This window comes from Garra rufa, chromosome 8, assembly GCF_049309525.1.
Source record: "Garra rufa chromosome 8, GarRuf1.0, whole genome shotgun sequence".
Lineage (NCBI taxonomy): Eukaryota > Metazoa > Chordata > Actinopteri > Cypriniformes > Cyprinidae > Garra > Garra rufa.
In genome coordinates this window covers 9757090-9818037 of record NC_133368.1, presented here as the reverse complement: position 1 = coordinate 9818037, position 60948 = coordinate 9757090, and the positions used below count along the sequence as shown (strand labels likewise).

Below are 60948 nucleotides of genomic sequence, written 5' to 3'. Positions count from 1 at the left end.
AGGGGGACCTCAAAAAGTGACGAACTCATCTGGGACCTGATTATTTGTTCAGTGGCTGTTGGTCAGAGCAGAGGTGTTATCGGTGAACTATCGCCTTTTAGTGATAGTATAGTATCACTTAAAGGTGATAGTGATATAAATAATCAGGTAATATAGTGATATAAATAATCAGGTCCCAGATGAGTTCGTCACTTTTTGAGGTCCCCCTGAAACATTTCCGTTGTGGTCCGTGCTATATGCAGCGCGTTTGTTAGTTTGCAGCGCCCTCGTGTGTTCGCAGCGCGTTTCTGAGTTTGGTTGTGTTGTGAGAATTTGCAGCGCGTTTCCGTATTTGTGTTTGCGTTGCGAGGATTTGCAGCGCCTGTGTTGTCAAACTGATGAAGATGTTTTCTTAATTTGTTGTCGTTTTTTTCTGTTTGCATGTGTTTTCTTGTTTGCAGCGCGTTGGCCTCTCTCGGCCACCGTAGTAATGTTAGAAATGGTAAATATGTTTGATTTGTTTAGCATTATTTTTAAAAAAACATAGACAAAATACTTCCATCTGTGTTTTTCATAGTGTAGATTACTATTTTAAAATGTGGAAAATATAAATAATAAAAAATGAATATTGACTTTTGACAGGCAGCATCATTCTCAAGAAATAATAATGTTGTTTTAGACATTTAAACTCAAAAATAAAATATAGCCTAAGTATACAAACCTGAATTGCAGGATATTGTATCATTATAAACTACAATTATAAAATCCTTTTTTATATTGTATAAATACACACACACACACACACACACACACACACACACATATATATCTATATGTATATATATATATATATGTCAAATCTAATATTACTTCTGATATTTACCTGTGATATTTCTGAAATGATGAAGAGTACAAAACACACGCCTGTTCTTGGTAATAGATGTTTTTCTGCAGGCCCTCATCATAAGATCAGCAGATCAACGCTGTGAGCAGGCGTTTGAGCTTATGAGTTGGAGCAGGGCATCCAGACAGAATGATTGGCATGGACCGCTGGCTTTGGAGCTGAACGTATGAGCATGGAATTCCCAGCACAGATCAATGCGAGCTCTCTGGGCACGTAGCCACCCGCTAGCTTACAGCTGGAGTGAAGAGCGCACACACACTGGAATGTGTTTACATGATGTGCTCTGTCTTCCACTGTACCTGTGATCCTCTCCGCAGAAACTGTCGCATTAGATTATATATTACGGACAGTTGTGTTTCACGATAATTGTTATGTTTCTGCTGGTTGCTCGGGTTTCTGAGTTGTTTACGGTCTGGGAATAAATTTCATGTTGTTCTATCATTGCAAAATAATTATTGTTGTTGATGTATCTCTGAATAAATAAAATAACAACTAAATATGATGTAGAACTGTTAATTTTCTGTAATTAATGTTATTTGCTATAATTTGCATTGTTAAAAGCGCTATACAAATTGAATTTAATTGAAAATTAATTAATTAATTAATTAAAACAAGAAAAATACTACACCACACTAGTATGTATGCTAAAATGTACACTACCAGTCAAAAGTCTTTGAACACTAAGATTTGTAATGTTTTTTAAAATAGTCTCTTCTGCTCACCAAGCCTGGATTTATTTGATCCGAAGTACAGCAAAACAGTACAATTCTGAAATGTTTACCATTTAAAATAACTGTTTTCTATTTAAATAGTATGTACACTAAACTGTACACTACCAGTCAAAAGTTTTTGAACAGTAAGATTTTTAATGTTTTTTAAAGAACTCTTTTTTGCTCACCAAGCCTGGATTTATTTGATCCAAAGTACAACAAAAACAGTCCAATTTTGAAATAGTTGTACTATTTAAAATAACTGTTTTCTGTTTGAATATATTGTAATTTATTCCTGTGATTTCAAAGCTGAATTTTTAGCATCATTAATCCAGTCACAGGATCCTTCAGAAATCATTCTAATATTCTGATTTGCTGCTCAAAAAAAAAAAAAAAAAAAAAAAAAAAACTTGTTGAAAACAGCTGAGTAAACCTTTTTCAATTTTCTTTGAGAACAGAATTTGAGAACAGCATTTATCTGAAATATAATTTTTTTGTAACATTATAACGTTTACTTTTGTTCAATTTAAAGCATCCTTGCTAAAAAAATAAAAATAATAATTTCTATAATTCCTCGGCATGATGCACCAAATCTGAAGAGACCAGTTTAGTGATTTTTGGCCAAACCATTCAGAGGTTATTAAGCTAAAAGAGCCGTTTTTCTTATCTCCTGACCACTAGCACTGTGCTGAAACTCTGCAGGTAGCCTCAAGTCATGCTTGTTATAACACACACCAAGTTTGGTCTCAATACGTCAAACCGTTGTAGAGATGTAGCCTCACATCCGTTTTTGTGTGCTTTTCGTAGAATTCGTTCGCACGTTATTCTAAAACGGTTTGACTAATCAACTTGAATTCTGTAACTTTTTGCCAGCATGGTCTGAAGATGATCTGAGCCTATTTTTGGTTGAAAATCAGACAAACCGTCTTGGACAAATTCGAAAAAGTAGGGTTTTTTGTCTATTAAATATAGAAAAAAAAAGATTTTTTAATTTTTGACTTCGATTCGGCATGACCCAAGGATTTAGAAAAAAAAAATTATTCTGTGCCCCACGGTTCAAAAGTTATTAGCATAAACATGAGTGAAATTTTGGACAAGTGGTGGCGCTAGAGAGTTTTAGTTAGTGACTCCAAACTTGTTATGGTTAATGATGAGACTGTCCCCTATCAGTGTGCCAAATTTCACAACTTTCCCGCAAGTGGTTCTATGGGCTGCCATAGACTCAAAGAGCGGAAGAAAAACGGTGGATACAGCGGATACAATAGGTGCCTACGCACCTTTAGTGCTTGGTCTCTAATAATAAATGTTTCTTGAACAACAAATCAACATGTTAGAATGATTTCTGAATGATCATGTGACACTGAAGACTGGAGTAATGATGATGAAAATATAGCTTTGATAACAGGAATAAATTACGTTTTAAAATATATTAAAATAGAAAGCAGTTATTTTAGATAGTAAAAAAAAAAATCTGAATATTATTTTTTGCTGTATTCGATCAAATAAATGCAAGCTTTGTGAGCAGAAAAAAAATGTATATATACATTTGACTGGTAGTATATTTTGAATGAAGTATTGTATTATTCCTATACCACAAAAAGAAAAAAAAAATTGATCTACTATTAAAACAAGGGGGAAAAGCCAGTGGGAAACAAAAAATTCAGAAATTTTACAATTTTTTTAAAAAAAATATTCCTTAAAAAACATTCTTTATTTTGCACACTTTGTGTCTCATTTTAATTTTGTACTCTAAATAGACAATAATTACAATATATATATATTTTTTGCATTGCAAGATAAAGGTATATGTATAGATTTGTAGTTAAATAATCATGCGTGTGCAAATAATCCTGATATCATATGATAAATGTCTTAAAAAAATAGGCATTTTGTTTTGGAGAAAACATGCTTCGTATCACGAAGTAATTCCATATGAGCAAATGTAATCTCAGAAAAATGGGAAAAAAACAATCTAAACACAGAAATAAATTTCAAGAGGTGATTTTTTTTTTATTCAAATAAATAGCCACATAAATAACTCATATACTCTCTCATATACTTTCACACAGCCATGTACAATCACACATACAAGCAAGCAAGCATATCAGGGAAATATAACCAAAATAATAATAATAAAAAAGAATCAGACAGAACAGAATCTTTACAGTTCAGCATCAAAACATAGTGTTTCAAAAGTAACTACAGACTTGTTTATACCTGCAGTGGGAACAAACACTATTTTCAAAAGCAACTGTCATCATAAAGTGCATAACTGTCAAACAGCAAATGAAATGAAAGTATAAAATGGGGTGTTTGAACTAACAAAAAGCATAAGATACACACCTCTTCAGCTTTCTTAAAATCAAACTTTAAAAAAGAATTTGCCACCACTGGATTTGTTCAGACAAAGGCACAAGTTTGGTGGTGGGTAAAAAAAGGAAAGGGGTGTAACACTGTTTCTTACATCACCTTTAATAGCTTTACCATCAACTCATCTTTTCCTGCACTAGTTTCAAACACTGTCGTTTTATGACCCAATTTGGAAACACAGTACAGATTTTTTTTCTAAACTACTAAAAACCATTGCACAAATATGTCGAATTCACAAAGACAGACATGCAACAGGATCATTTTGAGCTATAAAAACAGTGTTTCAAGCAAATGGAGCTTCAACAATGGTAACACACTATTTCATATAAATTGCACACAAACCCAGAAACACTTCTGAAATCTACTTCTAGCACCTAGATTGTAAGCTAAATGTTTAAAAAAAAATATATAAAATCATCTCTATTGCTACAAGACATCTTCAGCTATGTGTGTGTGCATTTTAATCAAGAAAAATCATACGAGTATGTAAATGCATGGCCTTTCTGAGAAAGGGAGAACCTAAAACAATTGCTTATCAAATATTTGTGAACTAGAGGAGGCAGCTACTTTTTACATCTGAGCAGTAAGACCACGTTTGGGAGATTTGAAACGTGCTACACTTTAATAAAAAGGAGGGCTTTTCGCCGCCGTGACATCTGTAGAAAAAGTATGCTTCTCTTGATCTTCCCTGCACTCTCTCTTTGGCTTTTCCTGGTATTTTTCTAGTTCTGCCGTTCTAAAAAGCCAGCCTGGATGCAAAGGCAACCTGTGTCAACAAGCTGTACAAAATGGCCAGGCTCTCATTTCCTATGCTCATGCAGAATACATCATCAAAATTATCTCGTACATACAATCATTACAAACAGAAAAAAAGAAAACATGCTCTATAAAAGAAAGAATAAAATAACAGTAGGCATGAAGTACCTTTTGCTTTCCTACAACAGCTTCCTCTCCTGGTTCTACATTTCAATATGAAATATTGCACTATACTCGTAATCTTTGTTCACTGTTTTAAAAAAAGTAAAAAAAAAAAAAAAAAAAAGCTAATTTACACCATTAATGAGAGTCATGGGTTCAAGACATTGTAATGGGCCTAACTTATTTTCATACAGTGTGTGTTGAGGTGAAAGATCAGTTATGGAGGAGGTAGTGAACTAATGGAAGAGGAGTCTTGAGGAACCAAAACTGAACGGCTAGGCCGGACAATGTCTCCTAATTACATTAAGTCATTGGTAGGTGCACATTTGTATGCTCAAAATTGTCTAGTGTCTTTGTATATACGTGACTAAACATGAAGCAGCATTAAAGTCCTTGTCACAGACAGCGAAAACCCAAAGACCTGATCTAGTAAACACTACGCAGTACCTGTTGTGCTTATATCTAGCTTACTCTCATTTGTCTTGACTTTCCTCTCACACTCAGGCGCTTCTTCATTGCACACACATCATTGGAGGCATAGTGTGGCTAGTTTGCGCATCACAGATGAAATGACAGTATTTTTTTCTTAGTTTGGAAGTTTTGGATAAGTCAGATACTGCATTTTGCTTCAAGAACTTGTAGGAAAGAAATGAAAGAGGCATAAAAAGCAATCAACTTTGGTCTTCTCTGGAGATGTAAAACACAAACAAACAAAATCAAAAGCTCAAGATCTAAAAAGGAAATCATTGGAAAAATCTGTAAGGAAGACATCACTGTCCTATTTTCATACTTGTATAGAGAATAAACAAGCGTCTCTGACTGAATCATTCGCGATTGTGGAGGCCAGTTTTGTGTTTGAGTGGACTCACTTGCAAATGGTTGAAAACTCACACTGTTCAGTTCCTTGTTCAGTGACCCGTCCTTTATTGCTGTGTGGACAGGAGCACCCGGCAAGGGTCATGGGCTCAATGAAGAGGTTGGTTATTGCTTCTTCTTATTTTCTCTGGTCATTCCAACACCTATAGACACAATCGTGTGTCCAGAGAGAGTAGAACCGTCTCTCCTTTGCATTAGAAAACTATCGAGAGCATCATCAAAATGAGATGCTTTCAAGTTCTGACGCTCAACACCATTGTCCATTGGCTCACTCTGGACTAAGAGTGGTGGAAGCAGTCAGCATCATTCTAAGACCTTCTTCAAAATCTTTGCCTTCTTTACTTGACCATGACACAGCTGCTGAGTTGCTGCTTTTGACCAGAACAGACCAGCTCCTGGACATCATGTTCAGGCTCGATGCTGGTGCTCAGGCTCCAACTGCCCTGCTGGGGCAGGAGGGAGAAAGGCCCCTGGGATGGGATGGTGGGCTGGATCTGCAGGTGCTGTGGGGACTGAGGGTGGAGATGCGGCCGCTGGCTGATGTGCAGACGTGCCTCCAGAAGATGGGCAGCAGATGCCACGGGGGACAAGGATGAGGAAGAGGAGTCAAGAGACTGCTGCTGCTGCCACAGGTTGTGCTGGAAGGCGATGGAGGTTTGCTGGCACGAAGGAAGGATAGGTTGAGTTGGGGGGTTGGAAAACAGCGCGGCAGGGGCAAAGAGATTGTTGGAGGGAGGAGACGTGGGGTGGGACTGCGAGAGGAAGAGCACGGGCTGCTGAGTCTGGACTTGGGGCTGAGGCTGGTGTTGGATCTGCAGCATCCTGTGTGATGAAAGAACAAGAGAGTTTAGGTGTGTTCAAGAAATGGACCCCAGTGTTTCCTAATCCTGTTTCTGGTTTACATTTTGCATCTCTTCTTTATCTGACTCATCATAGTCTTGGAGTCTATACTAATGCACCGAATCATGTGTGTTTGATTAGGAAGAGTACTGGAAAGGCACCAGGAACAGGGTTGGGAAACACTGATGTATCTTTAGAAGTTTGGGAAATATATGGATTTTTTTTCTCACCTCTGCTGGTGCAGAACCTCTTCCAGCATGCTGCGGCGCTCACGTAGGCCGCTAGAGCTCTGAAGGCTTGAGGGAGTGCACATAGTTGGGCCAAGCGACCCCCGGCTGCCTCTGGAGCATGAGGTCGGAGGGCACACCTGTCGTGCCAGACCTTTGATCTTGTTCAACCCCAGCAGGCCTTTTGCACGAGTGTTCTTCCTCAGCTGCTGTCTGAACGCCTTCAGACCTACAGAAATAATCACAGACTGGTTAGAAACTACTTAGCCATGTGATTCTAAACCTGACATGTGTGTTTTATAGTAGATTTTAAATTTTTAATGAAACTCACCCTGCGTTAGGGAGGTGTCTGAAGCCCTACGCCCCTCTTGGAAGCTTGCTGCAAGCATGCTGCCTTGATTTTGCAAAAGGAGGTTGGAGGAAAGAGTGAGGGGTGTCCCGGCAGGGGCTAACGCCTGAGGGCCATTATTGGAGGTGAGCAGTGATGAAAGATCCCCTACAGCAGAAGAGAGAGCTGGGCTGGGGTTCGAGGAGGACTTCAGACAGCTGTCAGACGAAGCACCGTCTGAAGGGCTAACTACAATACCTGAGAGAAGATGACAGATGTAATTAATAACCAGATCTGTGCATTAAGTCCTTCAGTTCACCTTAATGTTAAAATTTCACTTACAGGGTGGATTGCACTGGTTAAATCGAGTGGAGACCTCTGCAAGTGTGTGCCTTCGGGAGGTGTTGCTGGGCAAATGGGGCGGCTGGACCTGCAGCATCCCCTCTTCCTCCTCCAGGTCATGAGGTCGCACCTCCTCGCTAATGGTGGTCTCCAGCAGGCTGTTGGGGGAGATAGATCGATTCCACAGGAGCCCGTTCAGGCTGGCCTCCACCGGACACACCACGCGCTGAGGAAGGGAGGGAGGCATTCACATTAGCCACTGCCTGTCTCTAATGGAGGAGGGGGATTGGGGGTGCACTGCATATCTGCAATATGAAACAGGACAGGGAGTCTATTTACTGAGCGACTAGGAAGAGAGGGGTCTAGAGCAGGGTCCTTGAGGTCCACTGTCCTGCAGATTTTAGCTCCAAGCCTAACCAAACACAGTGATTCTGAAGATCTTAATTAGCTTGTTTAGATATGCATAATCAGGGTTGCAGCTAATCTCTGCAGGGACAGTGGACCTCAAGTTACCCACCCCTTGTCTAGAGAGGGATTACATCAAGCTCAAGGGAAATACTGACCTGAAACAGGCCTCCTTGTTCACATTCCATCCCTGAATGGACAGGAGTGTTCACCTTGGTAGCGACAGGGAAGGCTGAAGTTCTGAAGCTGTCAGACGACTCCATGATCACCTTGAAAGTGAGATGGACAGAGGAAGAGCTGAGTTAGCAAAGGGAGATTTCATCTCAAACAGCAGAGTGTCTTGGCCTCGCTTCGACACTCACCTCTGGGGTGGAGGAATCGGACGCTGTCCTCGACCTCTGATTCCAGGCCCCGCATTGGCGGCTCAGCTGTTGGCTGCGGTGCTCCTTCACTCTTTCTAGCAGCAGGTAATAGATTGCTGAGAAGTGGTTGTAGCTACTGTTTTGCAGAGACTGTGAAAGGCAATCGAAAAGCTGTTTTAGACACAGTGACCATACTGAGCGTCATTTTAACAGGTGTAATGAAACGCAGGCAGTCTGCATCAAGAATTAACTTCTTAAGGGATATTACCGAAAGCTAAAAGCAACACAGCATGGCAGCTTTCAAAACAGATGCTACCGTGTTTATCCTATCTGTGCCAACAGACGGACATATTTAAAGCTACGGGAAGCTGGATATGGTGTTGTTTTTATTCCAAGGTGACTAATTGACAATTTACGTCTGATGAGCAACATATATTAACCTGTTTGTAGCATACACAGAGACACGTCTGTATCTGCCCCTTTTCTCACCTCCACAGTCCTCTGTCTGTCAATGCCGAGGGTCTGCATGATACCCAAGACGGGTTCACTGTAGTCTCCCAGGTTGGAGTTGTAGTCAGTAAGGGACAGGGAAAGGGTTTGAAGGGGCGCACTGGGATCTGCAAGCATCCAGCGGTGCTGCTTGATCTGAGCCATGCTGATCCGCTTGGCTGGGTCGACCACCAGCATCTTGCGAATAAGATTTTCACAGTCTGGACAAAGAGACAAGGAGATCTCGTTTAAAATGAGTTTTCTTACATTGATGCAGCTGTGTACATGAAAAGAGGGAGCAAAGAGCTGTACCTTGTGACATGAAGAATGGTATTCTGAAGCGGCCCTCCGTCACTCTCTGTCTCAGAGCTGGAAGACTGTCCCCATCAAAGGGCAGGGACCCGCACACCAACACATAAAGAACAACACCTAGACTCTGTGAAAGACACACATTTGTAGCATATATTAGATTTGCATTTATACCAGTGCATGTAAGGCAGCTGTGTAAGACATCAGAATGATAAACATACCCAAATGTCTAACTGCGGCCCTTCATATTCCTTCCCCTCAAAGACCTCTGGAGCAGCGTATGGTGGGCTTCCACACCACGTGGAGAGAGGCTCCCCGGCATTGTAGAAGTTTCCAAATCCAAAGTCTGAAAGAAATGGAGGAGATGTGAGTTCTTTGTTGATGAAAAGACTCATTAAACTGCTTCAAAATGGTGTGCATTCCTTATAAAAACCCTATAATGAATGACTTGTGTCAGTACTGGTTTAATTACTTAATTTTATTACTGATCCTAACTGTGAATTCAGTAATTACTTTCTTTAAAGGACACTCGTAGTCTAACTATGTGAAGTGTTTATGAGCAGGCCACATCAATATGTGAACCCTTAAAAGCTTATTTTCTTTGCTCACCTGCCAGCTTGATGTTCATGTTGGCATCTAGCAGCAGGTTTTCAGTTTTGAGGTCTCTGTGGACTATGTGGTGCCGGTGGCAGTAGTCCACCGCTGTCAGAATCTGCCAAAACTTCTTACGAGCCTCGTTTTCACTCATCCTTCCGTTGGACGTCAGATAGTCTGTAAAAAAGAGGACGGCTTAGAAAGGGAGGAGACATCGCCTTAAAAGCACCATATAAAGACAGAACCAAGCCTAAGATTTATCTGGGGAGACAGCCATTGTTTTTTTAAACGCTGAGTATATGACAGGTGAAGATACAGATATGTTATAGTGTTTAAATCCCTATGTCGTGAGGACAAGCAGAGGTAGAGCAGCTTATCCCTTTTACATAGTTACATAAAGCTCCAAAATCCAACACCTGTCTCGCGCTGCGCTCGTTCACTCACTGACTCACTGCTCTGACGGCAATGTTGATCTAAATAATTCTCTCCCCGTCATTCCTCATTATCCACAACAACTGGACAAGAGGTTTTGGGAGAGCCACAGACGTCAAAAACAACAGACGCCCATTAGCCTTTTCACAGATTACTTAGTCATTAATTTGCAAAAGGGTTTCCACTTACCAAACATTTCTCCATTTTTTGCATACTCTGTCACGATGTACAGCATGTCTTTGGTCTCCATGACCTATAAAGACAAAAACATCAGAGAATTTTTAAAAAATGTAATAATTGACCCAGTTATTACAGCATCAACAAGCCACTTCTCTTTTGACCCAAATTTCCTTATTTTGTCAACTTCTACCATAGTTCTTGTTTATATATATATAACAGGTTAGTTTGTAATGATATGCTACAATTGCATAAGAGTGTAGCCAAGCATTTCCTGAATGCCCCGAGCACACACACAGATGCCTGCTGTCTGATCTATCAGTACCACTGAAGAAGCTAATGACAGCTGAAACTTTATCTTCACCAAACTGTTTCTTTTGAACCATAAAATACGTACACTCATAAGACCTAGTTTGAGCACAAAGGCATGCAGTGACACAAAAGGAATTGTAGTTCAACAATTAATAGCATAAGAAATGATAAAAGAGAGGGTGTATGACGTCCTCGCCCTTTATGGGAATGTCCCGTAAGTTCCAGGCAGAGGCCTGAGGGAGAAATACTAAACGCTTCATGTTGCGCTACTAGCAAGAGTTGCACAACAGGTTCTGTGCTGTCCTCTTTTTCTCCTGCTCAGAAAACCTGTGTAATGATCCATATACGTGCTCACACTCTTGATATTTGAGGTCAGTGCATAACATAACGTGTCTTGACCCACGTAGTCAGGCAGGAAAAAGGTCTTTATCTCTAGATAAACCCAGCGTCCAAAGACTTCAGTATTTAGAGTCAACCCAGAGGTGCCAATGATGTCATAGCTTCCTTAGAAACCCCATCCTGTTCGGCCCACAGAGACGTCTCCCTCCGTCACTACTGCAGAGGGAGATGACTGAAGGAAACTATTGATAGTGTCTGAAGTGAATGAAAAGCTAAAAGCAATAATAAAGGACTGTTTGTTCAAGAAGCTTGAGAACAGAAACAGTTTATCAAAGAGGTTATGGGTCACCAGTTCTACATTTTTCATCTCAAGGGCTTTTAGCTTTAAATAAACAGGGCTTCTGTTATGAAAGAAGAGATACATTTGAGGTTATCTGACACTAAAGCAGGATCAAACTGAAAGCTGAAAATCCAGGACGCTTTCGTGAAGGATTCTTACTGACACTGCAGTCACCATCTTATAAGTTGGATGACATTAGGATATGTTTTAATTAATTAACATGAACAAGTATGCTGAAGGAATGGCACATCCAGCTCGTATCAAACTACAACGCTGCTGCTCAGTTCCCCAAAACTTTCGACCTCTTACAAACACGAGTGTGATGTTATTTCCAAGGATTTTAGTTTCTCGCAACCTCCGTTCTCAGCATAATCTGCAAAATGCTAATCTCTGAACAAAACAAACTTGTAAACTGTACAGGCTATGAGAAAAAGAATGTGCTGACATATTAGCACCCTGTATTAGCCTGCTTCTGTTTGCACAAACGTGTGAGCCAAACTATGGCGACAAAACAAGCCCAGGGATCAAATCAGATTGTACTTCTTAGAGATTTTTCCTCTGGCTAGCTTCACGTGACTTTGCAGACACATTGCACTTTGACTTCCACCAGTGCAAATTAAGTCGGAGATTTAGACCCTGTATCCTTACGTCCAACACACTCCCTGTTAGAGAGATTAGTCTAATAATATTTTTTTAATGCGATTTTAAAGCCAACCTTCAGGATCATTTCGACCTCAAAAATTACTTTATTTACTGTAATCTCATTTATATTTTTAATTACGTAAAACCAGTTTTAGTTAACCTGATGAAACATATTTAATGCAGTGGACAGTTGCTATGCAGAAGCTGAATGCAACTTCAGGCTATTCATACATTGCACGCTATCCAGATGTACTTCCAGGGAAGAGCACCTCACCATTTGCCTGACCAACACTTTCACTCACCATTAAACCAGCATGCTAAAATACACAATGCTTCCTCAGTTTAGCTGACATTTAGCATCATTAACTTAACAAATCCTTACCTGATAGAGCTTAATGATGTGAGGGTGATTGAGCAGCTTCATAATCTGAACCTCCCTGTAGATTTTCTCCAAGTTGGCCGAGTTTAGTCTTGTTTTATCAATTATTTTAATTGCAACCTGCATGAAAATGCAAAATGCACATTAGAAATGCAGCTGAATATATTGTACATAATAAATTATTATTTACCAATTTTGGAGGTAAATATAAATATTTTTAATGCATGTTTAAAATATTCTGCAGGAGGCTTACCTGTGTTTTCGTTACTTTGTGTCTGGCCAGTTTGACTACAGCGAAGTTTCCCTTGCCGAGGGTTCGGATGATCTCATAGAAGCCGACCTGCAGAGGTCTGGCCTGGGCACAACTTGACTGAGAGCCCGCGCTGCTGTCTGTCATTATAACCATGATGCCGGTTTTGTGTGTGCCGAAGCGCAGCGATAACTTCAATTAATCTGTAACAAACCAGAAATGCTACATTATAAATGCGCACGGATACTTCTGAAATTAAGCGACAAAGGTACAAACATTGTTATTATTCGTTAATAACAATAATTCCTAAACATGCGATCCAATCACAACCTACACAAAACCCTCTATGCTTGCTTAAATCAATGAATTAACGTTTACACGTTTTATTTCAAGATGCTCCAATTATAAAACATTGTCAGCTCACTTCAAAGCAAGGTAATAGCCATTCAAATTGTACCATGCAATTACTAAAAAGTTCAGACTAAATGAACAATAGGCTAACAGGTAAAAGCAGAGCGCAACGTCCTTGGAATTCAGAGAAAAGTCAAATTAAAAATAAATAAACAAAAACATAGGTATATAATGATAAAGTATATTATATATCTATTTCACACACGCATGTCATGGGAAGTATGAAAAGCGAAAGCACTCTTACCTTTAACACACGAATAAATTCCACCTCCTTCCACAGTACAAATGATTTTTAAATCTGCATTTACAAGTCATTCCTTATGCAGATCTTGAGGGAAAAAACAACTTGTTTTTGTTTTTATTCTGTCCTGATAATAGTTCCTCTGTACAGCGATATACACTTTGACGGAGCGCGCTACTATGTACAAGGTGCCGCTCCGGCCACTGAGGCTCCGCTCTGCTGTCACCAGACAAGCGCTACAGGCTCCTGGTGTGATGAGGGGCTCCGCCTCCTCCCCCTCTTGCCATAACAAACTGATACCCGCCTCATTAACGTCACACTCGCGTCAGAGCTCGGAGCGCACAAGGCAGAAGTTGCCGAGCAACTGTGCGGGCTCGTCGTACAGTGACGCCAGTGCTGATGGAGGGGTTGCTTGGAGATGAGGACGATGACGCCAGTGGCAGAGATGTGTCGCCGCTCTCAAGCTGTTAGTGTTATGTGGAGGCTCACAGTCTCTGCTCCACCTGCTGGAAGGCATGCGCACTCCGCGAGCTGTCAACTTGCTTGACATGCTTGTGTTATTTTGAGGAATACAAAGAATGAATTATGGTTCTGCTGTGTGGACGCAAATGAGAATGCGTGTTTGTTTTGGAGCGATGGGGTTCATCCAAGTTCCAAGTATACATTAACCCGAAAAGAAACTTTGAATACAACACATCTACACTACCTTTCAAAAGTTTGGGGTCAGTGAGAGAAGTCTTTAAAGAAGCCTCTTATGCTCATCAAGGCTGCATTTTTTGGATTAAAAATACAGAAAAAAACAGTAATATTGCAATATAAAATAATGTTTTTATTTTAACTTACTTTAAAATAGAATTTATTCCTGTGATGAAAAGCTGATGAATCAGCTGTTACTCCAGTCTTAAGTGTCACATGATCCTTCAATAAATCAGCTGATTTATTATTAGAATGATCAATGTTGGATAATATCAACAGTTGTGCTGCCAAATATTTTTTGGAACCTGTGATGTTTTTTTTTTTTTTTTTTCAGGATTCTTTCATGAATAACAAATTTAAAAAGTACATTGTTTATTCAAAATATAAATATTTTATAACAATGTAAATTATTTATTATTAACTTTTAATAAACTTTTAGTTATTAACTTAATACATCCTTGGTGAAAAAAAGTATTAATTTCTTAAAACAATAAAAATGTACTGACCCCACTCTTTTGAACGGTAGTGTACATCCATATGACGTTTCTGGAATTCTAACTATGATTGAATATGCATATAAATGAATCTATTTGTAGTCTGAGTTGACTATTGTTGCATTCTAAATCTCATGTCGTTAATACTACTATATATGGTATTCTACATATCCACAGGTATGTGGACAACCTCCTCTAATGAACAGGTTTGATTTTTCAGCTACACCCATTCCTAACATTGCATAAAATCAACTATACTTAACATTAATCCCAATGCATTTGAAATTAATAATTCGAAAAGCTCATTATATTTGCAATCACTTTGCAAGAAGATATGCAAATGTGAATTTACGTATTTACATTTGCAGTGATTATGATGCGCAATTTTCTTCTTGGAAAACACCGCTTACGGGGCTCTTTGCAAGATTCGAGTCTCCTTATGAAAGTCAAGGTTGTGAGTAATCTGCTCTGCAGCTCAACAAGAGAGGGAGGGTGCATCATTCATTGCGTATGCACAGCGCTGATCTATGTGACAATGCTTAATGTCCACAGAGAGCATATACTGCATTGGCATTAGCATTTCTCAGAGATCTTACATGTGCACACAAATATGTGCATGCACAAGCTTTTGCTTGCAAAGCCTTCCCTGTGGACACACAGTCTCATTCATGCATACACACACCGGTGCATAGATTTATGCCTGAGGCAACCCCGCAGAGGAATAAAGCCATTCGAAATGGCTGATACAGATAAAGATCGGCTAGTAATTGGTGCGTCAACACTGAAACAGATGCACAAGCCTAATATGGTGGTGGCAATACATCATAGCATAGATGACAGGTTGAACAACAGGATCGTAAAACACATACTTGGAATGAAACATGTGGCATTACCCTTATTATCAACAGGTGTGATGTTTTACTTTCAGTGACCTCAAATCATCTGTCAAACAGATGACGAAGAATATATTCCAGATAATATGTTTCAGATTAAGAGCTCATTCAAGCCAAATCCATAATTCATCAGACATTACTGAAATTCATCATCAAAAAAAATCTAGCTATTCTTTCCTAATACTGTCTCTTACGCAATAGATCTGTTTTGAGTCACATATTGTCATCTCCTGCATTTTGAAAGGAATCTATTTTTATTTGTCACATATTTTCATGCAATGTCTGGCTTAGTCACTCTTTGCGAGTACACGTTTTAGAGGCTGGTAGGTTGCGGAAAGCACCAAAATTTCTTTCTTCACACAAGGTGATGGTTGGGGACTCCTTTTGGTTTTGATATCTCTGAGAAGAAACCCCAATATAGTACCTTCACACCGTGACATTAATGAGGGGTCTCCCTCAAAAGCGGACAACCTTTTGAAAACACAGGAGATGCTGCCCACGCGAAAAGACTGTAGAAGTCTCCGAAGGAGTTTCTTGGTTTTGGTGGTGAGACATTCAACACATTCGACAGCACACAAACTTTTCCGCTCCGTGCTTATAGTGGTGTCAAAAAGTTTTCTGAGTCATGGTGGAACTGGAATAGACTGCAAGAATAAACAAACAAGACACTGTACAACTGCACACTGCTAAAAAAGATTTTCTTATAGTCCTGTTTTCTGAAAAATCTATCAAGTGAGTTTTAAGATTAAAACAGGACCAATATCTGCCAGTGGGGTAAAAAATAAACTTTACTCAAAAGGAAAACAAGTTTATTTTCTGTTTTTAAATGAATACCCCAAAATGAAAATTTGCTGAAAATGTATTCACCCACAATCCATCAGGATGTAAATGAGTTCATCAAAACAGATTTGGAGAAATGTAGCATTACATCACTTGCTCACCAATGAGTCATCTGCAGTGAATGGGTGCCGTCAGAATGACAGTCCAAACAGCTGGTAAAGACATCACAATAATCCACAAGTAATGTAAGCAGTCCTCAAGCTGCACATTTGTAAGCAACAAAACTATCATTAAGAAGTTTTTAACTTCAAACCAATGTGTCTACACAAGTCCTCTGTAATATTGCTTGATCAAGCATTGTTTACAAGTAAAAACAGTCAGTAAGCAAATATGTCAGTGGATTTTGATGTGAGAGGACAATAGGGGATGAGATGTTTCACTGAAGGAAGCATTACTATGGAGTATCGTATTTTTGCTAGAAGCGACAGTTTAAAGTTAAAATGCCTTAATAATAGTCTGGAGTCATGTGGATTACTTGAAGATGATTGTGTTTTTATCAGATGTTTGGACTCTCATTCTGATGGCATCCACTCACTGCAGAGGATCCAATGGTGAGTAAGTAATGCAATGCTAAATTTCTCCAAATCTATTCAGATGAAAAAAACAAACTCTTTTACATCTTGGATGACCCAGGGGTCAGTAAATTTTCAGCAATTTTTCAAAATTTACAGATAATTTACTCACCCCCTTGTTATCCAAGATGTTCATGTCTTTCTGTCTTCAATCATAAAGAAATTATGTTTTTTGAGGAAAACATTGCAGGATTTCTCTCTATATAGTGGACTTCTATGGTGCCCCTGAGTTTGAACTTGCAAAATGCAGTTTAAATGCAGCTTCAAAGGGCTCTAAATGATCCAAGCCAAGGAATAAGGGTCTTATCTAGCGAAACGATCAGTTATTCTCTAAAAAAAATACAATTTATGTACTTTTTAAACTCAAATGCTCTTCTTGTTTAGTCTTGTTTTGCGTGAACTCTGTGTATTCTGGTTCAAGACAGTTAGGGTATGTCTAAAAAACTCCCATTTCATTTTTTTCTCCAAAAATCAAAATCATCTTACATCACTGTTTTACCTTTTTTTTTGTAAAGTGCTTTTGATCTTCTTTGCATCTTCACTTTGTAAACACTGGGTCGGTACTTCTGCAACGATGTAGGATGATTTTGAAGTTGGAGGAGAAAATTAGATGGGAGTTTTTCGGAGTTTTAAAGGAGAAGTGAACTTCTCCTTTAACTTACTTTTGAAACAAGTCATTTATGAGTTTATGAGTATTGAAAATATTAATATTTGTACTGAAAAACAAGACAAAAATACCAAGTAAGAAAATGCAGTGCAGAAATGCCAAAGCATTACTAGAAGAATAGGAAAAGGGGAAGAAAATGAGGTAGAAACAGTTGATGGGGGAGGCAAAACAACACAGATACCGCCTCCACAGACGGAGGTGAAAAAAAGCAGGTCATCCCACGCTGCTGGTTAATCTTTGCTCAGCTGGAGGAATGCAAACACGATGCAAAGAAACCAGCTGACTCAAATGTCATATACTTTCACCTGACTGTACCTAAAGCATCAAAACTGCACAGCCCTAAAGGTCACACGCTAGCAGTAAAACTCCTAGCACTCCGTTTGCATTGCAGATGACTTTAACCCAACCTGTTTGCATATCTCTCTGCTTTGAATGTAATCTGACTTTGATATGATCCTATTTGTTATGCAACCTGTAGCATGATGCCACCTGTGTTCTGCTCTAGACTCTTAACTTTGAGCGATTTAATCCTACCAGACATTTAGGTCACTGCACAATTATAATATCAATTCTCAAATGAGACTTTTTCAGAGAAACTGTGCCCTTTCACATTAAATGGCATTTCCAAAGCATTTTAATTCCATAATCTGACATGCAACGTGTTCTGCACCAAATGAAAAGAATATGAAATGCACAGTAAGATGCATTATCGAGCTATGAAGACTAGAATTAGAAAGAATATTAATGAGCTCTCAGACATATTATGCATTTTACTGTAAGAGCTCATTCAAGCCAGCTCCATAATTCATAAATCAGACATTACTGCTTCCAATTCATTAAAAAGGACAGCACACTAATAAGCTCTCAGACATATTTTACTAGTTAAAAATGCAAGTTATTACATTTGATTATAACTAATTACACATATTAAACTCCCACACTAAATTGCCACCAATGCTTAAAAAAATGCACATTTTCTGGAAACATCTTGACACAATGTATTTATATTACTGTTGATAGTTTTAAGGTGAAAAATATTAACAGACCCTCGACTTAGACTGTCAGGTAATTTAAGCTCATTAAGTGAGCTGTGAATGCACTCGCTAAAATTAGAATGAGAAATTAGGCATTATAATATTGTCAAAAATGTTAAATATATAAAAATGCAAAATGATAAAATATGACATGGTTATAGATTTAACACAATGTGCTATGTATGTACTTCAACTTGACTTTTTTATACTTTTGGATATTTATGCTGTGGGTACAGTTCAAAGGTTAAAAGTTTGCATATACCTTAGAGAATCTGCAAAATGTTAATTATTTTATCAAAATAAGAGGGATCATACAAAATGTATGTTGTTTTTTATTTAGTGCTGACCTGAATAAAATGTTTCACATTAAATATGCTTACACATAGTCCACAAGTGAAAATAATAACTGAATTTATAAAAATTACCCTGTTCAGAAGTTTACATACACTTGATTTTTAACACTGTGTTGTTAACTGAATGATCCAACATCTGTGTTTTTTTAGTGATAGTTGTTCATGAGTCCCTTGTTTGTCCTGAACAGTTAAGCTGCCCGCTGTTCTTCAGAAAAATACTTCAGGTCCCACAAATTCTTTGGTTTTTCAGCATTTTTGTGTGTTTGAACTCTTTTACAGAAGGTTCAAACACTCACTGATGCTTCCGAAGGAAAAACGATGCATTAAGAACCAGGGGGTGAACAGTTTTGAACAGAACGAAGATGTGTACATTTTTCTTATTTTGCCTAAATATAATTTTTTTTTTTTTTATTTAGTACTGCCCTTCAGAAGGTACAGAAGATACGTACATGTTGAAGACAAAATAAGTTACATTTACCCTGATCTTCATATTCAGAAAGTATTCACCCTCCAGCTCTTAATGCATCGTGTTTCCTTCTGGAGCATCAGTTTGAACCTTCTGTAATAGTTGCATATGAGTCCCTCAGTTGTCCTCAGTGTGAAAAGATGGATCTCAAAATCATACAGTCATTGTTGGAAAGGGTTCAAATACACAAAAAATGCTGAAAAACCAAAGAATGTGTGCGACCTTAAGGATTTTTCTGAAGAACAGTGGACAGTTTAACTATTTACGACAAACAAGGGACTCATGAACAGCTGATCAACAGCTGTGGATCATTCAGGTAACAACACAGTATTAAGAATCAAGTGTATGTAAACTTTTGAACAGGGTAATTTTAATAAATTCAACTATTATTTTCTCCTGTGGACTATATGTAAACATCTTTTATGTGAAGTATCTTATTCAGGTCGGTACAAAATAAAAAATGCCATGCATTTTGTATGTTCCCTTTTATTTTGGTAAAATTATTAACATTTTGCAGATTCTGCAAGGTGTATGTAAACTTTTGACTTCAACTGTATATTAAATATGCATGGAAATGGAAACATTGGTGTTTTGTATGACAGAAAAAAAAATGTTTGCAGGTAGTCTAACTCTATGCATGCCACACAAAGATAAGGAAGGTAATATACTATGTCTTTCATTTTTAATTAATTTGAAGAAACACTAAATGTATAAAAGGTGCACTGAAAAAATCTTCAAAAACACCAAAACATATAAACACAGATGTCTCCTAAACAGTTGAGGAAGGCTATTGGCATGAGCAATGATTCATAGTACTACTGGCCATTTCCGTGTGACGTCATTGTCAAGATATAGTCCAAGAGGATGTGTGGACGCATGTGTTTATGGAAGAGAGAGAAGCCTGAATAAAACAGTCTGTGACAAACACTGTGTAGTGCTTTTACTAATCATAATAACTTACTTCAACTGTCCCCAAAAAAAGTGTTTTAGCTGTTGCTGTTTAACCACTCTTGACCATCCATACGACTTGACCAACATCTCTCCCAATCAAAATAGCCATGTTAGCCGTAGCACACAAAACAATCACTGTTTACTCAAAGCCATAGAATTAGCATGCTGTCTAAGTCACGTTGCCATGTCATTATCTAGATACGCCCTATTTACCTTCACTTTTTCTGTCATTAAAGAATGAACGGCTCTCATCTGTTCTTTTCATACCCGCATTATAAACATGCATGGCATACTCAGTAAGTTTTTCAAATAGTATTGTTTGCGAAACTAATGCCATCGCATGTGCTTTTGAAAGGAGCATTTTGCAGTACCACCCCATTGTTTGCAAATTCCTTGCTCTTGTACGTCATATATCACCACAGCATGATGAACTACAGTAATATTCAGCTGCTAATCTGCCGAGCTATTATGAAAGGCACGAACGTGTTTAAAGTCTTGTCATACAAAAACTTTAGAAACTCTGTTGGGAGGGGCCTTTGTTTGCACGTGGCATTAAAAAGCCTTTCATATTTTGCATTGGTCTGTTATAATGGGTTAGAAAGGATTTCAGAGTTTGTGATGGAATTTGCCACAACTTTTTTTTTGTTTTTAGGAAACAACCACAGCAACCACAATTTCCAAGCGTAGTCATACTGAAATATGACCCCTGCTCAATTACACTCCACTTACTTCACATTATCTACTGATGTCAGAATACTATATATCTTCAAGATCATGCAACCACTGTACATAATTATAAATTGAATATGTCCAAAATAAATTGAGCCTTTCCTGTGCTCTCATAAAGACAATCCAGATTAGAAGTCAGTAACTGCTTGCCTGCTTAGCTAAGACTAAACATGTTTATAAGGGACATCGGATGACCAAAAACAGCTCTGTTTACTGCTACCTGTTTTGGTGCATGTCTTTTTAAATCACAATAAGCTAATGCTCACCCTGCCCCTCCCTTTAGTTTTTTTTTGTGTATTTGGTGTCACGTTACCTTAAAAAACAAAACTAATCTATTGCGTCCTCAGTGGCTCTGATGTTGGGAGAAAATGAAGACTCTTATGTTCACTTTTACATCCAAATACAAAACACCTGCATTGCTTACGAAACATAGTTGTTGCTACAGCGTGGAGAAAAAGGCGGACAGTGTACAACTGGCTGAGGACAAAAAAAAATGCTAATACGGGACAGTCCATCAGTAGCCGTGGGCAGGGCTTGAGCAGTGTGATGTCACACTGCTCAGAAAATCAAAACGGCTTAATAATTTAGACTGTTTAGGTTTTTGGGGGAATAAAAACAAAGGAGTGAATGGATTTTCATCATTGTAGGGTGGCTGTGTCCACACACTGAAAGAACCAGTCTCAGGATCTGAATGCTCTGGACTGGGTTTTCATTAAGGCTATCTCAATATGTTGGTGCATTGAGCTTTTCTTCTACTCTGATGAGTCCCTCAGTCCCTGCTGCTGAAAAACAGCCCCACAGCATGAGGCTTCTACCAGGACACTTTACTTTTAGGATGGTACTCTGCAGGTGCCTGGTTTCCTTCAAACATTAAGATACCACAGAATCTTGTTTCTCTCAGTCTGAGGGTCATTCAGATGCTTTTTTTTGCAAATTCCAAGAGTGTTTTCATGTGTCTTCATTGAGGAGAAGATTGAGTCTTGCCACACCAAGATGACAACTGCCTTGTTGAGGAAGCTAAAGCTGAAGGTGATGGGGTGGCCAAGTATGTCTTCAGACCTGAACCCTATTAAGCACCTGTGGGGCATCCTCAAGCGTAAGGTGGAGAAGCACCATGTGTCTAACGTGCAGCAGCTCTGTGAGGAGTGGAAGAGGATCTCAGCAACAACCTGTGCAGCTCTGGTCAATTCCATGCCCAGGATGATTAAGGCAGTGCCAGATAACAATGGTGCTAACAAAATATATTGACACTTTGGACAAGTTCACTTAGGGTGTACTCACTGCCAGCTATTTTGACAATAATGGCTGTATGTTGAGTTATTTTCAGGGGACAGTAAATCTATACTGCTATACAAGCTGCACATTGACTACTCTAAAATAAATTCAAGTTTCATTTCTATAGTATTGTCCCTTGAGAAGATATGTCGAAAATATGCTGAAATATGAGGGGTGTACTCACTATTGTGATATACTGTATATGATCATGGAGCTCAACTAGAGTGACCATCAGGTTATTGGCCCATCTCCATCATTTGCTCAGTTTGGTCAGGAGTCCAGCTCTAGGAAGATTCCTGGTTGTTTCAAATTTCTTCCATTAAGGTTAATGGAGACTATATTCTTCTGTGAACCTTCAACGCAGAAGAATTTTTCTAAAATCTTCCCCAGATGTGTGGCTTGATGCAATCCTGTCTCTGAGCTCTACGGGCAGTTTTTTTTTTCACCTCAGGGCTTGGTTTTTGCTTTGATATGCATTTTCAACTGTTAGAACTTTTAAGATGTGTGCCTTTCCAAATCATACCCATTCAATTGAATTTGCCACAGGTTAACTTTGCTCGAAGTGTAGTAACATTTACAAGCAATATGAATGCTCCTTAGCTGAATTTTAACTGTCCCAGATAAGGGTATGAATACTTATGCAACGTAATAATTGAAGTTATTTATTTTTAATAAATTTGCAAAGATGTTTTTTTTTTTTTTTTTGCTTTGCCATTATGGTGCATGGGGTGTAGATTGATGTGGAAATAAGTTATATAAACCAGTTTAACATAAGGCAGCAACATAACAAAATGTGAAAAAAAGAATACTTTGCAAGTCACTGTATATGCAAACACCATATAAACGTGAATTTTGCTTCAGATGTCCCCTTTTAAATCTTGTAGGTCTCTTGTGAATCTCAAACTTACTACCACCCAGAATCCACTCACTTACTGTATCATACATATTGCACGCAAAAATGACAAAAGCTGGCTAAAATCGGCTGTTTAGATGTGATTGATTGGTGTTATTGATCAGGCTAAATGAGCTATAAATTATTACTTTTCATGTTCGTTAGCCAGATCTTTCTTTTTGCTCAAAAAAGCTTGAAACTGGACCAGACTTCAGGGCTATAGTCAAAAATGTGCCTATGTGCAGCTGGTTGCTTGTTATAGTGCTGTTTTGATCCAAAACGACTGTGAGAATGATGAAGAGAGAATAGAGGGGAGGAAAAAGCATAGAGAAGCTTTTCTTCTTTGACTGATTGTTAAATTTGTTTTTCCCATTATCTGTTGATTTTGGCAGCTCCATCCCCACCTCGTGAGTTCGTACGTCAAAGAATCACTTTCAAAGAAGTCTTTTTACAAACAACAGCACTAACTATTTGGAGCTGCTGTCCTCAGAACTGAACGCACAGCGTTAATGAAAGCACATAATGCGCACAAACAAACACAGACAAAGGAAGTGCATGTTTGTTGGACAGAACATTGTTGTTCAATTCCTATTTGGCTAATGGGTCAGAGTTCAAAGTTCATAAAGCAAGCTGTGCTGGCATCTGCAGGGTATGTCAGGCAAACAAACCGTCATTTCCTGTAACTCAATCATCTCTGCTGTGCCAATCAATGACCCATTGCCTAAATGAGAGGCAGCTCCAAATATTTATGGATCCCCCTCTCACTGAATCAATACCATGACGTATATATCTCAAGCTATGCTGACAGTATGTTTAATGCTTCCTTTCTATAATTTGATCTGGAAAATGCAAACGTGTTCTGCTGTGTTGTTGAAATTCTTATGGTGGAACAGTAATTTGATGACATTCTATGATGGACATCAAAATGCCTGTTTGCAGTGGGTCAGTAAACCAAACAGAGTGTTGGCAAAATGGGGAGTAACTAATTAAAAGTAGTGACGGCACTCATTTTTAGTAGCTGTTTTCAAGCTATTGCTGCTTTTCCAAGAAGTAGCGGTGTATCATGATACATTTGTCACATTGTGGTTTTACAGAGATAATAAATGAACAGGCCCTCCTACAATGTTCTCTTTCTCACTTACATTTTTTTTCGAATGATTCATCTGAATGCATGAGTTCCCTGATGCATTTGCCTATGAAGAGATTTATACTGTGATTTCAAATTCAAATTTATGTTTTTAGTTCATTTTTGTTGGTAAGCTATTCATAAAACCACATTTCTTGAAGTAACTTTACAAAATAATATAAAATTTAGTCCATCACTTTTGTTTTCTCATCCGTAATGTTATGGAGCATTCTAGTTCTATTAAAATAAATGTTGTTCCTTTGAACTTTCTTATCATCAAAGAAAAAAAATGTATTCAGTTGAGATAAAAATTAGAAGAACAATCAAAATTGAAATATCGTTAATATTCATCACTCAAAAATTTAAGGAATATTAGCTCTAGGTATACCACTGTTTTACTAACATACAGGTCCTTTTCAAAAAATTAGCATATTGTGATAAAGTTCATTATTTTCTGTAATGTACTGATAAACATTAGACGTTCATATATTTTAGATTCATTACTACACAACTGAAGTAGTTCAAGCCTTTTATTGTTTTAATATTGATGATTTTGGCATACAGCTCATGAAAACCCAAAATTCCTATCTAAAAAAATTAGCATATTTCATCCGACCAATAAAAGAAAAGTGTTTTTAATACAAAAAAAGTCAACCTTCAAATAATTATGTTCAGTTATGCACTCAATACTCCTTTTGCAGAAATGACTGCTTCAATGCGGTGTGGCATGGAGGCAATCAGCCTGTGGCACTGCTGAGGTGTTATGGAGGCCCAGGATGCTTCGATAGCGGCCTTAAGCTCATCCAGAGTGTTGGGTCTTGCGTCTCTCAACTTTCTCTTCACAATATCCCACAGATTCTCTATGGGGTTCAGGTCAGGAGAGTTGGCAGGCCAATTGAGCACAGTAATACCATGGTCAGTAAACCCTTTACCAGTGGTTTTGGCACTGTGAGCAGGTGCCAGGTCATGCTGAAAAATGAAATCTTCATCTCCATAAAGCTTTTCAGCAGATGGAAGCATGAAGTGCTCCAAAATCTCCTGATAGCTAGCTGCATTGACCCTGCCCTTGATAAAACACAGTGGACCAAAGTACTTTTTTCGGATGAAAGCAAATTTTGCATGTCATTCGGAAATCAAGGTGCCAGAGTCTGGAGGAAGACTGGGGAGAGGGAAATGCCAAAATGCCTGAAGTCCAGTGTCAAGTACCCACAGTCAGTGATGGTCTGGGGTGCCATGTCAGCTGCTGGTGTTGGTCCACTGTGTTTTATCAAGGGCAGGGTCAATGCAGCTAGCTATCAGGAGATTTTGGAGCACTTCATGCTTCCATCTGCTGAAAAGCTTTATGGAGATGAAGATTTCATTTTTCAGCACGACCTGGCACCTGCTCACAGTGCCAAAACCACTGGTAAATGGTTTACTGACCATGGTATTACTGTGCTCAATTGGCCTGCCAACTCTCCTGACCTGAACCCCATAGAGAATCTGTGGGATATTGTGAAGAGAAAGTTGAGAGACGCAAGACCCAACACTCTGGATGAGCTTAAGGCCGCTATCGAAGCATCCTGGGCCTCCATAACACCTCAGCAGTGCCACAGGCTGATTGCCTCCATGCCACGCCGCATTGAAGCAGTCATTTCTGCAAAAGGATTCCCGACCAAGTATCGAGTGCATAACTGAACATAATTATTTGAAGGTTGACTTTTTTTGTATTAAAAACACTTTTCTTTTATTGGTCGGATGAAATATATTAATTTTTTGAGATAGGAATTTTGGGTTTTCATGAGCTGTATGCCAAAATCATCAATATTAAAACAATAAAAGGCTTGAACTACTTCAGTAATGAATATAAAATATATGAAAGTCTAATGTTTATCAGTACATTACAGAAAATAATGAACTTTATCACAATATGCTAATTTTTTGAAAAGGACCTTTATGTGACCCTGAACTACAAAACCAGTCGTAAGGATAAATTTTTTTAATTTGAGCTTTATACATCACATGAAAACCGAAAAAATAATTATCCTTTCTTAGAATAGGACAATATTTGGCCGAGATACAGCTACTTGAAAATCAGGAATCTGAGGGTGCAAAATCTAAATATTAAGAAAATTGCCTTTAAAGTTGTCCAAATGAAGTTCTTAGCAATGCATATTACTAATCCAAAATTAAGTTTTGATATATTAACGGTAGAAAATATCTTAATGAAAACATGATCTTTACTTAATATCTTAGTGATTTTTGGCATAAAAGAAAAATGAATCATTTTTAACACATACAATGTTTTGTTGGCTATTGCTACAAACATATTTGTGCTACTTACAACTTGTGGTCCAGGGTCACATATTTGACAAAATAACCAAGGTATTTCAACAAAAACCTTTAGCATAAAACACAGTGATTAAAATTGGAGAACAGTAACCACTGTAGCACAAGAAGATTACAACTCAAATTGGAGGGTTACAGCTGTTGGAAATTAGAAGTGATGAAACCCTTGCTTTAAATGACTTCAGCACATCTGCGGCCACATCATTAGTTTAGTTTCTCACACTGCACCGGTGTGATCTCGATCCTTTCTTCTTCCACTCTCTTCCATAGTTTGGTAACTGTAGTGGGTTTTTTATCCATAACTGTCACCAAGAATTTTCCAGAGATTTTCAATCAAGCTTAGATGAGGACTCTGGGCCTGGCCATTTCATTATTTCAGTGTTTTTAGCTTCAGGGAACTGCTTTACTCATTTTGCAGTTGCTGGAGCATTGTCTTGCATGAAAGACTGAAGGAGGTTCTGATAAACATTTGCATTTACTATGCCATGTATCTGTATACGTGGCTCAACTCCTGCAGAAAACATCCCTCAACCATGACACTTTCTCCTCCACCTTTCACTGACTTCTTGAACGTCATTCTTTCCACAAACAAACAAAATATTTCCCATTAGACCCAAATAAATTAAACTTGCTCTCGTCACTAAAGTGAACTTTGGACAAGTTCTCCTCTTTCCACACAACATGCTCCTCAGCAAAGGTGAGCTTAGCCTTTTGATTCTCTCTACTGATGAGAGGTTTGGTCACTGCAGAGTTCCCTTTTAAGTCTGACTTCCCTTTAACATGCCGAGACAGATCCTGAACCTGTTCAGCACTGAACTAACAAGCACTTCCAGCTGCAGTGTTGAACCAATTCCCCATTGAGAGTCTCAGCATTATCCTGTCTTCTTGTAGATTTGTCTTAAGTGGACGACCAACCTTTTGAGGGACTTGAAATTAATCAGTGTCATTGTAGAGCTGCAATAATTGAGAAATCACAGAACTGGAATGACCGACTTCTCTTGCAGTGGCTGAAAGGGCCATTCCTTTGGCCTTCATCTGGACAACCTCCCTTAGAGCGGCCCACCATCTTACAATCTCAGTAAAATTGGATGAATGCTTCAAGTAAAATAGGATTTGTCATATGATTAAGAAAAATAACAATAGGTGCCAGATTAACACCAATAACTTGGAGGTATCTGTAAGTGTTCTCTAATTTTGATCTTCTTTTTCAAATATCTTTAATATCTCACAGTTTTTATACTGTGCAGAATACAATTCATTTATGAAATATGCTAAAACTGCCCTTCTACAGCTGTTAGGATCAAATATGATAACTCAACCTGATCTCACTGCGATTCGTACATATTTTACGAGATGACTAATTCGTACAAATTCATACAACCTCACTCGTACACTGTAAAAAGTTTTTACCAATTTCAACTTAAAAACATAAATTCAGCAGCTGCCTTAAAATTTTAAGTTAAATCAACTTAAAACTAATATTAATTTCAACTCACGAGAATAAAATTGAATTTAAAAGTTGATTTAACTTTTTATGCAGCTGCTAAACTTAAGTTTTTAAGTTGAAACTGGTGAAAACTTTTTACAGTGTAGAAATGTACAGTCGTGGCCAAAAGTTTTGAGAATGACACAAATATTAGTTTTCACAAAGTTTGCTGCCAAACTGCTTTTAGATCTTTGTTTCAGTTGTTTCTGTGATGTACTGAAAAATAATTACAAGCACTTCGTAAGTTTCAAAGGCTTTTATCGACAATTACATGACATTTATGCAAAGAGTCAGTATTTGCAGTGTTGGCCCTTCTTTTTCAGGACCTCTGTAATTCGACTGGGCATGCTCTCAAACAACTTCTGGGCCAAATCCTGACTGATAGCAACCCATTCTTTCATAATCACTTCTTGGAGTTTGTCAGAATCAGTGGGTTTTTGTTTGTCCACCCGCCTCTTGAGGATTGACCACAAGTTCTCAATGGGATTAAGATCTGGGGAGTTTCCAGGCCATGGACCCAAAATTTCAACGTTTTGGTCCCCGAGCCACTTAGTTATCACTTTTGCCTTATGGCACGGTGCTCCATCGTGCTGGAAAATGCATTGTTCTTCACCAAACTGTTGTTGGATTGTTGGAAGAAGTTGCTGTTGGAGGGTGTTTTGGTACCATTCTTTATTCATGGTTGTGTTTTTGGGCAAAATTGTGAGTGAGCCCACTCCCTTGGATGAGAAGCAACCCCACACATGAATGGTCTCAGGATACTTTACTGTTGGCATGACACAGGACTGATGGTAGCGTTCACCTTTTCTTCTCTGGACAAGCCTTTTTCCAGATGCCCCAAACAATCGGAAAGAGGCTTCATCGGAGAATATGACTTTGCCCCAGTCCTCAGCAGTCCATTCGCCATACTTTTAGCAGAAGATCAATCTGTCCCTGATGTTTTTTTTTTTTTTGGAGAGAAGTGGCTTCTTTGCTGCCCTTCTTGATACCAGGCCATCTTCCAAAAGTCTTGGCCTCACTGTGTGTCCAGATGCGCTCACACCTGCCTGCTGCCATTCCTGAGCAAGCTCTGCACTGGTGGCACTCTGATCCCGCAGCTGATTCCTCTTTAGGAGACGATCCTGGAGCTTGCTGGACTTTCTTGGACGCCCTGAAGCCTTCTTAACAAGAATTGAACCTCTTTCCTTGAAGTTCTTGATGATCCTATAAATTGTTGATTTAGGTTCAATCTTAGTAGCCACAAAATCATTGCCTGTGAAGCCATTTTTATGCAACGCAATGATGGCTGCACGCATTTCTGTGCAGGTCACCATGGTTAACAATGGAAGAACAATGATTTCAAGCATCACCCTCCTTTTAACATGTCAAGTCTGCCATTCTAACCCAATCAGCCTGACATAATGATCTCCAGCCTTGTGCTCGTCAACATTCTCACCTGAGTTAACAAGACGATTACTGAAATGATCTCAGCAGGTCCTTTAATGACAGCAATAAAATGCAGTGGAAAGTTTTTTTCGGGATTAAGTTAATTTTCATGGCAAAGAAGGACTATGCAATTCATCTGATCACTCTTCCTAACATTCTGGAGTATATGCAAATTGCTATTATAAAAACTTAAGCAGCAACTTTTCCAATTTCCAATATTTATGTAATTCTCAAAACTTTTTGTCACCATTGTAAGTTTTTGGCTAAATCGTACGTATTTTACATTTTAAGTTGTTCGTACAGCTGGCAAGTCTACAAAAATCCTGAACATGTCATTACATCAGTCATGGCTTTTCCTAGAACTTCTCTCTGAGTTTAGACAACAAACATCAAAGACCCTTTCAACCGCTCTTTCAACTGCTGAGCAGCTTACAAAGTTTCCTGTAAATATTGCAATGTCGGTAAAGGACAATATGAGGTACGCTCACATGGTGTAAAGCTCTCTAACGCATGTGATGTTATCACAGGGCAGTTTTTACATCATTTCTAGGCAGCCTCTCACAAGATCTAGAGGAAGACACATGTGATTCAGAGATATGTCATCTCTTCTGATGAGAAGAGCAACGCAACATTCATTAGCAGCTTCTCAAACCTTATTCAATAGTCTCTGAATCACCGTACTGTGATATTTGAGTCATAACATATATAACATTATTAGAAGATTAGTCAACGGGAGCCCGTTCACACCTGCTGAGGTGAGATGAGATGTACCTCACAGCCAGCTTTAATTAGTGAAAAAGACTGTTTATTACCTGGCATGCCTTCACAGGCATGGCTCATGTTCACATACAGTTCACGTCCCCTGCATTTCTCTCTCTCTCTCTTTCTCTCAGCTCCCCCCCTCCCGTTTTAGACACACGAATATGTTTGCTCAAATGCCTCTCTGCACAAAAGCCCTATGTGCGTCACTGCTGGTAGACAGTCCTTTGTCTCTAAGGAAAAAAGAGAGGCAGAGAGACAGGGTGATACAGAGAGGAATGGAGAAAAAAGAGAAAATTAGGGTAAAAGCTAAAAAGGATTTAGAAACATGAACTATAGAGAGGAAAAAAGCGGGAGCGAGAGAGCAGAGAATGAAGAGAACAGACAGGCCGACAGAGAGAGATAAAGAGGTCAAACATTTGGTTTCGTTATGCAATGAGTATTTGTATATTTCATAAAATCTGAATTAACTCTGTAGAATTCTTTAAAATAATCTAATCTTAACTTAGATTGAACAGTGCATGTTCAAAGTGTATCATATTCTATATATAAAAGACCCAGTGAAATCACTTGATAAGCATTTTATTTCCCATACTGACATATTTCCTACAGATGTTAAGCATTAATTAGACTTTAATTTATGATATGTTATGAAAAAAAACTGTATTATTTAATAATGTCAAATAATACCAGTATTTTGTTGCCTTTTTCCTACACTAATAATTACAATAATATTTTTATTTCAGAGCTAATTATTTAATAATAAATTAATAAATTTTTGCTTTTTAAATTAATCATTATTTTTGTTGGTTCATTAGCATAACTAAAGTTAATCATATTAAATAATTAAAATAGTACTGAATAAATTAAATTGCTGTTGTTATTAACCATAGCGACAATAATAAATGAAATAAAATAATTACTATAGAATTATTTGGTTGCTTATTTTATTAATGAATGCTTAATTTATTTACTTATTAAATTAATGGTTAATTTTAAAATTAATTACCCTAATAAGCCCAAATTGAAGAATTTATTATTATTACATTATAAATAGATTTATTACACTAATAATAACAATAATATTATTATTTCGGCAAATTATTTATTTGATAATAAATTAATAAATTATTATTACAATAAATTAATATATATTTTTCAAATAATAATTATAAGTTAATTCACTTAATTAAAGTTGAATAAATTAAAATAATATATTATTGTTGTTGCTGTTAACAATAAAAATAAATAACAATAAAACAATATTAACAACAATAATAAATAAAATAAAATATAAAAAATAATAAATACAATAAAATAATAATAATAATTACTGATTTATTACAGTAATAATAACAAAAATATTATTTCAGAATAAATTATTGTTTTTTAAAATAATTATTATTTTTGTTAGTTCATTAGCATAATTAAAGTTGAATACATTAAAATAGTATATTATTATTATTATTATTATTATTATTGCTGTTATTATTACCCATAGCAACAATAATTCCAAATTTAATAGAAATTACTTTAATAAAATTACTTTACAATTATTTGTTTGCATATTTTATTAATGTATACTTATTCACTTATTAAATTAATAATTAATTTTAACCCAAATTGAAGAATGTATTATTATTATTATGAAAACAATAATATGAAGAGAACAAAATATTTACTGATCACTTATCACTCTAATAATAACAATAATATAATTTCAGAGCTAATTATTTATTTGATAATAAATTCAAAAAGTTATATATTAAGTTAATTAGCTTAATTAAAGTTGAATAAATTAAAATAGTATATTATTAATATCATTATTATTGTTGTTACTGGTATTAACCATAGCAACAATAATAAATAAAATAAAATAAATATAAAATAAAATAAAAAATAATTCAGATTTATGTTTTGCTTGTTTTATTAATGAATTTTAAAATTAATTAAAGAATGTATTATTATTATTATAAACTATAACAATAATATAAAGAGAATAAACAATATTTACTGATTTGTTACACTAATAATAACAGTAATATTATTATTTCAGAGATCAATATTTATAATAAATTATTGCTTTTTCAATTAACATTTTTAAGCTAATTAGGTTAATTAATAAATTACAACAATAATAATAATGTTAATTCTCTGAGAGCTGATTTTGTGTGGGTCTGTCCATTAGACACAAATACTCACAGACACTGCGGTAATTATTGTAAACAGTACAGAATGACTGACTGAGAGGCAGACAGAGGGAGTGAGGGGGTGTATATGTGAGACTGAGCAGGAGAACATTCACAGGATGCTATTTCTATGAAATGAATGAATTTAATATGCAGGCCACTGCTTTTGATTAAATGTGTAGGAGGTGATTTTAAATAACAGCAAAACAAATATGTCAGAGTAGACGGGGTGCCTCTCAGAGGCCCAGTGAGTCAACACAAAAGACGTATGAGCGCAGAGAAATGAGGTAGATGGTATATGACTTCGGTATATATTAATAGCAGGTGTCACATATACTGTGTGTGACAAAGAAAATATGAAAAATCCTAAGCTCAACAATATCAGATCATGCACACACGCACACAGACACATGTTGGGTTTACATGTTTTATGGGGACATTCCATAGGCGTAATGGTTTTTATACTGTACAAACCGTACTTTCTATCGCCCTACACCTACCCTACACCTAAACCTAGCCCTCACAGGAGATTGTGCACACTTTTACTTCATCAAAAAAACTCATTGTGCATGATTTATAAGCCTGTTTCCTCATGGGGACCTGAGAAATGTCCCCACAAGGTCAAAATCTACTGGTATTCCTATCCTTGTGGGGACATTTGGTCCCCACAACGTGATGAATACCAGGTACACACATACACACACACACACACACACACACACACACACACACACACACACACACACACACACACACACACACACACACACACACACACACACAGCAAAACCAGCCTTCAAGCAAGGTTAAACAAGAAGACAGCTGCTGCTGACAGAGCCACAGGTGTCCAGTATTCTGATCGCTTCTGCTACCTCAAAAGCAAAAAGCCTGCTGTTTTGCCTTCTCGCACACACAAACACAGCATCTGTTATTTTATTTCATCTCTTTATACTTATGAAGCACTATTCAGATTTAATTTTATACAACAGTTCATTCTTGTCCTCTGATATGATTGGCTAACAGCACTCAAACCAGTGATGACATATTTCCTACCTGATCTAATGATGAAAACATACCTGTGGGAACTTTTTCGCAAGATGCGAAATACGTACCAATAAGTACATATCACTGCAGTTTCCAACAGAAATGAACACTAGAGGCAGTAAAACAATGAGCACTTCTAATCATTTTTTAGGCATTTTTGCCGTTATTGTGATAGGACAGATCAGGAAAGACAGGAAGCGAAGTGAGAGAGATAAGGGGCGGAATCTGGAAAGGTCCTCGAGTCGGGATTCGAACAAGGGGCGCCCGTAGTGCAATGGCACTGTGTGTCAGCGTGCTGCCCACAAGGCTATTGGCGCCAACCATTTCTAATCACAGTCATGATTACAGCTCCATATGTTTGGATTTCCAGACGTAACAAGCTTGCTCTGTAGCTGGCACAGAATTGGATTTAGGATGCAGAATCCTTGGGTACAAATCCTGTGAAAAACATGACTCACAATGAAAGAGCTGAACGATTAGAGATCAAAAAACAAGCTAAAACGCCATGCTTGCGATTGTGTTTTTACGTCACAATCGCTTTTGTTCATCCCTGCTGAAAAAACAGCTCAAACCAGCCTAGGCTGGTTGGCTGGTTTAAGCTGGTCATAGCTGGTCAGCAGGCTGGTTTTAGAGGGGTTTGGCCACTTTTCCAGCCTAACCAGCCTGGCCAGGCTGGGAGACCAGCTTAAATAAAAATATCTTGTGTTAAAGGTGACATATCATGAAAATCTGACTTTTTCCGTGTTTATGTGCTACAATCATGTCCCCGGTGCATCAATCAACACAGGAAACATGAAAAAGGACAACCTAGTAACCTTGTCTTGGCAAGCATTTCTCTGCAAGCATGTGAAAAAAACAATCCGCTCAAATTTCGCTCCCCTCATGATGTAAGAAGGGGATCTTAATATAATATTCCCACCCCGTAATCTGCATTTTATGTGCCGCCATTTTGTTTTCGCAAGCGACAGTGGTGTACCAGTTCTAACGCCATGGCAAAAGTTCGACCAAAACATGCTAACTGCTCAGATGAGACAACAGAGCAGTGGATTTATTGATTTATTTACTGTATATTACACTGCTGCCGCCCAGATCTAAGATAAACATGCAATTTATTTCCCAGCTGTTTATCTTCACAGACATAACCAACTGTTTTTGTAACTCATGTGCGTTTTTAACATAAACTTGTGTGTATTTGACAGTTTAAGCGCAATAAGACTTGAAAGAGAACTTAGTTTAGTACTCACATGTTGTGTGCAAACTGCTTTCTGTCCGCATTTCGGATGTGTGCGCTCAGAAAACCATATATCAGAAGAACTAATATGGTTTAAAACACACGATTTCAGCACGATAGACATGATAATTAAAACCAAACAGATGTTTTTTGCCAAAGTATCTGAGGTACAAACTTTAAAGGCACAGCCCTATTCTGGAAAAGGGGTTGGGGAGAAGCAGCTTATTTGCATTTAAAGAGTCATGCACGAAAACTGTGTTTCTGCTTTTTCTCAAAAAATTTGCATTTTCAAAATTATATAAATTATCTGTGGGGTATTTTGAGCAGACACATTCTAGGGATTATTTGTTAATATTATTTGCATTATTGCTCTTTTACTTCATACACTGTTTCTTATTTGTCCTTCAATACAAATGTGAAAGAAACTGCTTGGAAAGAGTACGGCCTTTAACCGATTATGTCTGGGTATTAAGTTTATTGTTAGAGGAAGATCTTGTATGACATCTCTGCCCTCTGCCCTTCATCTTCTTATGTTTCCTCTTCTATCTAGGGCTTTTCCTCTTGCTCCCTCCCCCTGCCTCCTGTCCAGTGTTCTGTTTGTTTTGTCTTCAGGTATCTTTAATCTGTTTCTGCGGCTGGAGAGTTTTCTGGGCGTTAAGGGTGGGTGGGTTGTTTCTGCGGGCCGTTGTTGCCAAACGCACGTGCAGTGCAGGATTTACCTCACTTAGCCTAATAGGCTTACACAACCCATCCAGAATGCTCTCTCCTCGCCCTGATGCTCTGACGCACCATTCTCCTTCCCTCCATATCCGTCTGACAGCATGTACTGTTCTTTCCATGTGATTTTTATTTATTTATTTATTTATTTTTATTTAGTCATCTTCGTCCACTGTCCTTTGGCTTTGGAGTCTTTTTGCCTCTGCCAGGTTTGCCATCATCATAGTGCTTCAACATACAGTTGCAGTCAAAAGTTTACATACACCTCGCAGAATCTGCAAAATGTTTATTATTTTACCAAAATAAGAGGGATCATACAAAATGCATATTATTTTTTATTTAGTACTAAGACATTTCACATAAAAGACGTTTACCTAATAGTCCACAAGAGAAAATAATAGTTGAAGTTATAAAAATTACCCCGTTCAAAAGTTTACATACACTTCATTCTTAATACTGTGTTGTTACCTGAATGATCCACAACTGTTTTTTTTTTTTTTTTTTGTGATAGTTGTTCATGAGTCCACACACACAGTATTAAGAATCAAGTGTATGTAAACTTTTGAATGGGGCTATTTTTATAAATTCAACTACTAATTTCTCTTGTGGACTATATGTAAACATCTTTAATGTGAAATATCTTATTCAGGTCAGTGCTAAATAAAAAATGACATGCATTTTGTATGATCCCTCCTATTTTCGTAAAATAATTTAATTTTGCAGATTCTGTAAAGTGTATGTAAATTTTGACTTCAGCTTTATACACATATAGGGGTGAAATCAGTAAACAGTTGCAGCAAAACCCACAGAACATCTGCAACATCTCAGCTAACAGGGAATGTTTTTAGAACTTTGGCAAGGTTCTCTCAATATTACAAAGTGTTCTTCTAGTAACTTTAAAAGAAAGTTTGATTAAAGTTATCTGATCTTTAATAAAATGTTCTCAAAACGTTTGCACAAAAATGTTATTTTTGAATGTTCAGGGAACTTTCAGAAATAATCCCGATTTCATAACTTAAAGTTAAATAGTTCCAGCCAAAATGAAAATTCTAATTTACTCACCCTCAAGTTGTTTCAAATCAGTATGAGATTCTTTCTTCCACTGAGCACAACATACTGGTTTGGAACAAGTGGAGGGTAAATAAGGGATCAAAGAATTTTCATTTTTGGGTGAACTTTCCCTTTAATGGGAATGTTAACAAACCTAGTTTTTATTAGCTAGGTTATTTTCTCTAACTACTAACAAACCAAATGCTAAATGTGAAACATCTGTCCACATTTTCAATTAATCATGCCAGCAGTCATTCTTAGAAATAATGGAGAAAAGTGTTCTATACTGGGCGAATGTAGAGACACTATGAACTGATTCATGTTTCTGGATCACAGTGGTGGAGTGATTTGTTTTTATACCTGCACAGGAGAACAGAATTGAGTATGTGAATGTGTGTGTGTGTGTGTGTGTGTGTGTGTGTGTGTGTGTGTGTGTGTGTGTGTGTGTGTGTGTGTGTGTGTGTGTGTGTGTGTGTGTGTGTGTGTATTTGGAGTCGAATGTGTCAGTTAAAAGGGCAGCTCAGCATGGATTAGAGGATGTATGTGTTTGTTTGTGAAGCGTAGGAGGGGACGCTGGGTGAGGGACACCTGTTGTGCTGTTTGTGCCATGTGAGAGTAGATAAATACATACACACACACACACACACACACACACTGGTTTACATGTTTTATGGGGACATTCCATAGGCGTAATGGTTTTTATACTGTACAAACCGTATTTTCTATCGCCCTAACCCTACCCTACACCTAAACCTAGCCCTCACAGGAGATTGTGCAAACTTTTACTTCATCAAAAAAACTCATTGTGTATGATTTATAAGCCTGTTTCCTCATGGGGACCTGAGAAATGTCCCCACAAGGTCAAAATTTACTGGTATTCCTATCCTTGTGGGGACATTTGGTCCCCACAATGTGATGAATACCAGTACACACACACACACACACACACACACACACACACACACACACACACACACACACACACACACACACACACGCACACACATCCTTGTGGGAACATTTGGTCCCCACAACGTGATGAATACCAGGTACACACGCACACACACACACACACACACACACACACACCATCATATATGCATACAGAATACAACATATTTGATAATAGTCAAAACGTAAGAAATAAAAAAATATATTTGCAATGAAAGTGAAGGTAAGAGTCAGACAAAAATTGTCAAACCAAAATACAATTCACAGGGGCACTATAGAGCAAAATAAAGGTTTCAGAAAGTGTTTGACTTTAAAGAACCTTAGTTTCTATAATGCTGTTGGATAAACATATGAAGATCTGTGGCTGATTATTTTTAGCAGTTCACACCTGCTGGAAGATGCAAGTACCATTCAGTGAAAAGTAGCAAGTTATAAGTCTGAGAAAAAATGCTTTTTAACAAAGATTAAGCCATTTACAGGTGCTGGTCATATAATTAGAATATCTTCAAAAAGTAGATTTATTTCATTAATTCCATTCAAGATGTGAAACTTGTATAATGTATACATTCATTCCACACAGGCTGATATATTTCAAGTGTTTATTTCTTTTAATTTTGATGATTATAACTGACAACTAATGAAAACCCCAATTCAGTATCTTTGAAAATTAGAATATTGTGAAAAGGTTCGGTATTGAAGACACCTGGTGCCACACTCTAATCAGCTAATTAACTCAAAACAGAGAAAAGATGTGGTAGAAAAAAGTGTACAAGCAATAGGGATAACCGCACATTGGAGAGAATTGTGAAACAAAACCCATTCAAAAATGTGGGGGAGATTCACAAAGAGTGGACTGCAGCTGGAGTCAGTGCTTCAAGAACCACTACACACAGACGTATGCAAGACATGGGTTTCAGCTGTCGCATTCCCTGTGTCAAGCCACTCTTTAACAACAGACAGCGTCAGAAGCGTCTTGCCTGGGCTAAAGACAAAAAGGACTGGACTGCTGCTGAGTGGTCCAAACTAATGTTCTCTGATGAAAGTAAATTTAGCATTTTGCAAATTTTGCATCCTTTGGAAATCAGGGTCCCAGAGTCAAATCAGAGTCTGTTAAACAAAATGTTATGTCATTATTTTAAGAATGGATTGGAGCACTATATTTTAGTTTTAAATTAAAGGTGTGTGCTTTGTCAATGGTAGTGCTCGCTAACTTGCTCAAGTACTCCTTTCAGAACCACTCACAACAGATTTGGCTAGCTGACCAATCAGAGCAGAGTAGGCTTATGGACGGGAGGGGTTTACAGACCTTAAGCTCAGAACAGCTTCAAACATCTGTTTCGAAATCATTAAGAAATGACTCTAAAATAAACTGTATATTCTGAGAAAATTAGAATGTTTTCTGACCCTAGATGTATTTAAAGCTGTTGTAGGGGACTCCAACATAAAATAAGGACACTTTAAAAGAATAAACTTTTAACATTTTTTTTACTAGGACATAGATATTCTTCACCTCTGTGCTAGCTACAGTACAGACCAAAAGTTTGGACACACCTTTGAACCAAAGTTTTCTTCATTTTCATGACTATGAAAATTGTAGATTCACACTGAAGGCATCAAAACTATGAATTAACACATGTGGAATTATATACCTAACAAAAAAGTGTGAAACAACTGAAAATATGTCATATTCTAGGTTCTTCAAAGTAGCCACCTTTTGCTTTGATTACTGCTTTGCACACTCTTGGCATTCTCTTGATGAGCTTCAAGAGGTAGTCACCTGAAATGGTTTTCGCTTCACAGGTGTTCCCTGTCAGGTTTAATAAGTGGGATTTCTTGCCTTATAAATGGGGTTGGGACCATCAGTTGTGTTGTGCAGAAGTATATATAGAATTAAATATTTTATAGAATTAAATATAATTCCACATGTGTTAATTCATAGTTTTGATGCCTTCAGTGTGAACCTTCAATTTTCATTTTTCATAGTCATGAAAATAAAGAAAACTCTTTGAATGAGAAGGTGTGTCTTTTGGTCTGTACTGTATGTCTCTTAGTTTATTTTCAGATTATTCTTAAAAATTATTACTAGATAACTACTTACTTGCATTTTAATGCTGAAGACTGAACCATTTTGATGGTTTCCACCTGCGGTTTCAACAGTTGGGGTGGTCAGAAAATTCAGATTTTACAAGTTAAATTATGCATTATGAACTGTCAGAACTTACTGCCAATGAGCAAACCACATACTCTTCAGCGAATGCTAACAGATAAATCACTTCAGGTATTATAGGCCTCGAAACCCATGTTTAGTATTACTCACTAACATCCCATGGCACCATACTCTATGCTTGACATAATTAACAGGACCAGATTCAGCAAACAAATTAAACGACTAAATCTAGCAACAACTTTAATGTTGTTTACTAAACACTGCTAACGGAACGTAATGGCACAGAGACAGTGTCTAATTTATTCCCGTATGTCTGAGTGCACTGGAAAGATGGCATGCTGGGAAATGTCACTTCATAGAAAAAGGTCTGTTGAGAGCGATGTCAGGAAGTCTCGATCACTCCTAAGGGTCTCATTCAGAGGAAGTAGGAGGAGCCTCACAGGAAAGAGGAAATGGAAAGCATGGTAGCGCTTGCGTCACAGAGAGTAAAGGACCAGTGGAGGGAACACGGTGGAAACGGCATCTGACACAGTTAACATAATGGCACTGTGGCACTGGACTTTCTGACATGCTCCAGATTTAGGAACAGTAATTTATTAAGTGGTTTACCACACATACAAACACAAACACACCGAACGCAAAGTAGTACAGCTACCCTGGGAACTACCGAAGTCAGAAGTTCTGCTAAACCTCAAACAGGATATGGCGAAGCGTTTCAGTTCTCGTGCAAAATACGCTTCGTGAAAAAGAAAGTGTGCATAAATTTACTAGAGGTTAAGCACCATGCAGTAGACGCATCTACAGGATTAGCTCGACAGCCACAAGTTCAAAAGACAGTTGTAGTTAAGACAGTATTTTACTCCCAATGAGGGGGAGAAGTCTGCATAAAATAGAAGTGATATATTAACAAAATATTTCTTCTCATCCAGAGTTGTATAACGCTCTTTCCTGCACTCCCTCTTCCCACAATCCTTTGTTCCTCTTCCAAGAAATAGCCAGGTCCTCTGCCAAAGAGATAAATCCTGTGCAAGACTCTCTCCCCCTCATTCCCTCTCATCACACTGAGCTTGGAAATGATCTAGAGACAGTGGAGAAAAACGCTGTCACATGAGATATTACTGTTGAGGTAATTATTGAGGTATTTAATGAGTTTTATTCTGGATTGTTGCTACAATTGACAAGGTCCAAGAGGACATTTTAAGGACCAAGAGGAAGGCCTTACCATGGACAACATTTACAGATTTATTTGATTGGGATTGGTCAATCGTTACAATCTTTGGTCAAGTAGTTTTAGGGGTGACTAGATTGATCCTGAAATATTAATACAGAGGACATTGATCATCAAGGGTTTTAAAATCATGATTTGATTATATTTTTAAACAAAAGTCAATTTAATGTTAAAGTTAATTCAAATGAAAAGTTTAAAAAATGATCATGCAATTATGCATTAGTCCTATTAAATGTTATAAATTGTATTGAAATGTAAGTTTCAAACAGTTTAATAAAAGTATTAGTATTCATATCGATATCACAGATACTTTCAGAGCCCTCAATGGACATGGTGTTGGGGAAACAATGAGATGAAATCACCCTGATAAACTTTGCGTGTACTTGCAAAACTTTTGCATTCTCTTGCAAAACAAAAAACAAACAAACAAAAAATAATAATAATTTGCACTCACTCGAGAAAACCTTTGTGATGGAAACAATATGAGGAGGGAGGAATCTATATTTCAATGCTTTTGTGAGCAAATGCATAGTTTCTCAGGGGAACACAATACTTTAGGGCTTGAACAGAAAAGCACTGAAATACAATTTTTTTTTCCATCTCATATTTTTTTCAATCAATATGTCCACTTAAGGGTTCTGAGATACTGGTGTTTTTTCTTACTGGAGCATCAGTGAGCATTTGAACCTTCTGTAATAGTTGCATATGAGTCCCTTAGTTCCTCAGTGTGAAAAGATGGATCTCTAAATCACAGTCATTGTTGGAAAGGGTTCAAATACACAAAAATGCTGAAAAACCAAAGAATCTGTAGGATCTGAAGTATTTTTCTGAAGAAGAGTGGGCAATTTAACTGTTCAGGACAAACAAGGAACTCATGAACAATTATCACTAAACAAACAACAACAAAAATAAAACACAAACACACACACAGCTTTTGTATTAGTATTAGGAATCAAGTGTATGTAAACTTTTGAACAGGATAATTTTCCTAAATTCAACTATTATTATGTGAAATGTCTTATTCAGGTCAGTACTAAATAAAAAACATGCATTTTGTATGATATGAAAAATAATTTACATTTTCCAGATTCTGGAAGGTGTAAACTTTACTTTTTGTATCAGATATATTTATTAGTATGACCAGCAGACTGTACATTTGTCCCTAATTTGTCTCATTTGGGTATATGAAGTGTGTGTGTATGCTCAGCTGTATTATCTGACTGTGTGTGTTGTAAAATGGCTGATTTAACAGAGCAGGACTGACAGATGGGCTGATAAAGTGAGGGTGAACATCAGCACAATGCTGTCTGCCTCATCCTTCCTTTCTCACACCCCTGTCATCATTCACTGCCTCTGTCTGTCCTCATATCTATCTCTCTGCTTTTATCTGCTTTTTACCCTCTCTCTTACCGACATCATTCTCTCAGTCTCTCTCAATAATTGAGCATTTACCCTCCGGCTTATGACCCAGAGCTGTTGGCTGCTGGTCATCTGCCGTCATCTGTCGCCATAAACAATCTCCATTCACATGGTGAAAACGAGCTGGCAACCAGAGGTGTGTGCGAGACGTCACTGGGCCAGACTGAGAGCATTGTGACGCAGGATGAGCGGGATTGGGTTACCTGGGCAGGGTGACCTTCCAGTCCAAACAACCAGAGTGAAATAAAGAGCTGGAGGGGAGAAGGGTGTCAGGTTAGATAAATCTCTAGTGTGTTCCCTCAGCCTTTTTTCTCTCGTTATGTGTCAGTACATCTCACTCTCTCTGGATGTCACTGTCTATGAGAAAAAAAACGAATACATAACATGCCCTTTTTGCACTCATGTAACAGCTCTATAACACTCCCTTTTTCTTGTAACTAGGCTTTCTCTGCCTACATGAGGTAAACCAACACACCCACTGCTGAGACGGTGAGTTTGAAGTTTGGGTGATATTTGGTTGTCAATGCGTGCATTTATAAAGGTTGAGGTTGGTCCCCATATTGGATGAAGCTTAAAAGGGCAAAGGTTTTTTAAATGAGTCAGCACTGCAAACAAACAAACAAATGTTTATATTAATATTACATACATACATACATTTATTCATTAATTTATTCATAACAAATTTCATATTAAAATTATATTTTATTTATTTATTTTTTAAATTAACTATGAATGAATTTAATTGTGAATTAATAAATGTGTTACAGAATGTGGACACAGACACTAAAGAAGCAGAGTAAGGAAATGAGTAAAGGATGGTAATGCGTGATGAGACTGATAACAGAACTTTCTTTTTTTTCCAGGTGAAAATTGTGGACGGTGTAGCAGATGGAGAATGAACACACACCTCTTCGCGAAGGGGTAGGTATCCCGGTAATGCTTAAAATACAATTGAGACATTCTTCTGGTCTATAGCCTTCCCAGTTAAGTATTCGAGACAACCACCATGGCACCTGTGGACCAGGATCTCCCTGACTGTGTATACGGCTCTGTTCTTCAGAATCAGGGGAAGGAGGGGTTCCACTACTGGGCCAGGATCTGTGGAATCAGAAACAGGGGGTGATAAGCCTTGAGGAGTGTAACATGGAAGGTAGGGTGATATTTTAAATGTGCAGGGCGTTGCAACTGATATGTTACAGGATTGACTTGACGAATGATGGTGAAGGGGACAATGACTCTGAGACTAAGCTTTTTGCCGGTCAGGCACATCCTGATGTCTCTCGTGGATAGCCAAATCTACTGTCCAGGCTAAAACATTGGAGTATTGGTCCATCGAGTGTCAGCTAAGAACAGTTGACATTGCATTGCCCGCTGAAGCTCCAAAGATTCCCTGAGCCATGGAAACAGACAAGGCTGGTAACTGAGCACACACTGAAAGAGAGTGAGTCCGGTGGCAGGCTGATTGAAGGGATTCTGGGCACACTCAGCCTAGCCTAAGAACTGGTTCCAAGAGTTCTGGTGGCCATGGCAGAAGGTTTGTAGGAAGTGACCGATCTCCTAGATCTGCGTTTCTGTCTGCCTGTTCGACTGAGGTTGATAACGGATGACAATGCTTGCAATCAAACCGAAGAGGGTGAAGAATATCTGGAAGACCTTGGAGGGCCTCAAATTGAGGGCCACGGTCTGATTCTATGTCCACAGGGATCCTGAAATATCGTAAGACATGGTTGAAGAGGAGTTCTGCCATTTCCAGTGATGACTTGGAAAATGGATCAGTAACCACAAGGATGCATATGTTACCATCAGAGAGGGGCAGGTCCATGATGGAATCCACTCTCAAGTGTGACCATGGATGGTTGGGAACAAGCAGAGAAAGGAGCATGCTGGCAGAAATATGGCGTGGGCTCTTTAGGATAGCACAGTCAGAGCAGCCACAAACTAAACTTCTCACATCCCTAGCCATGTTGGGCCAGCCCAGGACAAAGACTTGGTTCTTGAGCAGACTTGTCAACGGACTGGTGATGGTACTGTAGTTCTAAATAAAAAGCGTGTAAAAGTTTGCAAACCCTAGAAAGCATTGTGATTCTTTTATGGTGGTGGGTGTGGGCCAGTTCTTAACTGCTTCCACCATCCCATCATGGATTATGTGGTTGCAGATGTTATATCTAAAGAACTGCACTGAGGACTGACTTGGAGCTCATATTATTGGAGCCAAATATTCATAGTGGCCTGTGGGTATCATAATCTTTCATTTGTTCCCCTCACGTATCTAGATGAGGTTGTAGATACTGCAGAGATCCAACCTTGTAAACAAGGTGGTTCCGCTGAGATTTTCTAGGGCCACTGGGATGAGAGGCAGAGGTATAGAAACTTCAGTGGTTTTATTGAGGGCACAGTAATTGATGCAAGGCTGCAAGCCTTTATCCTTCTTTGCCACAAAGAAGAGGAATGAAGCAGCAAGGGAAGTTAAAGCCTAGATGTGACCTTTATCTAAAGCTTTCTCAGTATACTTGTTCATGGCCTTCTGCATGGAAAGAGAATAGCGGGCTGATCATCCGGAATTAGATCAATGGTGCACCGTCCCATGGCCAGTGTGGAGGCAACTGTGAAGCATTCTTGGGGCAGTAAACATCACTCAAGGGGGCATAGTAGGAAGGGAATATCGACAGACTGACATTCTACTGGGCTCTCGATGGCGGTAGAATACACAGGTAACATCTGGAGAGGACTAGAGGGTTTGTGGAACTTGAGGTAAACATCCATGGAAGCAATCCTCACCCTACTTTAGGACTTTGCCTTTTTTCCAGGACATGACAGGGTGGTGTTGCTCTAGCAGTGAAATGCTCCAGAACCAGGAGATGGGTTTGTTCGGTGTGGGGCTGGCCAATGTGAAACTGAACAGGTCCTGCCAGGAAAGATGATTATTGCCTAAAGGTGCCTTTTTTGGTGCTTTTGGTTCAGGAGATTGAGCTGGTGGCAGATGTTTCTAAAGATGTAATTACTAACTGACCTAGAGTCAAGGAGTGCATGTACTGTAATAGACACAACAGGCATTAAGGATTAAAACTGTGGTGAGTGGAGTTAAATTAACAAAATGAGAGTGAACAAAAATCACCACAGGTCGCGAGCGCTCGCTCCAGCTGCTGGCTGTTGAAGTGTCTCCAATGGGTTTGCCAAAAACTTCACAGAGTTTTAGATGGTTTCAGCCAATTGGAGCACTTTCCCCGTCAGCAGGGAGATGATGAATGAAATCTTGGCTCGCTCTGCTCTGTGGTGAAGCGATACAGCTGCATCTCCAGGGCCAATGAACACTGGAGAAGGAATCTATTGCAATCCTCCACTGAGCCAGAGTAGGGCGCTGGATTGGCCATGGGACTGGCGATGATGGCTGGTGAAGAAGTATTTTTGAAGGTCACGGGGATGGAGTGAAGCAAGTTGTAGTGAGAATATGCTGGAGTAAATCCACAATCTCCTGGAAGGGGTCAGGAATGGTACTGAACTTTGCAGGAGAATGTGGATGGTGGAGCAGATGGAGAATTAGCACATACCTAGTTGTAAGGTGTAGGTATCCAGGTTATGGACATGTTGGAGATTATCACTGAGATATTCGCTGGAGGTACTCGTTGGAGTTCATTGCTGGAGATCAGAAGAACAATCAGACTCAAGGTGTGTGCTTAAGTAGTGATAGAGTTTAGGAACTTGATATGTTTATATATATATATATATATATATATATATATATAACACTTTTAGTACTGTCAGTTACATTTAAAAATAAGATGCGTTAGCATATGCTAGGTTCAAATCCTGGTCTAATATAAAACAGAAAAAGAACTAAATTGTTTATAAGTTAACTAAGCAAAATAATAAACAGGACAACCAGTTTCCATGATGCATTGTTGCATAATGACAGCTTTGACATTTTGACAATAATTGATTTTATGTGAGTAGATGATTTCAGAAATGTCAGTTTAAAGCAAATGATTTGCAGAAGTTGCAACTCAAGTGGTCTGAGCAAATTTGGACATTTGAATGTGAGACTTCTGCCACAGTGCTTTAGAGAAAGACCTTTTTCTTGGCATTTGGCTTAGTAATTATACAGGATACATGACACAGAAGAGCAGGCAGGAGAGTACACAAGAGAGAAGGGGAGCAGATTCAGGACATGACCCAGGTCAGACTCAAATGATTCCCTGTAAACACAACATTTCCTTATATGAGCATGTGCATCCCGCTGCCCTCTGTGCCACTGCTCCAAATGAACCAATTAATTTATCAACCATTTGTTTTAATGATTCACTTCAGATGATTCAAAATTCAGTTTGATAAACCTGATTCATCCTATAACAACCACCTTTGTTCACCTTGCTGTTTTTGATTATATCTTTATTAAGGCTTCAAAGGTTGTCTTACTCTGTGACTCTTTTCTTGGTCAATACACACTGTGTTCTCTTATTATAATTATTTACTGTTCTCTTCTTCTCATTTCATTACCAGTTTCATGCTGTACCTCAGAAAGAGCTTGTTTTCCCGTCCCTGTCTCTTCTCTCAGTCGTCTGTGTGGGTCAGATGGTGAGATGAGGAGTGATGTCAGCGGAGTGCGTCAGTCACAAGATGCATGTGTTCACTCTCACTCGCAGGCAATGAGAGAGGCTTATTACACACTGCTCAAAGTGGACAGATCAACACACGCTATGTCCACAGAGTCAGTATGTGCCATGGATAACAGTGTTTATTAACAAGTGTGACTCCCTAATCACCCTGCTCATATAACCCATTTGAAATATACATTAAAATACAAAATATTTTTGTACATTCAATGTACAACTCAATTCCCTTTTCTATTCTCTATGTAGATGTGAAAACCACCTGCAACCATAGCAAAAGTGACAAAGGTACATATGAAAAATGACCATAGGAAAGTCGTATTACAGTTGGCACTAAGTTATTTAATAAGCCATTAAGATTTGATGGATGAACTCGAATCGAAACACGTGCTGTGTGCGAACATTACCCGATTTTATGCATAATTGTGCATAACTGAACAGCTGTTGGCATAAATATATCTAAGCATATGGCTTTGCACGCAGGAATACATACTCAGAACACACATGCACACAAAATGCCATTTGTGAAACAGAAACGCAGCCAGAGTGGTCCATTAGAAAGCACAGGATTGCTCATGTGGCAAGTTTTTCTCTTGAGACTGATCAATGAAGCCGGCTGATCACATCCAAGGCTCATTGATTTCCTTGCGCCCTCCAACTGTGACTTTCACCTTAGCAGGAATGAGGCACATTCAATATTCACTTTGCAATTTCACACTGAAATTCAAAGAGAGCAGCTGCAAAATACAATTAGCAAACAGAAAGTATGATGCGCTTTGGGTTTTGACCGACTTAACGCATCCCTAATCGAATCCAGTGCTTTGGTGCAACCGATGCAGAACAAAGAACAACACTATCCTTCTCCCTCCCTTCATAGAAGCACAGTCATAAGCACCAGGCCGTTCACCATGTGACGCACTGAATAAAAGACAAACTGGATGATCCAACTACAAACACGCAATCACACCCACACATAGGAACATCCTCTGTCCAGTATTTTCCCAAGAACATCATGTCACAAAATTTGCAACAATTTGTCTTTTGCAACAGAAGTGCACAAGGTTGTAGGCATGAGATAGCAGCCGGTGCTACAGATGGGCTCAGAGACAGACAGCTTAACACATTAGTTGTTTTGCTCCGGCAGTTAAAGTTCAGACCACACAAACAAAGCAGTTGTGTTGAATTTACGTCAGCCAGAGACCACAGACACACTTGAGGCCACTCACTCACACACACACATAAACAGTATCAACATAATAAAACGTTGCCATGGGTAAAAGGACAGAAACAACGTGAAGCGGAATAAGGACAGACGACTAAGAAATGAAATACAGTACATCTAAAAGAATTGCTGATCTGTTCAAATAATATGCAAATAGGTAATACTATACAATACGGATTAAAAACTTTGGCATGCTTATCATGAAGCTTTTAAAGGAATAGTTTACCCAAAAATGCAAATTTGCTGAAAATTTACTCACCCTCAGGTCATCCAAGATGTAGATGAGTTTGTTATTTCCTAGGAACAAATTTGGAGAAATGTAGCTTTACATCACTTGCTCGCTAATAAATCCTGTGCAGTGAATGGGTGCCGTCAGAATTAGAGTCCAAACAGCTGATAAAAGCATCACAATAATCCACAAGTAATCCACACCACTCCAGTCCCTCAATTAACATCTTGTAAAGTGAAAAGCTGTATATTTGTAATAAACAAATCCATTATTAAGATGTTTTAACTTTAAAATGTCACTTCTGACCAAAATATGAGTCCATAATAACAACAACTTCCTCCAGTGTTAAGAAGTCCATCCCCTGTTGTCCTCTGACATCAAAATCAACCAACGTATTTGTTTAAAACCAATTTAGACTGCTTTTGCTTGTAAGCTGTGCTTGCTATGTGCATATTTCTCTCCTGATTCAAAGTAGATGATTTTTTTAACTGGAGAAAGCAATATTATGGATAGAAACCTTAGCTGAACACAAAGGTTTGAAAATTTTAAAATTGAAAATGTGTTAGGTGATGGGTTTGGTCATTTTAAAAATGCAGCTTTCCATTCACAAGACAATAAATGATAGACTGGAGTAGTTTGTATTACTTGTGGATTATTATTATCTGTTCTGACGGCACCCATTCGCTGAAGCGAATCGTTTGGCGATCAAGTGGCATAATGTGAAATTTCTCCAAATCTGTTCTGATGGAGTTGGGTGGCATGATGGTGAGTAAATTTTAGCAAATTTTCTTTTTTGCATAAATGATTTCTTTAATTCAATATCTAAAATAATAAATAAAACAGTGCAATCAAATAAATATAGACAGTTGCTATCTATGTCGAATTCTTAGGAATAATAAATGTATACTAAATGTGCTTTAACAAAAAAAATAGACTGTACTGACAGCAGAACTGCAACCAAACACAAATTCTGATTTGGTTGCAGTTCAGGTCCTCAGTGTAAATTATGTCTATGAATCAGTGTTTTATAAGGATAAATGTGACCCTGAACCACAAAACCAGTCGTAAGTCTCATGGGTATATTTGAAGCAATAGCCAACGAAACACTGTATGGGTCAAAACGATAAATTTGTCTTTTATGCTAAAAAAAGAGAAAATGTTCCATGAAGATATTTTGTAAATTTCCTACCGCAAATATATCAAAAACGTAATTTTTGATTAGTAATATGCATTGCTAAGGACTTCATTTAGACCAGGGGTTTTCAAACCTGTCCTGGAGCCTCCCCTGCCCTGCACATTTTGTATGTCTCCCTTATTAGGCACACCCAATTCAGGTCTTGCAGTCTCTACTAATGAGCTGATGATTTGAATCAGGTGTATTAGATGAGAGAGACAAGCAAAATGTGCAGGGCAGGTGAGGCTCCAGGACAGGTTTGAAAACCCCTGATTTAGACAACTTTAAAGGTGATTTGATCAATATTTCAATTTTTTTGCACCCTCAGATTTCAGATTTCCAAAAGTTGTATCTCAGCCAAATATTGTCCTATCCTAACAAACCATACCAATTTCAAAAATTTGGTTTTGTGGTCCAGGGTCACATATTATTAACCCAGTATGGCATGAAGGTAAAGTAATAAAAGTATTCCAACATACCTGAATTACAAGTGTGTCTTCAGAGACTGGGTTTATCCTAGCGTACCTGTTACGCAATGAAAAGATTGGAAAGCACCCAAGATAAATAGGCCAGAGCCAGAAACTGAGAACGTTTGGAGAGACTGTTGTAGAAGCTAGAGTTCTGATAACAGCAGGTACTTTCAGCCTTCAGTACAAACATACTTTGACACTGTGTGACACTCATAAAGATAGGGTGGGTTACTGTCAGTCTGTTCTTACACTCCACGCTGAAAGATCGCATAAAACAGAGTGACACCAAATAAAACAAAATAAAGCAACCATTTACGAGGAGTCTGGCCAGTGGAAAAAAGCTTAAGAAAGTTTTAACAGAATGAGATCAGCACTGCCAGCCCGAACAACCGTCTGCCTCTTTCACTCTGCTGGGAATTGCAAGAAAGCCTTCTTTTTTCCTAAATGCAACATGTAGAAATTTCGTAAATAAAGTCGTTAAGCAGAGAAAATACGGCATGACTGACGTCAGCGGTGTCCTGAGGGAAAGACTTGATGAATATCATAGGGCCAGGCTTCATTTACTATGGGCCAACTGAAGTATTCTGCAAATGGTACACTGTGCATATATATTAGTAAATGCTTTCCTGGAAATACTACAGTTTGCTTTCTAAAAAGGCCACACTTCAAAACAGCACTCATACATTTAACTCATACATTTACGGTTTTCATTATTTTTGAAAGAAGTCTCACCAAGACTGCATTTATTTAATCAAAAATACAGGTCAAAAGTTTACATCCCCCTTTCAGAATCTGCGAAATGTTAATGTTTTACCAAAATAAGAGGGGTCCTAAAATGCATATTATTGTTTATTTAGTACTGGCCTGAATTAAGATATTTTACATAAAAGATGTTCATATAGTCCACAAGAGAAAATAATAGTTGAATTTATAAAAATGACCCTGTTCAAAAGTTTACATACACTTAATTCTTAATACTGTGTTGTGATTGTTGTTCATGAGTCCCTTGTTTGTCCTGAAAACTTACACTGCCTGCTGTTCTTCAGAAAAGCCCTTAGGTCCCACAAATTCTTTGGTTTTCCAGCATTTATTGTGTATTTGAACCCTTTCCAACAATGATTTATTGATTTTGAGATCCATCTTTTTACACTGAGGACAACCGAGGGACTCATATTCAACTATTACAGAAGGTTTGAATGCTCACCTCTGCTTCAGAAAATTTGTACAATGCATTAAGAGCCAGGGGGTGAAAACTTTTGAACAGAATGGAGATTATGTCGATTTTTCTGATTTTCCCTAAATATCATATTTCTTTTTATTTAGTACTGCCCTTCAAAGGCTACAGAAGCTAGTTTCCTGGAAGACAGAATGAGTTAAATTTACCCTGTTCTTTAAATTTGGCTCTTAATGCATTGTATTTCCTTCTGGAGCATCAGTGAGTGTTTAAACCAGGATTTCTCAACTCTGGCCCTCGAGGTCCATTTTCCTGCAGAGTTTAGCTCCAACCCTAATCAAACACACCTGAACAAGCTAATCAAGCTCTTTATCATTACTAGAAAGTTACAGGCAGGTGAGTTTGATCAAGGTTGGAGGTAAACTCTGCAGGAAAGTGGACCTCGAGGGCCAGAGCTGAGAAACTCTGGTTTAAACCTTCTTTAATAGTTGCATATGAGTTGCTCCGTTGTCCTCAGTGTGAAATGATATGAAGTTTACCAAGCAACAGGCTATGTAAAATGTAAACTAGCTTCCACAACAACGTCATTGCGACCAATTAAAATATATAGCATATCAAATGTAATAGAAAAGTCCAGTTCAAGACCCTCACAAGCAAGTAGTAGGGTTCAAATATTTTCGATAAGGAGTTTTCAACATTTGTTGTTCTCACTCTGTACCTTCTGAATGAGAAGACCTGAGAAAAAGTGTGAATTAAATATCCATTAAATATCCATTAACTTCCCATTCTGTGTCAAAAGTAGCACATTATCATGTTCAGAGAGGAAGTCTCTCTAAAAGCTCACAGAGGACAAACCAGGCGTGTGAATTGACACCATTTTGACTAACATTCTTCAACCCTGAAATCCCATTTACACACCCTGAGGTACAGGCTAAAATAACTTCCAGCTGTAAGGGTTATGGAAAGGAAGTCTCTGACCTCACAATCAATGCATCTTTGAGAAGATTATGAGCAGTGATTGATAAGCTGACATGCAGGCCTGACAGCTATGAGAGGTCTGGCCTTCAAACACAAGGGCAGAGTCAAATTGTCGACAGTTAAATCTCTTTGGAAGATCAATCTATCTGCCTTTAGGGCATTTAAAGGACATTTCATCTTCCAAGGCACTCTGGCATTTGACTAAACAAGGTCAAAAGTAATGGAGCAGCCAGCTTTCTGTCTAATGTCAAAGTGTTTCCTTTTATAAGTGCCCTCAAATGGGAACCATTTAAGGATGCATACATTCGGCAGCTTCAACAATTGTTTGTGACGTGGTGTGAAACCATGACCTTTCAACACGCTCACTAGTTCCTATTTGAATGAACTATGTGCTAGAGAGTTAATATAATGCACATGTATTACATTTACTGAGGAAAATGCGAATGATGCTTAAAAGTCCTACTTTAAGTAGTAAAGAATTCATCCAAATGTTTTGTGAGGTTATTTCTAAAGGGAAGAACACAGTGATGTCTTGGGAAGCACATGACTCTTTGAACAGGGGGATGACCTGAAGGAGGACAAGGATGAGGAGACAGACTGGGAGGTGAAGCTGGGACAGTAGATGAGGGGTGAGAAAGAGGATGACAGTGGGCAAATGAGCTGAGACGACACCTTTCAGATGAGTCAGTTGATTAAGTGTTCCACCTTTGTGTTTGTATGACTCAGCAAATCATTCAGGATTTGCACAACAAAACCCCCTCAGTCGCTACTCAAAACTAGCCCACAACTAGTCAACCCAGGCTCATTGGAAATACATGCCTCTATATACATTTCTGCAGCACTGTTATTATGTACTTTACTGCAAATTTCGCAGCAATTTCAAAGTGAAATATACAGAGAGTGGCTCTAAAATACATATTCAATGCGTAACTGTGGCACGTTTTTATTACGCTGCTTAAGGTATGTATTACGGCTGTTCAGAATTCAAATATCTGGGGAGTGTCGCTAAAGGTTAATGCTGTTGTGTTGGAAATATCCCTGACACCAAACCCAACCCTCAACCAACCCAATAGTGTTAACAAATGCAAAAGTGATATAAAAAGGCATTTGTTGATGCAGTCGTGCTATTTTAACTTCCTTGTGCGGATTTGCGCTGTTTTGAACCATTGTTTCACAGGGTTTATACCGGAGCTTTTCGTCAATGCAACGCCGTGTTGTGTGAGCTACCGAACAAACATATTGAATTAGAAAACTCATGCATATGAAGCTGTATATGTGACAACAATGTTCAGAAGTATCAGTTTCAAATCGTGCAGGAAGTTAAAATTGTTTCGAAGCCATAATGTAATATTCAGCAAGTAGTTGTGAATAATGTGGCTTTTTAAACCAAATATTTGTGTGTAAACCATACTTTGTTTGAAAAGGAATTAAAGTTGTCTGAGTTTAACTGCCTATAGTGTTAATTTCAACTAGAAACTGCAGTGATTTGTACATATAGATACAGAAATGTATAAAGGCACATATTTTCATTGAGCCTATGTTGAAACTAGGTTAATCGTATTTTGGAGGGGGTCCCCCTGGTAAAAATTCTGTTCTGGGGGGGCGGTTAAATATACATTTTTTGGCACAGACATAAAAAACAACCAGCGGCAAGAGTGTTAAAGTAGCCCAATTCTGCGGAAAAACCACAGACTTGGCAACATTGATTGCAGACATGCTCTAATTTTGTTATGTGTAAAAGTTTTTAATGCGGAAAATTGTATCTTTAAATGGAAAAGTAGAAACCTGAATGTTTTTTTGTTTTTTTTTCTTTTGGTTGGTTGCTGGCAAATCTGACAATAGTTTGAGTCAAGATTTCAACTGAAATTCTAAAGAAACCTCTAAAAATATTTGCATTCAACTCATGATAACACTGAGGACAATGTGAAAGTAAAGACATGTATGGTGTTACAAAAGATTTATATTTTAAGTAAATGCTGTTCCTTTTAAACTTTGTGTTCATTGAAGAGTCCTGAAAATGTAAAATGAAAAAACGAAAGGTTTCCACAAAAATATTAAGCAGAACAATTGTTTTAAACATTGATGATAATAATAAGAAGAAATAGTTTCTTAAGCCACAAATCACCATATGTGACCCTGGACCACAAGTCTTGAGTAGCATGGGTATATTTGTAGCAACAGCCAAAAATATATTTAGTATGGGTCAAAATTATTGATTTTTCTTTTATGGCAACAATCAATAGGATATTAGGTAAAGATCATGTTCCATGAAGATTTTTTTCCTACCATAAATATGTCAAAACTTAATTTTTGTTTAGTAATATGTATTGCTAAGAACAACTTTAATGGTGATTTTCTCAATTTTTATTAATTTTTTTGCACCCTAAGATTCCTGATTGTCCTAACCTGACAAACCATACATCAATGGAAAGCTTATTTATTCAGCTTTCAGATGATGTACAAATCTCAATTAAAAAAATGTATTCTTTTGACTGATTTTGTGGTCCAGCGTCAAATATTAGTATCATGATGAGTAATGATGCTGAAAATTCAGCTTTGTCATCACAGGATTAAATTGATATAACACTATCACTGCTTTTACTGTATTTTTCAGAGACGTCTTTTTAAAAAGCAAAAAACTCAAATGTTTCAACGTTAATGCAAGTAGAATAATTTTCATGAGAAATATCAGAAAAAAACAGGAGGCATTTTCATTTTAATCTCATTACTGCCTTGGAAAAACAATTGAGACGTTAATAAATTTTTCCTTAAGAGATTTAGTTTTTTCCCTTCCTGTGGGTTTATCCTTTTTTGTAAATAAAATTAATTGCCTAAGAGGAATGAATAAGTCTGTTGTACTCTGTTTAATACAATTTGGTGTGGTACTGTCTGTCTTTCCAGATTCAGAGATGCTGCATCCACATAAGTGTGTTTGTTTGCATCAGCATGTCTGACTATGTGTGAGCGTGTGCGTAAGTGTGCACGCAATAAAGCAGCCGGTCTTAATCATCTCCTCTCCTCGACACGTGAGAACTGGGTGAGTTGGCGTCAGAGAGCTGTGAGGAGATAAAGCCTGATGTCACTGGGAGAGCTCCGTCTTAATCGCCCCTCCTTCGCCTGGTCTGATGCTGCCTTCATGTGATATGGGAAAGATGATGCTTTCCACTTGTGAAGTGGAAATTACCAGTGCGTCGTGTTCAGGTGCTTTTGTTGTCGTAGTGAGGAGAAACAATGGCGGACTCGGAATTTGTCCTCACATGCTACTTCGGAAAAATTGTTATAAACTCCCTAATGCATCTGCTACAGGAAGAAGAGAATGCATCAAAACGCAAACGGTAAATTACAGGCTGTATATCTTATTGATCATGAATAGTAGAGTTGTTTTAAAGACAATACTAACTAATGGTTCTGTTTTAGCTAGCCAATAAAAGCAAGTCCCAACCTTATTATCACACAATCTTACCTATACGGATACAAGCTCAAATACAGAATTGTTGCAATAGTACATAGTCTCATATACAAAGTGAATAGCTAACGTTGGGATTTTTTTTCGATAGGGTTGTCGTACTACACTGCCTGGAGGGAGACAATCCGGCTGTCTTAAAAACTGGAACAGCCTGGATGACCCTTTTGAATATGCAGGACAGCACATTTAAGAGTCATCTGAGGGTCACCAGAGAGCAGTTCCACCTTCTCTGCGATCAGTTAAGGCAACATGGGTTGACTGATGACCATCCATCTGGAGGTCCTGAAAGAATTCCTGTACAAAAAAAGGTGATGATGCTGCTTTGGTATCTTGCTAATCAGAACTCATTTCGTGAGATCTCTGACAAGTTTGATGTCAGTCAAGGATCAGCGCACAAAATTATCATGGAGATGCTTGACCGTACATGTGCCATTGCAGAACACTACATTGTCTGGCCAAATGACTGTCAGAACACTGTCCAAGCAGCCCTATTCAGACGGGCATGTGGGATAGACGGAATAGTTGGTGCAATCGATGGGTGCCACTTTAGAATCCTGAGGCCACCGATTAGGGGGGGGGATTATTTGAACCGGAAGGCCTACTATTCGGTGCTGCTGCAGGGTATTGTAGATGACCAAGGTAGATTCACAGACATTTTTGCTGGACCTCCTGGAAGAGTGCACGATGCCCGTATGCTTAGGGTATCACCATTCTTCAATAGTTGGAGACAGAAGTTGGGAGACTACAGATTACTTGGGGATAGTGCATACACAAGCAACAGTTTCCCTTTCATTGTCACTCCGAAACGTGACAATGGAGCGTTGAATGCAGATGACTGCCGCAGAAATGCAATGATCAGCAGAGGGAGGGTAGTAGTTGAACAAGCCTTTGGTCGGCTAAAATGTAAATGGAGACGACTTCGTGAACTTCATAACTCTCGTGTAGACGTAATAGTGAAGATCATTGTAGCAGCGTGCACACTTCACAATATGTGCCTTGGAGAGAGTGAAAAAACATGCGAGGAGCACCCACATGGATGCCCTCGTGAAGGGGATGACAATGAGTGAGCATGTAGGCTTCTCCTCGGTATTTGAAATGTCATTTACTATTATTGAAACAGCTTTTTTTTTTTTTACCTTTACTACTATCAGAGTTTAAGTGCAAATGAAAGCAATGATAAACATTTGTAAAAATTTAATTTGCAAGTTTAAGATATTATGGTGTAACAAAGAGGAAGTTTCAAGAAACAGTCCTTGTTCATTTTAGTGGTCATTTTATTTCAAAACACTCTTTTCCATGTTATAACAGAACACCATCTTCAAAAAGTTGTCTTAATCATCAACACTGTATGATTTGTACATATATTTTTTCAAGTCTTTTGTTATCAAAAATATGTGGAAACAAAAATGTAATGTGCAAAACCACATCTGTGATAAAACTCGTTTGTAAACTAAAGTCTCTTGTGTTCTGTAAACATAAAATCTGTCAAAAATATATTCTTTTACACCCTTTAAATAACAAAATAAACATTGAGGCAAAGGCAACTTTTCCAACATGAAACATAGGCCTACCTCTCTATTTTCTCACATCATAAAAAAAGAAAATAAAGTCTGCATCTTTATTCCTGCTGGCGTGACTGCAACAACTTTTCAAACAAAGCATTTGTTGTTTTAATTTGTTCCATTATTTCCTCGTGTCTCCGTTGAGAGGCTACCTCACACTCTTGCAGAAAACCAATCATCTCACTTTTGTCTACTTGATGCTTCCTTTTACGCTTGAAACCCAAAGCAGAATGAGCAGGTGCTTGAGATGGGAAAGACCCTGAGCTCTCAGAATCACAGGACTGTGCAGCATCAAAACTGGAGTTAGGAGAAGACAGACCTTCTTCTGTGGAAGAGTTAGCGGATTGGGGTGTTTGATTAGTTTGCTTTATGATGTCTGGGCGCCTGACTATAACGCCCTTTGCAGTCCCGATTACGGGAAAATCCACATCATGGTTTCCTCCAATTAGCTCACTCATTTCTGTTAGAAAATGGAACTTTGTGGGTGCTCTCCCTGTTGAGGCATTGCTATCTATTGCCTTCTTGTAGGCGTCCTCCAGGGTTGTCCACTTTCTGGACACTTTTTCAATTTCAAAATTTTGGTGGAACTGCTGAGACAATTTAGCTGCAATGTCCTGCCAAAACAGTCTCTTTTTCCCCCTGCCCATTCTGATCCTTGTGTTGAGTTCTGCCAGATTGCGTGGGAGCTCAGAGTTGTCTTTCAGTAAATGCTGGCGCATGAGATCGATCAAAAACAGGGTCTGGTCTCTGCTGAAAACTTGATTCTGAGGCAACTCTTCTGTAGTAGTGTCACCTAAATAAATGGAGAAAACACACACACACACACACACATATATATATATATATATATATATATATATACATATACATATATATATATACACACACACATATACATATATATACATATATATACACACATACATATATATATATATATATATATATATATATATATATATATATATATATATATACATACATACATTTTGGACACACCTTCTCATTCATAGAGTTTTCTTTATTTTCATTAAACTTTGCTCGAAGTATCGCCTGGGTCTCTACACATGAACTCAAGCATTGAGAACATTGTTTGTGTACACAGCGTTTACTAAAAAGAAAGGTTTAGAACAACTCACTTTCACTGTTTGAGTTTCCTCTCACGGCCGTCTTGCCAGTCAAGAAGTGTCGATCTCCGAATGCGAATTATAATTACCATTAGGTAAAAAACATTGAATAATACTTTTTATGTATGAGACATTGAGGCTCTTGAATCATATGACTCTTGAAGCTCATCAAGGGAATGCCAAGAGTGTGCAAAGCAGTAATCAAAGCAAAAGGTGGCTACTTTGAAGAACCTAGAATATGACATATTTTCAGTTGTTTCACACTTTTTTTGTACTGTATACTTCCACATGTGTTAATTCATAGTTTTTATGCCTTCAGTGTGAATCTACAATTTTCATAGTCATGAAAATAAAGAAAACTCTTTGAATGAGAAGGTGTGTCCAAACGTTTGTTCTGTACTATATATATATATATATATATCATTATTCAATAAATAAATCAAAAGGAAATATTGCAGAAAAATCGGCTGGCTGCAAGTGTATCTTGTTACGTGAGTCACCTTTAGCAGAAACAGAGCTCGGGGACACTATTTGCAGAGCAATGGTGAAATCCTGGTCCATGTACAACGTGCCATCTCCTTCCCGTTGATAGAGAGTTTGGGCTACGGGCTGGGTCATCTCCTGGTCCCAGTATATCATGCTGTCAGTGGCGTACACTACAGACCGAATAAAATAACATGAGAAAATTGCCTCCTTCAGAACACTGTACCGCACAGCACCCTACTGGAGACGAGCCACGGCGAGCTAGCATCTTCTCTTAACGGTATTTTTAAAGACAACACTACGTTTAAATAGCGACATTATTAAAATTATTTATGCCCCAGCATTATGGGGGCTACAAACTAACCAACTAACTAACCAACTATACAGCAGAGAACTTTTAACATCATGCAATGCTTACCATTCAGCGTAGTTTCGTTGCTGTCAGCCATTTTGAAAGGTCAAAGTTTATCCCATCTCGGCAACTCGGGTATCATAAAAAATTTCGAGCTTTCCAGTGGAAATTACAACTTGAGTGGGTGTTCACGTGCAATTTAGATGTCGGATTTTGGTATTTACCATAATTACGATAGCACATGAAGGCAGCATGAGTCCAGACGAGGCACATCAGCACCAGGCACAATGATCCACAGCAGGAACTACACTTATTATAATATCAACTGATACATGAAGCATCAGTAGTCATTTATTGGCTGTGTGGTTGTTTTGGTTAAAATGCCTATAATTGAACAATAATGCTTCCTTATGCACCTGTCCTTCTCCAAAAAGAGGGAATCTCCCTCTGTGCTCTGTATAATAAGATTCTCAGGACTGGAGTTAAGAGACTTATCTGTGATAATGAGATTAACATGGGCTCTGGCCCTAAGGCTCCAATGGTGAGAGTGTCAATGTAGAGGCCACACACCTGAGTACAGATAAACAGACAGAATGCTATGCTGACGTCACCAGCCAAACACACATACGTGCTACACTGAAATATAAATAAGAGACGTAAATGATCACATGTACAAGTGCATGAAATCTCACACAACTTGTCAAAAACATGTCTGGGTCATATTTTACACATACATATTTTTCATAGCTTTAAAATTAAGTTTAAACCACTGATGTCACAGTATTTTAACAATGTTCGTACTACTTTTCTGGCCTTGAACATGTCTAGGGCTGCCTTCAACTAAAGATTTTTTTGGTCGACTAGTAATCGTTTATTTTAAGCAGTAGTCGACCAATAGTTGCATGTTTATGAATAAACCATATAAATCAAAATAATGAGCCTTTAATTGCCTACAAGTGCTCAAGCACATGCATAAAGCTTGCCACAGCGCACCGGCAGATATAATAATTATGAATGTGTGGAAAACAGCAAGGAGGCTGCATTAAGTTTTAATAATTTATGGATAAACTAGCTTTCTTGGATAAACTGCTTCCTTAAGAGATGAAGTCGCTGACACTGCTCATCATCTCCGCAGTAGAGATGCGCCTGTATGCATGTTTCATATGGATTACATAATCTGAGAATATTTTCCATTTGAACTGGTTTATTTGAAGCTAGACATTTCACTCTCTACAGATATATTTTTCATGTCTGTGAGGCAAGTATACACAGAGTTTCGAAGTTTCGCGCTCAAGTTCACAGACACTGAGAGGAGAGAAAGTGCTTCGTGTTTGTTTCAATTATTTTACAAAAGCACAACATTTCGTTTTTATTTTGACTGGACGCAAATAAACGTAGCGTCTTTACAGATTCGAAAGATGTGTTACTTTTATCTGTATGACCAAAAATGATGGAGTACTTTAAGAGCAAGTGACTGCTCCATCTGTCATGCTACTACAGCCTCCACACTCCGCACAGGCACTTGAATAGCAAATTTTTTCTAGGTTAATTAGATTGAGCTGCCATGTAAAATTGCTACTACTTACATATTTCAGATGAAAAGCCATATTTGAGGTAGATGAATGACAGATGCACATTTGGATGTCCTGCCCGATGTATTATTATATAACATAGACCAGCTGTTAATGATCTGTCCATCACAGACTGCATGACTTCACCACTTCCTGTTGAATTTTTTTTTCTGGGACTAATCAAATTTTGGACACCAAGCCTCTTCTTGTCGACTAACCTAAATGTGTCACTTGGGTTGCTGTCTATGCAGGGTCAGAAAACTCAGATTTTTAATCAAAAATATCTTAATTTGTGTTCTGAAGATGAACAAAAGTCATAAAGGTTTAAAGTCAAACAGGTTTGGAGTGGCATGAGGTTGAGTCAATGATGACAGA

At 38.0% G+C, this 60948-nt stretch overlaps 2 protein-coding genes across 2 annotated transcripts; both read right to left on the bottom strand.

The window, feature by feature from the left end:
- Nucleotides 1-3578: 3578 nt before the first annotated feature.
- On the bottom strand, nucleotides 3579-13380 carry sik1 (salt-inducible kinase 1). The gene is made up of 14 exons (XM_073845435.1): nucleotides 13180-13380; nucleotides 12528-12727; nucleotides 12278-12394; nucleotides 10275-10338; nucleotides 9669-9830; nucleotides 9281-9405; nucleotides 9063-9186; nucleotides 8751-8971; nucleotides 8262-8411; nucleotides 8058-8168; nucleotides 7495-7720; nucleotides 7156-7410; nucleotides 6828-7053; nucleotides 3579-6579 (listed from the first exon to the last, which is right to left on the bottom strand). Exons 2-14 carry the CDS (start codon nucleotides 12678-12680, stop codon nucleotides 6096-6098), a joined length of 2418 nt encoding a protein of 805 aa, XP_073701536.1. The 5' UTR covers nucleotides 12681-12727; nucleotides 13180-13380; the 3' UTR covers nucleotides 3579-6095.
- A 43375-nt stretch (nucleotides 13381-56755) lies between these two features.
- LOC141341241 (uncharacterized) lies at nucleotides 56756-59415 on the bottom strand. Its single transcript, XM_073846392.1, has 3 exons — nucleotides 59069-59415; nucleotides 58668-58823; nucleotides 56756-57833 (listed from the first exon to the last, which is right to left on the bottom strand). The coding sequence occupies exons 1-3, from the start codon at nucleotides 59097-59099 to the stop codon at nucleotides 57097-57099; spliced, it is 924 nt and encodes a 307-aa protein (XP_073702493.1). The 5' UTR covers nucleotides 59100-59415; the 3' UTR covers nucleotides 56756-57096.
- Nucleotides 59416-60948: the final 1533 nt, after the last annotated feature.

What these genes read in the sequence shown, in the direction of transcription:
- LOC141341241 (XM_073846392.1), bottom strand. Translation starts at nt 59,099, where the DNA reads ATGGCTGACAGCAACGAAACTACGCTGAATG. An exon ending in CAACGAAACTACGCTGAATG is followed by an intron (nt 58,824 to 59,068) that starts GTAAGCATTGCA and finishes TTCGGTCTGTAG; the next exon opens with TGTACGCCACTGACAGCATG. An exon ending in GAGCTCTGTTTCTGCTAAAG is followed by an intron (nt 57,834 to 58,667) that starts GTGACTCACGTA and finishes CCATTTATTTAG; the next exon opens with GTGACACTACTACAGAAGAG.
- sik1 (XM_073845435.1), bottom strand. Translation starts at nt 12,680, where the DNA reads ATGGTTATAATGACAGACAGCAGCGCGGGCTCTCAGTCAAGTTGTGCC. An exon ending in ACAAAGTAACGAAAACACAG is followed by an intron (nt 12,395 to 12,527) that starts GTAAGCCTCCTG and finishes ATTTTCATGCAG; the next exon opens with GTTGCAATTAAAATAATTGA. An exon ending in AAAAAATGGAGAAATGTTTG is followed by an intron (nt 9,831 to 10,274) that starts GTAAGTGGAAAC and finishes TCTTTTTTACAG; the next exon opens with ACTATCTGACGTCCAACGGA.